At 33.9% G+C, this 72,089-nt stretch overlaps 2 protein-coding genes and 1 pseudogene across 3 annotated transcripts; 2 read left to right on the top strand and 1 right to left on the bottom strand.

The window, feature by feature from the left end:
- The first annotated feature begins 2,401 nt into the window (after positions 1 to 2,401).
- On the top strand, positions 2,402 to 4,277 carry LOC121212141 (uncharacterized). The gene is made up of 3 exons (XM_041084391.1): positions 2,402 to 2,543; positions 2,795 to 3,788; positions 4,079 to 4,277. The coding sequence occupies exons 1-3, from the start codon at positions 2,402 to 2,404 to the stop codon at positions 4,275 to 4,277; spliced, it is 1,335 nt and encodes a 444-aa protein (XP_040940325.1).
- Positions 4,278 to 17,441: 13,164 nt separating this feature from the next.
- On the top strand, positions 17,442 to 24,784 carry LOC107940597 (probable mannitol dehydrogenase; annotated as a pseudogene).
- A 20,298-nt stretch (positions 24,785 to 45,082) lies between these two features.
- On the bottom strand, positions 45,083 to 49,950 carry LOC107940595 (probable rhamnogalacturonate lyase B). Of its 2 annotated transcripts, none has more exons than XM_016874038.2 (15): positions 49,822 to 49,950; positions 49,216 to 49,279; positions 49,004 to 49,125; positions 48,890 to 48,928; positions 48,440 to 48,679; positions 48,218 to 48,359; positions 47,966 to 48,136; positions 47,714 to 47,875; positions 47,310 to 47,416; positions 47,128 to 47,218; positions 46,780 to 46,921; positions 46,542 to 46,698; positions 46,305 to 46,421; positions 45,602 to 45,728; positions 45,083 to 45,502 (listed from the first exon to the last, which is right to left on the bottom strand). In XM_016874038.2, the coding sequence occupies exons 1-15, from the start codon at positions 49,932 to 49,934 to the stop codon at positions 45,260 to 45,262; spliced, it is 2,037 nt and encodes a 678-aa protein (XP_016729527.2). In that variant the 5' UTR covers positions 49,935 to 49,950; the 3' UTR covers positions 45,083 to 45,259. The 2 variants fall into 2 exon arrangements, with proteins under 2 accessions (XP_016729527.2, XP_040935718.1); XM_041079784.1 differs by having other exon boundaries at positions 45,090 to 45,502; positions 46,542 to 46,620.
- Between the last annotated feature and the right edge of the window lie 22,139 nt (positions 49,951 to 72,089).

The following is a 72,089-nucleotide window of genomic DNA, read 5'->3' on the forward strand; positions in this document are numbered from 1 at the left end:
TCAGTAGGCTTATAAGGAATTGTTGGTAAAAATTTAACAGAATGGGCCTGCTGGTCTAGTGGTTAAGTGATAAGGGATTACGCTCAGGGTTAAGGGTTCGATTCCCTGTAGTGGCATTAGGATTATTTTTGCTGCAAGTTTCAGTAAGCGTTGGGCTTCATTAAAATTTTGAGTTGTGGGCTTTAAGGGAAAAACCTAGGGTTATCTTTTTGTTCCTTCTTTTTGGAAAAATAGTTTTTACTTGTCATATTCTCTTTTCCCCAAAAATTCTCTTTGCTGCCGAAATTTCCTACTCTGCTTCTCCTCACCATTCGTTTTTTTTCCTTTTGTTTGGCTCGGTTCTTTGCTAGTAGATTTCATCGATTCGGTAAGTATCGCTTTATGTAAGTTAAGTATTTTCTGTAGGAGATTGTTAAGAGAGGTTTTGGTTACTGTTTAGGGGGGATTCAAGGATCTGTGGATCATTAATCGAGGTTCTAAACAGTAAGGAAACACTGTTCTTCGTCGAAGGTAAGTAGATCTCGTGTTTCAGGTTTTATCCAATCTTAGGTAAATCGATTTAAGTAACTGACTTCGGCTCGATTTTGTCAATCTTCGGCTTTGGAGTGCTTGTGGTTGGATTTGAAGCGGAAACAAACCAGGTGTATGCTCCGATTGCACGGAAAACAAGTTTCGATGAAAGCCGAAAAACCAGTCTATTGACTCCACACGGGCGTGTGGTCTACCCGTGTGGTAGCTTGCCTCGCTAGACACGGATGTGTGACAGAGGAGCCAGGCCGTGCGCGCGCCACACAGTCACGAGACACGAACGTGTGAGGCTGGCAAGGTCGTGTGCGAGGCACGGGCTCAACCATTTAGGCTGTGCAGACCGCACAGGTGTGTGGGTCACACAGGTGAATCACACGGGTGTGTGGGTCTTTGGCCAGGCCGTGTAATCTATACAGGCAATGCTAATTTGAGTCGTGTGGGCCACACAGACGTGTGGGACCACATAGGCAAGGCACACGGGCGTGTGAGCCCAATTTTCCTAAAATGTTCTGTAAGGTTGCACGGGTCACCTAAGTCGATTGTGACCTACCTGCAGGGACGATAAGTGTTGTTTAGACCCCATACTATGAATGATTATTGTGTTGTATGTAAAGCATGTTACAATAAGCATGTATATCTGCTTGATTTCTTATATCTGTTCTACTATGATATGATTTGATTCCTGCATATAAGCATGCCACAATATTTATGATTCATTACATTGGGTTGGGTTGTTGTGAAGAGAAGGAAGTCTGAGAGGCAATTAGCCTATTATTGGGCAGCTACGCTGTATATATCTGTTATGTGCTATTTTACAATATCATTTGGTGTGTAGGGCTAGATGGGTCGATTTTATCCCCATACTTGGTTTGTAAAGTTGAGTGGGTCAATTTTATCCTCACATGGTGTGTTGGGTTGGACGGAGATGGTGTACAGGGTTGGTGGGTATAATTTCTGTTATCTGATATCTAATCTGATCTACATGCGATATCTGTATGTCTAAGGTCAAATATCTGTATTCAGTTATCTGTTTGTATGCATGCTGCTTGTGGGGATATACACACTGAGTTTGCGAAAACTTACCTCTTTATTTATTTTATGTCAGGTATTCCTTAGCAGTAGATGGATCGGTGTGGCGGAGGGCTCGATGGTGACCACTGTTGGACATTTATGGATTTTTGAGTAACATTCTATTTTGTTTGCTTTATTCTAAATATTTATTTTTGGGATTAAAATGTCTTGAACTTGAACTATTTTTAAGTTTATTTCAGGATTTTAACCTATTAAGCTATTGATTAATGAATTAATGGTGTTTTAGCTTCCGCGATAATGAAATGTGTTCACCTACTAATCGGATTAAAGATTTTACGACTTCAGTAACGATAATGAACTGAACGATTTTTAACTTGCTAAGATTTTCTAAAAACACTCTCATGTGGCGCCGCCAGATTCGGCCATGAAGTCTAGGCCGGGTTTGAGGTGTTACATTTAGTGGTATCAGAGCCAGGTTTGCAATACTCGGCTGTGAATTTGGGTTTTAAAAGTTGGGTTCAAAAGTATGTGGTACATCGAGCCTCCAGCACTGATCCTGTAAGTTCTCTGAAACTTTGATATGTATTGTCAGAAAGCATGCTTAAAATAACACATTGTCTGTATTTGTCTGAAATACTATGTATGTATTGTGAAACTGCTACAGGTAGAACTTTACTGAAACACTTAGGTAGTGTAAACTGAAACTGTAGTGAGCTTATTACTCACAATAACTGACTCCGAAACTCTTATACTATTCTGCATAAAATATCTACTAATAATTATCGAAACTGTAAATTGATCTGCATAAAATTCCTTAATAATGATTAATTTGATAAGTACGATGAGCACACGTGGTACTCGTGGACGGAGTACTAGAGGCTGGGGTAGAGACCGTAGAGGGATTCGAGCTGAGTCCTTCGCATCTGCTATGATCCATAATCTGGACACTAGCGAGATGCCGGTGTCACTTGTTACTGAGACGGGTGCTGAGTCTTAGGACTGTGCAGCTGGGGACGACATACTATCTCAGGCTATGCTGTGAATTTTAGAGAGGGTCGTTGGAGCTAATGTTGGATCTGGAGGTCGTGGGTCGGTTACGGAATGACTCCGGTCGAATAGGGCTGAGATATTTAGGGGCATCGCTGGAGTTGCTCCGAGTGTGGCCGAGTATTGGATAGAGGCCACAGAGCACATAATGGATGATTTAGATTTTACTGATGAGTAGAAGCTTAAGGGGGCTTTTCTCTACTTCGCGATGAGGCATACCAGTGGTGGTTGACCGTTAAGGAGGGTACTCAGCCTGATAGGTTGACTTGGGATTTGTTTAAGATCGCCTATCAGAGTAAGTATGTGGGACTTAGCTACACTGACCCTAGGCGACATGAGTTTCTGAATCTCACTTTGGGAGACCGTTCAGTGGCCGAGTATGAGGCCGAATTTCTAAGGTTGAGTCGCTATGCGAGGGGCATAGTGACGAATGAGTATGAGCACTGTGTTCAATTTGAGGATGGTTTTCGTGATTGTCTGCGAGTTTTGATAACTCCTCAGAGGGAGCGGGATTTCTCAGTCTTGGTTGAGAAGGCCAAGATAATCGAGGAGGTGAAGTGCTCAGAGCGCCAAAACCGTGAGAAAGGAAAAGTTAAGAGGGATTCTGAGTCTACTGGTTTTGGGATGAGGCCTAAAAAAAAGGCCAGGACTGACAGGTCCGTCAGAGTTGGGCCTACGGTTGCACCTGCTGAGGTGGCGATCTGTCAGCTATGTAATAGACTCCATCCAGGCGAGTGTTGGAGATCTACTGGCGCTTGTTTGAGGTGTGGATCGATTGAGCATCGAGTTAATGATTGTCCACTAAGAGGTAATCAGGTACAAGCTCCGATTGTTGAGACTACGCAGTCGCCAAGAAAAGTGAAACAGCCATCTAGGGGCAAAGGACAGGCTAGGGGTGGTAACGGTATGGGTCGAGGTCAGAGAGCACCTGACAGGGATGTTGGGCCGACTGAGGCGAGGCAGCCTGCACTTGTCTATGCTGCACATCGCCGTGAGGATGGAGATGCTCCAAATGTCATCATGGGTACGTTTTTAGTTCTTAATGTACCTTATGTTGCACTAATAGACATAGGCTTTACACATTCTTATGTTGCATGTTCTGTGTCTGAGACCTTAGGGATTTTGCATGAGAGCACTTCTAGTGAGATTTTTGTGGTGAGTCCGTTGGACAGTCCATTAAGGTCAGTAAGCTGTTCAAGGACGTTCCGTTGGAAGTCCAAGGGATAGTATTTTTGGTCGATCTGATGGAACTTCCGTTTGGGGAGTTCGACCTGATTCTAAGTATGGACTGGCTGGTAAAGCATCGTGGAAGTCTGGATTGTACCAAATAGAGGGTGGTTCTGAAGACCGAAGAGGATAATGAGATAGTTGTGATTGGGGAATGATGGAATTATCTGAGTGATGTGATATTTGCGATGGTAGCAGAGAAGCTGGTGAGGAAATGATGTGACGCGTTTTTGGCCTACATCAGTGCTTCTGATTCTGTGGGCTTATCGGTCAAGGACGTCCGTGCTGTGAAGGACTTTCCAGATATTTTTCCAGAGGAACTACCAAGATTGCCTTCGGGCCGTGAGGTAGAATTCGGGATTGAGTTGATTCTTGGTACAGCTCCAGTGTCTATCGCCCCTTACCGAATAGCACTGAAGGAGCTAACAAAACTTAAGGCTTAGATTCAGGAGCTGTTGGATCGTGGGTTTATTCGTCCTAGTGTGTCTCTATGGGGAGCATCGGTTCTGTTTGTGAAGAAGAAGGACGGTACAATGAGGATGTGTATCGATTATCGCCAGTTCAATAAGTTCACAATCAATAATAAATACCCACTTCCGAGGATGGATGATTTATTCGATCAGTTTAGAGGAGCTTTACTATTTTCTAAGATTGATCTGTGCTCAGGTTGCCATCAGTTAATAGAAATGAGGCCGATAAGCATAAGAAGACATTTAGGACTCGGCATGGCCGTTACGAGTTCCTAGTTATGCCCTTTGGGTTGACTAATGCACCAGCAGCATTCATGGACTTGATGAACCATGTGTTCCAGCCCTACCTAGACCAGTTCGTAGTGGTGTTAATTGACGACTTTTTGGTGTATTCTAAGTCTGAAAACGAGCACGACGAGCATTTAATAGTGGTTCTGCAGATTCATAGAGAGAAACAACTATATGCGTAGTTTAGTAAGTGTGAATTCTGGCTTAGAGAAGTGACATTTTTGGGACATACAGTTTCTGCAGAGGGGATTAGAGTGGATCCTCAAAAGGTTGAGGCTGTGTTGGGTTGGCAATAGCTGAAGAGTGTGTCAGAGGTTCGCAGTTTTCTGAGTTTGGCAGATTATTACTGACGCTTCGTAGAAGGGTTCTCGTTGATCACAGTGTCGTTGACTAAGTTACTGCGTAAAGGGGTTCCCTTTGTTTGGAAGGATGCTTAGTAAGAGAGCTTTGAGAAGCTTAAGACAGTCTTGACTCAGGCTCCAGTTATGACACAACTTGAGTCTGGCAAGGATTTCGTGGTTTACAGTGATGAGTCACATGCAGGTTTGGGTTGCATCTTGATGCAGGATGGTAAAGTGCTCGCGTATGCATCTCGTCAGCTCAAGACTCACGAGGCTAATTATCTGACGCATGATTTGGAGTTGCCAGCGGTGGTTTTCGCTCTTAAGATTTGGAGGCATTAGTTGTACAGTGAGAAGTGTATCATTTACATTGATCACAAGAGCCTCAAGTATCTTCTCACTCAAAAGGAGTTAAATCTTAGGCATCGTTAATGGGTGGAGCTGCTTAAGGATTATGACTGCAGCATTGAGTATCATCCTAGTAAAATCAATGTGGTGGCAAATGCGTTAAGTCATAGGGTGATGACCGATTTGAGAGTGATGTTCATTCGACCGAATCTTTATGACGATGTGAGTATTTTGGCTAAGTTGCAGGTTAAGCCGACGTGGTTGGATCAAATTAAGGATAAGCAGTTAGGGGATAAGTCTCTTGAGTTGCGATTTCGTCAGGTTGAGGCTGGTTCTACCATTGATTTTAGGATTGACAATGATGCGGTGTTGCGTTTCTGAGATAGGATTTGTGTACCTAATGATGGGGATTTGAGGTTGTCGATTCTGAGGGAGGCGCATAGTAGCCCTTACGTTATGCATCCTGGTGGCAACAAAATGTTAGGGGTTTTCGAGAGTTGTACTGGTGGCCAGGGTTGAAACGTGAGGTGACGAAATTTGTTGCTCGTTGTTTGACTTGCCAGCAGGCTAAGGCTGAGCATCAGTTACCTTCGGGTTTGCTTCAGCTAGTAAGGATACCAATGTGGAAATGGGAGCGAGTAACAATTTAGTGGGTTGCCCTTGACACCCACTATGAAGGACTCTGTTTGGGTCGTTGTGGATCAGTTGACCAAGTCTGCACATTTCATCCCTGTTATGACAGACTTCTCTCCACAGAAATTGGCCAAGTTGTACATTTCTGAGATAGTGAGACTGCATGGGGCACCTACCTCGGTCATTTTTGATAGAGATCCTCGTTTCACGTCTCGATTTTGGGGAAACCTTCATAAGGCTTTGGGTTCTCGTCTTGACTTCAGTATTGCTTTTCATCCTCAGATAGATGGAAAGGACATGTTGACGGGTTGCGTAATAGATTTTCGAGGCAGTTGGAAGGAGTTCTTGCCTTTAGCTGAGTTTGCTTACAACAACAGTTATCAGTCTGGTATACAGATGGCATCGTTTGAGGCACTTTATGGTCGTAAGTGTCGCATTCCTTTATGTTGGACTGAGTTGGGTGAGCGGCGTGTTTTGGGTCCAGAGTTGGTTTCAGAGACTGATGATAAGATCCATTTGATTCGTGACCAACTGAAAGCGGCTTCTGATAGACAGAAGTCCTATGCGAATTTGAAAAGAAAGGACATCTAGTATTCTATGGGGACATGGTTTTTCTTAAGGTCTTGTCATGGAAGAAGTTTCTGAGATTTGGTCGTAAGGGTAAGCTGAGTCCTCGATTTATTGGGCCGTACCAGATTTTGAAGCGAGTAGGGCCCATCGTATATTAGTTGGAGCTACCTTCAGAGTTGGATTGTATTCATGACATATTCCACGTATCGATGTTGAGACAGTATCGCTCTAATCCTACTTACATTATGCCTGTAGAGGAGATTGATGTTAGACCAGATCTGACATTCGAGGAGGAGCCTGTTCAGATTTTGGATTGCGATGTTAAAGTACTGCGTAGGAAGTCTTTTCCCTTAGTGAAGGTGCTGTGGCAGAATCATAGCACTGAGGAGGCTACTTGGGAGCCAGAGGATTCAATGCGTCAGCAATATCCTCACCTTTTCTGATCAGGTAAAATTCGAGGACGAATTTTCTTTAAGGGGGTAGAGTTGTAACGCCCCAAATTTTTTATTTTTGGCTTTTTGCGATTTTCAGGCTTGGAAGTGTCTGAATTTGTGGTTTGTGTTATTTTGGCTTAAATTTATGTTGGGTTAAGTAATTATGAGCTCTAGGGTGTGTTTGGGATGTCCTAAGTTCAGGCTGTAACTTGGGCTAAATTTTGGTTTTTAATTGAATTAAGCCTGAATCGAGGTCAATGGGCTTATAAGGATTTGTTGGTAAAAATTTAACAGAATGGGCCTGCTGGTCTAGTGGTTAAGTGACAAGGGATTACGCTCAGGGTTAGGGGTTAGATTCCCTGCAGTCGCGTTAGGATTATTTTTGCTGCAAGTTTCAGTAAGCGTTGGGCTTCATTAAAGTTCTGAGTTGTGGGCTTTAAGGGATTCCTTCTTTTTGGCAAAATAGTTTTTACTTTTCGTATTCTCTTTTCCCCAAAAATTCCCTTTGCTGCCTAAATTTCCTACTCTCCTTCTCCTCACCATTCGTTTTTTTCCCTTTCGTTTGGCTTGGTGCTTTGCTAGTAGATTTCGTCGATTCTGTGAGTATCGCTTTATGTAAGTTAAGTATTTTCTGTTAGAGATTGTTAAGAGAGGTTTTGGTTGTTGTTTAGGGGGGATTCAAGGATCTGTGGATTATTAATCGGGGTACTAAACAGCAAGGAAACACCGTTCTTCGTCAAGGTAAGTAGATCTCGTGTTTCAGGTTTTATCCAATCTTAGGTAAATCAATTTAAGTGACTGACTTGGGCTCGATTTTGTCAATCTTAGGCTTTGGAGTGCTCGTGGTTGGATTTGCAGTGGAAACAAACCAAGTGTGTACCTTGATTGCACAAAAAACGAGCTTCAACGAAAGCAGAAAAACCAGTCTATCGACGCCACACTGGCGTGTGGTAGCTTGCGTTGCGAGACACGGGCCTGTGACAAAAGAGCCAGGCTGTGCGCGCGCCACACAGTCACGAGACACAGGCGTGTGAGGCTGGTAAGGCTGTGTGGGTCTTGGGCCAGGCCGTGTGATCCACACGGGTGTGTGGGCCCACACGGGCAGGGCACACAGGCATGTGAGCCCAATTTTCCTAAAATGTTCTGTAAGGTTGAACGGGTCGCCTAAGTCGACTGTGACCTGTCTGTAGGGACGGTAAGCATTATCTAGACCCCATACTATGAATGAATACTGTGTTGTATGTAAAGCATGTTACAATAAGCATGTATATCTGCCTGATTTTTTATATCTGTTCTGCTATGATATGATCTGATTCCTGCATATAAGCATGCCACGATATTTATGATGCATTGTATTAGGTTAGGTTGTTGTGAAGAGAAAGAAGTCTGAGAGGCGATTAGCCTATTATCGGGCAGTTACGCTGCATATATTTGTTATGTACTATTTTACAGTATCATTTGGTGTGTAGGGCTGGATGGGTTGATTTTATCCCCATACTTGGTGTGTAGGGCTGGGTGGGTTGATTTTATCCCCACATGGTGTGTTGGGTTGGACGGAGATGGTGTGCAGGGTTGGTTGGCATGATTTCTGTTATCTAATATCTGATCTGATCTGCATGTGATATCTGTATGGTTAAGGCCGAATATCTGTATTCTGTTATCTATTTGTATGCATGCCGTTTGTGGGGATGTACACACTGAGTTTGCGAAAACTCACCCCTTTATTTATTTTATGTCAGGTAATCCTCAGCAGTAGATGAATCGGTGTGGTGGAGGGCTCAATGGTAACCACTATTGGACATTTATGGATTTTTGAGTAACATTCTATTTTGTCTGCTTTATTCTAAATATTTATTTTTGGGACTAAAATGTCTTGAACTTGAACTATTTTTAAGTTTATTTCGGGATTTTAACCTATTAAGCTATTGATTAATGAATTAATGGTGTTTTAGCTTCCGCGATAATGAAATGTGTTTACCTAATAATTGGATTGGAGATTTTATGACTTCAGTAATGATAATGAACTGAACGATTTTTAACTTGCTAAAATTTTCTAAAAACACTCTCATGTGACGCCGCTAGATTCAGCCATAATGTCTAGGCCGAGTTTGGGGTGTTACACTTAATAACCTCAAACTTAACTCTAATCGACCTCATATTCCCACCCAACCTCATCTCACAGGAGTTCATATAGGTAATGAGAATGAAGGTGCTAGTTGGGGCAACCATCAAGAAATCAGCTATGTCGAGGTTAATTATATGGAGAATAGGGAGGTGTAACACCTCATACTCAACCCCGATCGATGGGTCTAAGCTACAGGATACCATATCGGTTGCCAGAGAAACTATGATTCAATTTACCCTTCATATAAGCTATTAGCCATATTAATCAATATCAATATGGTATTCTATCATTTCCAGATCTTTTATGAGCTTACGAAAGCTCTTTCACTAATATGAGGTCAAATCAGGACCAAATTGTAAAGTTGACTGCCTCCAGACGTACTAACATCCAGAGTGTGAATACTGCAATAAAATATAGAAAGACAAGGTGGTTTTTGCAAGTATATGGGTTGAGTTGTAAAATAGATTTACAATGAAGTAGGTGAGTACTCCAAGGATCGTACCTAAGGGAGGCGAGTGCCAGATCAATTCTAACCTAATCACTAAAAGATCTAATTGGTACTTTTAAATTAGTTATAGTATGAAACTATAAAATAAAGGATTTTTAGGGTTTTTATAATAAAGACAAAGTAACATAAAAGAAATAGACTTCAAGAGATAGAAAAGGGAGAATAAATCAAATCTTGATTATGGGTGATTATCTTGCTTCAATAATCTCTATCAATTGTTGTTTCGAGTTCCTCGTCAATAAACTAGTCACTACCTTATCAGGATCTTCTGATCTTCCACTAACATAACGAGTCAGCAAGAACTACTCATCGTTTAACCTCACAGTCCAGATTGGCTTGGGGTGAAGGTGCTCATGAATGGGCCATACTAATTATGGGTTAATTCTCACCTTGATGACTTCCTGGGGTTGTCAAGCCCAGGGTTTGTTTCGTCTTCATCCTTTCCCAAACAGTCGACCCATGAGTAACCCTACAAAACAGCTAACAAATCATAACTTCACTCACTAATCCCCCATAGAGGGATTAGTTCCTCATGGCTTTCATAGACAATATAGAATCGATTTAAATAGAAAGCATGCTAATTAAATCGAAAAGATAGAGTAAATTAAATAGCCTAATTGTATTGAGATTAATCGTGAATTCACACAGTTTGAATGCTTCCACAATTCAGATATCTTGAAATCAACAAGAACAACTGAAATAAATTTAAAACCTAAAAATGAAAGAAAATACTAAACAAAATTTTACACAGAGAATCTAGGCCAAAGGAATGATGCCCATAGCATGTGCCAAAGGAGCTTATTTATAGATTTTAGGTGCCCGTCGTCCTTAACCCTAAGTTAGCTTACTTCCTCGAGCTTTAAGTTTGATTGTGCAGACTAAAATGCCCCTTAGAGCGTATTTTATCTCATCCGGAGTCGATGTCATGACACACTAAGACATGTGTCGTGACATAGAAATCATTGTACTCCTCTTGGGATATCTCCAGGGGTGTGTTGCGACACCCTTAGGCTGTGCCATGACACCAAAAGTAGTCTTGAGCTTTCTCTATTCTGCTCCCTATGTTGCGACATCGAACATTTTGTGTTGCGACATAGCGACCATTATCAATTTAGTACGCCTTCTAAAGGTCTCTTGCACACTCACAAAGTGTGCTAGCTCTCCTTTAGGCCTCATTCGGCACCTAAGGTCAATAAAAAGGACTCAATTTGCATATTTTATTAAATATTAAAAAAACTAAGACAACTTAACTCAAACATAACGAAAATGCTTGTATTTAAGCTCATTAAATGTGAAAGTTAGTTTAATCTGCTACACCAAATTACGGCAGATCTAAAGCCTTCAAAATATTGGGTTGACGTTGCAACTTTGGGGGATCCTCATTGCGATGCAACATATTGACTAGGCTCGTCGTGATGTTAAAGGTCCGACATTGCGATGTGACCATTGTTTCCAACAAGGTCCAATTTGGTACCTAATCAAACCATACCAACACCTAACCAATTTTTCAATTCAACCACCGAATTTGCAACAAATTTTAGATCTCATAATAAGATGTAAAATCCCTGATCAAATGCTCGTAAAACCCTAGTGGCATGCCATATATATCCTAACATTTTACTAGGTTCACACTAACATCATATTCGTATATATGTCATTACCAATCCCTGTACATGATATTTCATTTACGAGTCTTGTAATCAATCAATATTCATATTTGTACCCTGTACTATTTCAATATAGCCAATATTCACAAGACTTTTCAATTCAATCCATTTTAAGTCATATGTGCCAAATTCACTAAATTATACTTAATTCATATGACTTTACCCTTTCAATTCAGTCCATTTTCAAACATAATTCATACATAAATTAAAATAGGGTGGTAAAGTTTCATATGACCTTACCCTTTCAAAATATGTAAAGTGAATACTTTAGGGGCTAATCCACAATTTTAGCTAATCCACAATTTTAACTTTTCCCTAATCAACTCCACTTTGATCTGATCCTTATTTTAAACAATCATTTTGTATCATCAATCAATACCAAAAATCTCTATACTATGCTATGAAATGCATGAAACTTTATAAACTTGATTTTCATTGTCCTTAAAATTTTTCATTTTATTCAATTTAGTCCCTAAACTCGGGTTAGTCATAACTTTAAATTCCTATCTTCATATTAAAATATAATTTCATATATTCTCATTAGGGACTTTAAAATTTATATTTTCAACATAATTTCATGAAAAATTTTACATTTATTCAATTTGGTCCCTAATGTAACAAAGTTAACAAACAATTTAAATTGACTTTACAATCTAGTCCTTTTTCTATTCAAAGCTTAAAATATATCAATTTCAAACTTAATTCTTCAAGAAATCAACAATGGAAACTTTCTAAAACTTTAATATTTTTTCAAATTGGTACATGAGCTATCTAAATCAAGCCTTCATGACCCCAAATTCATAAAAATGACAAGAAAAGGACTTGATTTCAATACCTAATTAATGGCTGAAAGTTTGAAACCCTTGAAGATATCTTATTTTTGTTTCTTATGGTGGATGATCACTAGCTTAAAGAAAAATAGAAAATTTTCTTTTTTCCACCATACTTGTATTTATACTTTAATTAATGTTTAATTTATCTTAACTAATTATATATAATTAATATTAATCATGCTTAATAATTATAGCATCACCGTACACTACAAATTATTTGGAAATGGTTTATTTTACCAATTTATACATTTGTTTAATTGCCATGTAGGTCCTCAAGCTTTTGGTCAATTAAAAACTTATAGTGATTGAACCCTATGATTTAGTCCCTAAACCTTAATTAACTACTAATTTGATGAAATTTCTTGACCAAAATTTGATGTAAAAATATTAGACACGTAAATATTAATATTTAATATTTAATATTTATAAACTTGGTTTACGGAAATGGAGTTTTAAAATCGTAATTTTTGATACCACTGAAAATCAAGTACCAAAAAAATGAGTCGCTACAGGATTATACCCTGTAATTATTCATATTTATATATCCATACCCTGTTATCATTTACATTTACTTGTCGTACGCTGTAATTAGTCATGTTTACATTTTCATATCCTATGCACTGTATTATCACATAACTATCATTTATCACATTTTAATTCTATCCAATTCATATATATAATATCACATTGAATTTCAAAAATTCATTCCAATTCCTCATCAACACAAAATTAACTTATATCAAATAACTTATTCAATTCATTATCATATTATATATCATATTCCCAACAAATCATAATACTTTCCATTTCATTCAATTCAATCCACTATCTCAACAATCAATATCAATCATAGCAAATCAATTCATACGATCATTTATAACTCATTTTTATATTCAATAATACAATATGACATGAATATGTAAAGAAAATGGAATTAAATTAATTGGCATGTGAATTCATTGAATGTAGAAAAATTAAATATATTTTCTCATAAATTCTTTTACGATAAAGTTGTCATGATTTTAACGGAATCAGAATTAAGTTGAAAAAAATATTCAATTGGGAAATTAATTAATTAATTAATTATGTTTATTTTGGAAAATACAAAAAACATGTATTGGGTTGGATCGAATTATAAAGTGTTGGGTTAAAAGTTTAGGAAGCACTTCTAATTGGATACAATACGAGAGTGGCCCAAAAGCCTTTCATGTTGGATACATAGGACGAAAAACCTAGTATATTTAACTAGGGTTGCCACCTCTCTTTTAACAGCCCGTTTTCAATGATATTGGAACAGTGGTTTCAGGACCATAATTCTAACGAGTAAATTATTATTTTATTATTATGTTAATGTTTAAGGGATTATATTTTAGGTCGTATTAGAATTTTGTTAAGAAATGTTGATGTTTAAGTAGTTAATTACGTAAAATGGACTAAATTGTGTAAAAGCTTAGTTCTATTAGTCAAAAGGGTCAAATAGCTATGAAACCTTAGACTAAAGGACTTGAATGGTAAATAGACCAATGGAGGTGATAGTGGATGTTTATGGACATGGTTTTGATGAAATTATTATAGTTTTTAAAGGTTAAAATGGTAATTAGGTAAACTAAGCTTAAACTAAATAAGAAAAATTGTTTCATCTTTCCCAGTCAACACCTTAAATTGATTTTAGCCATTAAAGGAGGAGGAGAATTAGTCCAAGCTTATTTCCTTTGCATGGTATGGTTTTGAGCCCCGTTTTTAATGATTTTTATGTTTTTGAGTTCGTTTTAGCATAATCTAGCTAGCCTAGAGGTTAATTTGTGAAACTGTTAAAGGTTGAAGGTTATGCCATGGATGTTTTTGAATACGTTGTGATGTTAAATGATAGATTATGAACTCTTTGTTGAAAAATAAATAAGTTTTGTAAAGTGATTTTTGCTGAATTTTGAAATAAGGGACTAAGTGGTTAAAGGTATAAATTATAGGGTTTTATTCTGAAATGATAGTAAATATGAGTTGTTTCAAGATCCCTTGCATTTTTGGTTAACATGGAATTAGATTAAAATTGTTAGATTTTAAGTTATAAGCTTAAGGACTAAATTGTGAAAAAGTTAAAATGTCAGGGAAAATTGGTGATTTTGCATAAATATGAAATGTGGATTGAGTTGAATGTTTGAGGTTAATTGAAGCGTTTAATTGAATATAATTATCTATTTAGATCAAGATAAACCATGAATGGACCTAGGTAGAGGAAAAGCAAAAGCTTCAGATTAGTTTGATCAAACTACTATGCGCCTAGTCATCGAGGTAAGTTCTATGAACGTTTATTGTGTTATTGTTACTTAAATTGAATAATTTGCTATGTTACTCTTAATGTAATGGATCGATATATATAAACATATCAATGTTATGATGAATTGACGGTTATTGAGTCCCTGTTGAACCTTAGGAATTCTTAGGATATGGATGACATGTCATTAGGGATTTCATGTTTCGAGTACTGGTCTTGAATGTCCCAACAATGGCTGAAGTCCTACATTTTTTGTGGATACTCCACAGCTCGTGTGAGCAACATTGTGTAGCTTACATTCTGACCCATAACTCATGTGAGCAAGCCCATTTCACAACTTGTATGAGCAATAATGTAAAAGAAAAGTTATGGTTATATGTACAGGCACACTTTGTGTGAATATTTCCATGTATCCGATGTAATTCTAGATGGTTCAACAGACAAGAAAAAAGAAAGGAAAGGTAAGTATGCAATTGGATTGAATCACAACATTATGGAACATTAAGGGTGCAAAATGTTATGTTTATACATGATGAATCACATATCCTATGGATGATTTCATATATATATGAATAAGGGTACTATCTTGTGAACTTGATGTTGTTGTTAGGCTTATGTCAAGCTTATGGTTATGGTTGATTTTATGCTTATGCTTATATTATGCAATTGATATGGTAAGCTAAGTTTGATGTATATGAGCTTATTAAGCATCCTTTGCTTACTTAGTTGTTTTTCCTTTGTTTTATAGATTATCGAAAGCTCGACCGATTTGGAAGCTCATCGGAGATCTATCACACTATCTAGAAATGTTTTCGATAGTTTTTGAACATTTTGGCCAATAGTTTATAATGGCATGTATAGGGTGGTTTGTAATGATATTTTGATGAGGGAGATGTTGGTGTTTTGGCATGTTAAACCTTTGGAAGTTATGTTGATTTGGTACCACTTCATGCCTTGTCATTTTTTGTCATTTTGGTTACCTTATTATGTATGTTTATGCAGCTTTTATGGTATATTTGATATGGTATAATAATGGTCAAGTTTGTGGCATGTTTTGGTAAGTTTTGAACTAAGATGTGATGCTTGAAATGTGGTAGCATTGGCATGTTTAGGTTGGTATTGTCTGTATGAAATTGGGGTGAATTTGAATAGCACATTGGTTAGTTGATTTAGGATCTTGAAATGGTACTTGTCATGCAGGTTTGAATGATGCTTAGGTACCTTGAATGTAGGCTTAAATAGGTTGAATGTTATGCATGAAATGGTAATGCAATGGCTTGATTTTAGGTATATTTTGAGTCCACACGGTTTGAGACACGGGCGTATGACTCACCCGTGTGAGACACATAGCCTAGTGACACGGTCATGTGTTATCTGAGGATTCCTTTGTATGCAAATCAGTGAGTTACACGACCTAACACATGGCCTGACACACGGGCATGTGGGGCAACTTAGAGAGTTACACGGCCTGGCACACGGGCGTGTGACACGGTCGTGTGACCCTACTCAAAGAGTTACATGGATGAAGACATAAAGCTGAGACACGGCCGTGTGTCCCTAGTTCAAAGGTTACACGGCCTGAGACACGGGCGTCTGCCTCATCCGTGTGAGGAACGCGGCCTGGAAACACGGCTGTGTGACTTCTATTTTGCAAATTTTGCATCTTTTTCCTAAACTTTTCAAATTGCTTCCAACTGGTCCCAATTTGTTTCTATGATATTTTTAAGGCCTCGAGGACTCGATTTAGGAATGATATGTACGTTTTTGAATGGTTGATAATATATTTACGTTATTGATTGATATGATGGTTTGCATATGTGAACTCCTTATAACATAAGACAAAAATTTATCATAAAATATGAAAGACAAAGTAAGAAACTTACACTCAGGACTTAGATTGGGTGTTTTAGACCAATCTAAGCTCTCGTTTAACACAATGGTTCACACATACCAATAGCGACCCCCAAAACTCACCAGTTCGAAAAAAAGCTTAAGTAAGGTTTGCCTTGTTGGTTGAAGGTTCAGTTAAATCTGTAGCTTCACAAATACATCACACAACAAATAGAAGTTACCAACAATCAAAACACACAAAAATTCATATGTAAACATAAAAAATCCTAAGTTCACACAGACCAACATCCTTATTGGACTTTAATGAGCTTGCTGCGAACTTACCTCTAAACTTCATGGCACTATGGAGAAATAGAGTCTTACCTTAAATCTTAAGAGACAGGATCTGGACTCTTGATTTCTTAAAAACTTGACAAGAAGATAAATAAGTAATCGATGAAGAAATTTGTGAGGGTTTTGTCGCTCAAAAGAATATGAAATTTCAATGAAAAGAGCTTAATTTATAGGCACTAAGTGTTTTGATGTTCTTAGGATGCCTTAGTCGCAAAAGAAGTAGAAAAGAATCACGTGCATGAGTGGTGTTCTGAAGAGGGAAATAAGTTGACTTCCTAACTTTGGTATAATTGCCCTTTGACTACTCCTAATTTTAACTTTTTTTTCATAGTCGAGACCCTACTTTCACTCTCAACCCAAACCATCAATCGCAGCTCGCCATGCCCACTAGTGATCTAAGTTCGTTAAGCCCAAACTCCTAAACCCTATTGCGGAGTGTTATAATTCTGCTAAAAAAAATTTCATCTTTGAAATTCACCTTAGTCAAACAAATGAGGATACTGAGGCTTCATTGCTTCCTCAGTTTCTCAAGTTGCATCGCTGCTTTTATGGTTTTGCAATTTTCACTAGAGGAATTCTCTTGTTACCTCAATTTCTTCCACTGTCACAATTTGTAAAAATTTTTATTAAACTGTTGTAATTACCATTAAAACATTCTTTGTAACAGCTTATGGTATTGGGAGAGAATCTGCAATTAATTTATTGAGCATTAAATTGAAAAGTATAAATGATAACCTCAAATAGGAATTAGTTTAATAAGCATTAAATTCAAAGGTATAAATGTAGAATAAAAGTATTAACCACAAATAACACTAAACAATTAAGTATTCAGATTATAAATCCTATAAAATTCATAAATGATTAAACTTCATGAAAAGCTAAATATAAAGCCTGTTTTTAAGCTATAAAGTTGAAGCTTTTGAGAAAGAAAGAACAAAAACAGATTCAAATTTTGAAGAATTTAATTCCAAAAATTAGAGATTCAAACAATGACAAGATTGCCAGAAGAAGTGCACTCCAACAAGGCTTTTGAATGGGCAGCCAAAGATAGCTCTGGTGTTCTTTCTCCCTTCAATTTTTTCACAAGGTGTTTGTTATTTACTATATTTTATCATTAAATCTGCGTTTATTCTTCTAAAGGGTGTTTTTTCTAATGGTTAAATTCTATAAAATGATTTAGGTGTGGTGTATTTTTAGTGGATTTAGTCCGTTTATCCTAATTTAATAATTTTTAGAAAAAGGTGTGATGATGTGACATATATATTTATTTGGATATTTTTTACACTCTTAAAATATATATAAAAAATTTTATCATATCCGTCAAATGTCAATATGTTTATGTAATATTAAAGTAGTTTTTATAAAATAAATCATTTCAAATTATTTGATTGAATTAATGGAAATGAATTTCTCTAATCTTGCAAAAAATTCATTTCATTATCATCAGGTTGGCTCCTTTGGTATCACCATCGTGCATGTAGCCAATAACCAGACCGACCTAGCGTACTCTAATACTAGTTCTCACCATTGGTGGCCATCACCAGTTTGACTGGTATGGCATTCTTTGTTTTCTCGATGACATTTGTGGCGGATGTGGGCATTGATGGCCCGCTGGTGCATTGTTTGGTGGTTGGGATTTGGTTGTTCTGGTGTGGCTCTATCCATGATGGTGGGCTTCAATTTTCTGGATTTTTTTTATTTTGTTCCTCATTGTGACCTTTATTTGGTTGTTGGCATGTTATTGGATTTGACCCAGTATGCATATTCATGGTTGCATGTGCCGGTGCTCTTTAATATTGGGTCTTCATCTAAATTTCATATTAACCAGTTGAAATGGAGGATCTTCGTGTAGAAGGGATCGTGCACATTTGCTCGACTTCTTTGAATAAATGATTAAAACCTCATTGTATGATAATGATCCCTCCAACATTTCAATTGTTTAAAAGGGGTAATGACACAGACACTTACTTTTTTCTTTAGGGTGTTCTCTTAGTGTTGATGTTGCTTTTTTGGTTTTAGGATCTTTTTGTATTTCTTTTGATGAAATGAGTCTCGACTTTCAATGTGTCCAAAAAAACATTATCAAATAATAGTAGAAGGACTAAATATACTAAAACTACATAATACAAGGACCTTCGTTACAATTTTACCTTTTTGTATTTGTTTGCTAAAAAAAATGATGTGAGATTTGCAGTGAAACAGGGGAAAAGGATGTGACTTTCAAGCTGCATTATTATGGGATATGCCATTCAGATCTTCATATGGTTAAGAATGAATGGGGGAATTCCATTTATCCTCTTGTCCCCGGGTAACTCCAATTGTCTCCGTTCATATCTTTCGTGTTTATTCTACTGTCTATAAAAATTAGTTTAAAATCGTAGTTGCTATTCTCAACAATATGTCTTTAAAGTTTGGAGCTGTGTTCTCTCTCTGAAAATACAATGTCCCTTACTATTGTACCAGCACTTGTACCAACACTTGGTTTTGTTAACTCTTTTTTATCTTCGTACATTTTGTTGCTAAGTTGCATTAGATTTTATGCAGGCATGAGATTGTGTTAAAGGTTAATGTAGAAATTATTTGTTACTATTTACTGATTGAATAAGTTAGTTGTTGAGTCAGTCAAAGTCTGTTTCAAACAGACTTAGTCTTTGTTTAGTGCCAGTAGTGTTCCTTTTATTTAGGAGATTTAGTTGTTAACTGTTTTAGTATTTATAGTACTCTTCATAGAATAAGGAGGGTACTTCACCATTTCTAATTTTCTGAATTCATTTTGCTTAAATTTAAGTCCTTCGTTCTGTTTTTACTTTTATATTCAGTAGCTTTTTCTTGACATCTGGTATCAGAGCTACTCGAGGCCTGTGTTCAAGCTTATGATGGTAAGCAATTAGAATGGAGTGAACCTTTCACAGCCGTTGGTTCTAATTTTTCAAGGCAGCAACTATGGAGTTTGGAGCACTAAGATGAAGACTTTGTTTTTGTCTCAAGACCTATGAGACTTGGTGGAAAATGGATAAGTTGAAGAGGAGGTTGCAGTTGAGACTCTCAAAGATATCAGAAAGAGAGATGTTAAAGCTTTGTTTTTCATCCAACAAGCTGTGCATGAATCAATTTTTCCTCGCATTGAAGCGGTGACGCGTTCAAAAGAAGCATGGGACATGCTGCGAATAGCATATCAAGGTACTGCAAAGGTGATGACTGTCAAACTTCAAACTCTGCGTAAGAAGTTTGATAATTTTATTATGGAAGATGATGATGTTCTGGATGATTATGTGTCAAAAGTAATTGATGTTGTGAATTAAATTCGAAAATATGGTGAGGATTTAAGTGAGCAAAGGGTAGTTGAGAAAATTCTTAGAAGTTTACCTAGGAAATATGATCATGTAGTTGCAGCTATACAAGAGTCAAAAGATTTGAGTGTGTTAATTGTTGATGAGTTGTAAGGCTCTCTTTATTCTCATGATGATAGGATGAAAATGTATGGTAATGCGTCTATTGAGAACGCCTTTTATAGTAGGGCGCAATACTCTCGTGGTGGAAAGGGCACCAGCGAAACAAACTTCAATGACTAGTGTGGAGGAAATTCATCTCGTGGGAGAAGAAGAGGTAGGGCTGGTGGCCGATTCAATGGACAGAACCAACGTTATAGAGATGGCGATAAAGGAGAAAATAGTGATCCAAAACAATGCTACTATTGCAAAAGGTACGGGCATATTGATAGGTTTTGCAAGCTTAAAGAGAAGCAGGCTAACTTGGCTCATGAAGATAGTGAAGAAGATGAGACAGAGAGCCTGTTCGTTGCATGCTTCAGTGCTAAGGAGTGTTCTCCTGAAGTTTGGTGCATAGATAATGGCTGTAGCAATCATATGACAAGCGAATTAAGTCTTTTTAGCAACTTAGATAAGTCAGTAACTAGCCGAATTACGCTTGGTGATGGAACTGTTCGTATAGCAAAGAGAAAAGGTACTGTGTAGTTGAATTCCCTATGTCTTAATTGCATTTATAATGTTTTGTATGTTCCAAATTTAAATTCTAATTTGCTAAGTGTTGGGAAATTTATGGTGGATGGGTATTCACTTGTCTTTGTAGAATTCAATTGCTGCATTTTTAAGGATAAGTCGAAAAAGAACCTGTTAGCTAGTGTTCCGATGGCAAAAAATAAGATTTTTCCTTATAATTTCGCAATTGATGATAGGCTTGCATTGAAGGCAGAATCATTTGATGAAAATTGGTTGTGGTATCACAGATATGGGCACTTAAATTTTTGTAGTTTAAAACTCATGTCTGAAAAGAATCTAGTTGATGGTTTACCTCTAATAAAAAATGTTGATGATGTGTGTGAGAGCTGTATATTTGGGAAACAACATCGAGATTCGTTTCCAAAGGGCAAGGCAAGGAGAGCTTCCCAAGTTGCTGAACTTATTCATGCTGATCTTTGCGGACCAATGAGAACACTTTCTCTCAATAACAACAAGTACTTTTTAGTCTTTGTTAATGACTACAGTAGAATGACGTGGGTGTATTTTGTCAAAGAAAGTCAGAGGCTCTTTCAGTTTTCAAGAAGTTTAAAGCAAGTATTGAGAAACAAAGTGGCCAGCCTATAAAGACCTTATAGATAGATCGTGGTGGAGAATTTCTCTCTACTAAATTCAATAAATTCTATGAAGAATCTAGCATTCAACGCCAGCTAACAGCAAGCTACACTCCTCAACAAAACGGAGTCGCTGAGAGGAAGAATCGGAGTCTTGTTGAAATGGAAAAATGCTTACTGAAAGCTAAATATCTTCCAAAAAGTTTCTGGGCAAAAGCAATTCACACAGTAGTGTACATTCTCAACCGATCTCCAATAGCAACTCTAGAACAAAAAACACCATTTGAAGCATGGCATGGGTGGAAACCTGAGGTAACTCATATGAGAGTTTTTGGTTGCATTGCATTTGTGCATATTCCATCTCAAAAGAGAGGAAAGTTAGATGATAATAGCACTAAATGTATCTTTGTTGGGTATAGCTCTGAAACTAAAGGATATCTATTTTATAATCCTTTATCTAAGAAGCTATTAATTAGTCATGATGTTGTTTTTGATGAGAAAAACTCTTGGAATTGGAAGGAATTACAAGCAGGTTTAGAAGCATTACTAGAAGATGGTAAATGTCCCGACACTCAACCTAGTCAAGAAAATGGAGATGGAAGTTCTTGCTCATCAGCACCAAGCAGTCCTTCAGTAGTTCCAAATACCACTTCATCAAGCTCTTCTACATCAAAATCACCACCTAGAAAATGGAAATCGTTGTCAGAAATTTATGAAAGCACTGAACAATGTCAATTCGCCCAAATTGAAGATCCAATCGTCTTTGAAGAAGCAATCAAATCCAAGTAATGGTAAGATGCAATGGATGATGAAATAGAAGCCTTAGAAAGGAAAAAGACGTGGGAATTAGTAGACCTTCTAAATGGAAAAGAAGTTTTTGGGTTAAAATGGATTTTCAAAACTAAATTCTAGGCTTGATGGTTCTATTCAAAAGCATAAAACAAGACTGGTTGCACAAGGGCACATGCAGCGTGAAGGGTTAGATTTCCAAGAAACTTTCTCTCTGGTAGCAAGACTTGACACCATACGTGTTATTCTGTCAATTGCAGCTCAATTAAGTTGGGAGGTTTATTAGTTCGATGTCAAGTCGGCTTTTTTAAATGGGATCCTAGAAGAAGAAGTATATGTGCAGCAACCAAAAGGTTACGAGATTGCAAATCAAGAAAAGAAAGTGTATAGGTTGAAAAAGGCTCTATATGGATTAAAGCAAGCACCGAGAGCCTGGTATGGAAGAATTGATGGGCATTTCAGCAATAATAGTTTTCAAAGAAGTCCCAGTGAGCCAAATCTATATGTGAAAAATAGAGGTACTTCTGATATTCTCATTATTTTCCTTTATGTTGATGATTTGATTTATACTAGCAATAGTACTGCTTTGTTGAATGAGTTTAAAAAGCTGATTACAGACGAATTTGAAATGACTGATTTGGGGTTGATGAGTTTCTTTCTGGGACTAGAAATTAAACAATGTGCAGAGGGTATTTTTATGTCTCAAGAAAAATATGTGAATGATCTTCTTGAAAAGTCCGACTTGAAGGATTGCAATCTCGTGAGTACTCCAATGTGCACCAATAAAAAATTTTGTTTAGATGATGAATGAGAGAAAATTGACTGCCAATTGTTTCAAAGTTTGATCGAGTGTCTGTTGTATCTAACAATAGTAGACCTGATATTTTGCAAGCAACAAGTCTCTTGTTTAGATATATGCAGAGTCCAAGCAAGCATCACTTTGGAGCTGCCAAGCGAATTTTGCGCTATTTGAAGGGGACAAACTCATTTGGAATATGGTATAAATTCTCTAACAATCTAAGGCTGTATGGTTTTTCAGATAGTGATTTGGGTGGCTGCATTGAAGATCGTAAGAGTACAACTGGTTACGTTTTTACTATGGGTAGTGGAGCTGTTTCATGGAGCTCAAAGAAGCAACCTTCAACTTTTTTATCATCTTCGGAGGCTGAATATATGGCTGTTACTGCTGCTGCTTGTCAAGCTGTCTGGATACGAAGAATTCTTGATGATTTAAAGCAAACACAAGTGGAGGCAACTACCATCTATTGTGATAATCTGTCAACAATTGCAATGACAAAAAACCCTGTTTATCACAGTAGAACAAGACATATTGAAACACGTCATCATTTCATAAGAGAGCTGGTTGCAAAGGGAGATATCAAGATGGAGTATTGTTGCATTGAAGAACAAGTTGCTGATTTGTTCACAAAACCATTCCACCGAAGAAATTCGTGTATTTGAGAGAATTGTTGGGTGTTGGAGAGTGTCTATATTAAGGGGGAGTGTTAAAGGTTAATGTAGAAATTATTTGTTACTATTTACTGATTGAATAAGTTAGTTGTTGAGTCAGTCAAAGTCTGTTTCAAACAGACCTAGTCTTTGTTTAGTGCCAATAGTGTTCCTTTTATTTAGGAGATTTAGTTGTTAGCTATTTTAGTATTTATAGTACTCTTCATGGAATAAAGGGGGTACTTCACCGTTTCTAATTTTCTGAATTCCCTTTGCTTAAATTTAAGTCATTCGTTCTATTTTTACTTTTATATTCAGCAGCTTTTTCTTGACAGATTGTTGGTGAAGTGACTGAAATTGGATGTAAGGTTCAAAAGTTCAAAGTGAGAGATAGAGTTGGAGTTGGCTGCATGGTTGGTTCATGCCATTCTTGCGACAATTGCATCAACAATCTTGAGAATAAATATCCCAAAATGATATTCACCTACGGGACAAAGTACTATGATGGAGCTATCACACATGGAGGTTACTCCAACACTATGATTGTCGATGAACACTTTGTCATCAGCATTCCCGAGAACCTGCCTCTTGATGCTACTGCCCCTCTTCTTTGTGCCAGAATCACGGTGTATAGTTATTTGAGATTCTATGGACTCGATAAGCCTGGTTTGCGCGTTGTTGTTGTTGGACTAGGAGGACTAAGCACTTAGCTGTGAAATTTGCCAAGGCAATGGGAACCAATGTTACAATGATCAACACATCTCCTAGTAAGCAAAATGAAGCATTGGAAAATCTAGGTGCCGATTTGTTTTTAGTCAGCCGAGACCAAGATCAGCTTCAGGTATGTAAGGATTATAAAAGTCGAGTCACTCTACGAATTTCACTTGAGACAATTTTAGTAAATTCTTCATCAATACAATCGTGGGACGGAGATGGATGAGGACATCTCAACCTCCGTCCTGTTTCTTTGTCATTCGTAGCCTACCTTCTTTTTGCATGTTTAGGCTGCCATTGGCACATTGGATGGAATCATCGATACAGTATCTGCCCAACATCCATTGTTGCCATTGCTTGGCCTGTTGAAATCTCATGAGAAGCTTGTGATTCTTGGTATTCCAGGGAAACCATTTGAGTTACAAGTATTTCCTTTGATTCAAGGTAATTTATATATTTTTAAATTTGAGTCGTGAAATGGTTAATTTTGATGTTAACGGTATAATTTCTGCATCACTAAATGGACAAGGAGGAAATTAATAGGAGGAAGCATGATTGGAGGAATGAAAGAAACTCAAGAAATGATTAATTTTATAGCTGAACACAACATAAAAATATACATCGAAGTTATAGCTATGGACTATTTGAATACCTCCATGGATCGCCTTCTTAAAGATGATGTTAAATACAGATTTGTCATTAACACTGGTAACACATTGAGGCCTTCCTCTTAGAGGTGTTTTGTAACGACCCGAATTTTAAGGTTATCAGAAAAATGTATTTTCGGATCTCCGTTTCTGAAAAAAATGGATTAGTAAATAATTATTAAAAATATTTATGAAGTTAGTCGAGTGGTTAATTAGAGTTTAATGAAGTAAATTTAGCTTAATTAAGGATAAATGGATAAAATGATTAAATTGAATGAAGTGTGAAAGTTTAATTATAGAATAAAGAAAATTGAGGGGATTAAATAAGCAAATAAGCCAAAGTGAGTGCCAAGTGTGTGATAAAAATAAAATATATGTGTGATAAATAATGTACATACATTTGTAATACATGTACGTATTTACTTATTATTTAAGTAAGTATTAATGTATTTATTATTATTAAATTGATATTATATGATAAATAAATAAAAGAAAGACAAGTGTATGAAAATGATTTGATATAAGTGTATAAATAAAAATATACACATTTGTAATACAAGTATTTGATAATAAATAGATATTTATTTAAATATTAAATTATTGCTATAATTATTAATTAATATTAATATTATATTATATTATGAAATAAATTAAAATAGTGACAAATGTGTGGTAATTATAAAATACATGTGTAATAAATTGAATACATACATTTGTAATATGTATATTTAATTATTAGTATATATTTATTATTTATAAAAGATATTTATTAATTAAATATTTATATTATAAGATTTTTATGTAATAAATATATTAAATTATGACAAGTGTGTGGATAATAAATAGATAAAAATGTAAAATAAATATTTGATATTAATTAGATATTTATTAAGTTAACATATTATATATATATAAAGTAAAACAAAAGAAAAAAAATGAAAAAAAAAAGATAGAAAAGAAACAGAATGAAACGAAACAGAGAGCAATGAAGGAAAGAAAAGAAAGAAAGGGAGAAAAGGGAAATTTTGAGATTTCAAGGTTTGAAAGTTTAATTGGTAAGTCAATTTAGCCCTTTTTACTTAATTTTGATGTTTTAGAACCTTTGGAACAAGATTTTGATGAAATTAAGTTGATATTTTGAAAGTTATTAGATTTCTAGATAATGTTCATGTTGAGTAAAATGATGAATTAAGGGCTAAATTGATAGAAATTCAAGTTAGAAATGAAATAAGGATTGAATTGTAAAGTGATTCATAAGTTTTATGCTTTAAGGACTAAATTGAAAGAATTTCGAAATTATGGTTTTATGATGAAAAATAGATAATTATGTCTAAGTTTGGTTAAAAATTGAGTAGAAATAAAGTATGAATTAAGATAGAAAAGTAAGTGAATTTAGTTAGGATTAAATTGAAATTAAAAATAGAAAATCAACATTTTGCACTAAGACTATTTTGGACAGCATCAGTAGTCTAAGTTTTAAAAATCACCAAAAATTGTATAAATTGAATTAGAAGATGAATAAAATATGTAATTAAAGTTTATTAAGTCTAGTTTCTTATAGAGGAAACAGTATAAGCAATTGAATTGTAAATTATGAGATATAATGAATTTTGTGAGACAAGGTCAGAATAAATTCAAGTTCCTCTGTTCTGACTTTGGAAAATCACTAAAAAGTGGATAAAAATAATTAGAGGCTTAAAGTTATATGTTTAGAATCCCTAATGAATCTATTTTCAGGAGAAATCAACGATAATATTATCCGAGTTCTGTACTGTGAGATAATTAATTTTTAGTGAAGAAGGGTCGAAACTGTCAGACAGCAGAATAGGGATGAATTTAAAGAATAAACTGTACTTAATGACTAAACCAAAAATTTTGAAAATTTTATGGTAAGAAGATTTGTGAGTCTAGTTTCAGGAAAAAATAGCGGATCTTAATTTAAAATTCTGTAAATCAAGATATAAATTAGTAATGTATTAATGATTATGAATTGTATTAATTTCGTAGTCAATGTGGTATCGAAAATCTCGGCTAAGAAAGGACAAGACAAAGTCAACGGGAGTTAGCTCAAAAATTACGATTTGTATTTCTATAACCCAAACTTAATATTTAATTATTGAATTTATTATTTATTATGTATGGTAGGTGCATTGATTAAATTATTTGAAATAAAATGAATATTGATTGAAATTGAAGGGTGAATTTAATTAATAATTGTTGTATTTTAATTGAATGTTATGGTAAATAATTAAAGTATGAATTATTGGTATTGTGTTTTTATTGAAATGATTTGATTTGAGAATGTGGTGAAATAATTATGAACATGTGTTTATTGTGAAATTGAATATTTATTAGTGAAAAGTGAAAGGAATTATATTGAATTGAAAAAAAATATAATTAATTAATTAAAATATAAATTAATTGAAAACTGAAAAGTGAATTAAATACCCTATTGACTAGTCGGGCTAGTCAGATATAGTTGGCATGCCATAGGATATGAAAGAGTACGGGTTTTTGCCGACTTACTGATCAGACACTTATGTGCCGACTACTGTTACTGTTACCGTTACTGTTACCGATTCGGCACTTTGTGTGTCGAATATTGTTACTGTTACCGTTACTGTTACTGTTTCGAATTTGTTTCGATGAGGTACTCTGTGTACCGTACTGTTACTGTTCTGGATTTGTTCCGATGAGGTACTCTGTGTACCGTATTGCTATTGTTACTGTTACTGTTTCGGCTTCGGCCGATGAGCCACTATGTGCCGTACTGGTGTGCTGGTTGGATCTGTGTATCCGTCTGAGTCCGAGTCATGTTAATAGGGGTAAATAAAGGAACTGGAAAGATCGACTGTTACTGAATAACTTAATTGTTACTGAATAACTGATTATTATTGAATAATTGATTGTTACCGAATAACTTACTGCTACTGAATAAATAATCGTTCTGATTGACTGGTTGTTAATGAATATTACTGATTGATTAATTGCTATTGAAAAATAATAAATGATTTTGAATTTAAAGTAGACCAAAACATTGGTTGGAAAGTGAATGTTTGAATACTCATTGAGTTTGAATAGCTCAATATATAAAAATTAATATGTTTTATAATTGTTTAAGTGTTCGGATTATAGAAATACCACTGAGTGTATACTCAACGTACGGTTTGTTTCCGTGCGCAGGTTAAGGTTAGACCATTGAATCAGCATCCCAGGCCGATCCCGAATTCAATGAGGTAAAGTATGTTGAGTATTGGTAATGGCATGTACCTAGGATGTCTTATGAGAGTCATTTAGGTTGTGAAAGTATTGATAAAATAAGTAAATTATGGTTGGCAATGGTATATAGTATGAATTTGAAATTTGAAAGAAAAATTCGTAGTAATTCAAAATTAGTTCCGAATTGATTTTACTGTTCATATTAGACCACGAGGGCCCATTAAAGGGACGACATCTTAAGATTATGATGAGTCTGAACGTTTATATTTAATTAATGTCTGTATTGTACTGTACTGACTGGTAATGTCTCGTAACCCTGTTCTAGCGACGGTATGAGGTTAGAGGACGTTACAGTAATGGTATCAGAGCTATCAGGTTTAGCCGATTCTCGGACTAAATCAAGCTTGAAATTGAGTCTAGAGGTACATGCCATAATTGAGTTAAAATTGAATCAGGATCGGATGCTGATATATTTGCTTGTCTCTGTTTTGTAGTGAAAATGTTAGACGAAAATATTGATAGTATTGATCTTGAAATGTATACTGAAAATGAAAAACCTCGTGAATTAGATAAAAACTGAATTGACAACTCTGAGTAATAACTTAATGAGTAATTAACCACTGAGTGTCCATTGAGTGTTGAATAATATAATAATAGAGAAAGAGTAATATGTAACTGTCTAGAATTATAACCGATGCTCTTCAATGAATAGAAGAAACTGTATCTTTTATGATATTTGCCCCTCCTGTTTCTCAATCGGTTCCTGAAGTGCTTCAAGGTACAGACTTTGTCTGAACGGGTAAGATATCTGCTATTAATAATCTGTACATATAGTGTGGAAGAATTGAAAATTATAGCTGAAAATGATTTTGAAAGAAATGAAATCTGGTTAGAGAATATTATCAGGGCTATAAATGAATTGTTTTGTTCGCCGAATAAATGTTAGGAAGGTACGATATTTCTACTAAAAGATTTAATTTATTAGTGGTGGAAAATATTGATATATGCTGTGACTATGAAAGGGTTATTTGAAACTTTCTGAAATGAGTCCTAAAAGAAATATACATATATCAGTCAGAGATTTCTTGATCAGGGATGCAAAGGGATTCTTGAAGCTTAAACAGGGTCATATGATTGTAACTGAGTATGAAGGGAATTTGTTTAATTAAATAAGTATATCAGAGGGTATATTCCGATAGAAACTATAATGTACAAGTGGTTTGAAGATGGTTTAAATGAAGACATAAAGCTGAAGAATGTAGAATAAAGAGTGGAATATGTGATTAGATATGATTCTTCTGAATATTATTTTAGTGATTGCTCAAAGAAAGTTGAAAAGATATTATTCAGAATTCAAGACCAGTAACACAGCTATCAGAGGCAGGTTACTCTGTAACTCCGGAAATACGGGTGATAGTCGAAGTGTGATAAAGGACTTCACTGAAAAATCTAGAGCATGAACATCAGCCACGGCATATGTTAATCGTATAAAAGAAGATATTTCTCTGTCGGATGTCATTACAGCATCCATTAAAGATTTGCCTATTGAGTTCGCTGAATTTTTGGTTGAAGTATCAAATTTTCAGGTCAATATTTATTGATTAATAGAATCTGCATGAACTATCTGATAATGATACTAAGGTACTGTTTTTTGATCGATTTGATGTTATTATTGTTCGATGTGATTCTGAGAATGGAATGGTTAATTTTGCACGATGTTTGTGATAAATTATAGGCAGAAGTATAATATGTTGCAAGATCAGGATGATGAAATGTTTTGTTTTGAACAAGAGAAGATTGACTGATTTGTTTATTGTGATATTAATTATGTCAACACAGAAGTGTGCCAGAAAAAGGTTCATGTTATTTACCTTGTTTATGTATTGAATATTAAAGTATAAGTTAAGGTTTAAATCAGTGGCAATAGTGTGAGAGAATTCTGATCTGTTTCCAGAAGAGTTGCTCGAACTATTGTTGATTGAAGAAAATTGAAGGTAAGTTCATGGTAGTTTGCTTCTATCTTGATGTTCATGAGTTCTTCTTGATTCTACCTTAACTCTTGAAGCATATTTTGGTTTTTGGTTGTATTGTGAGCATTTGGTCATGAATTAAAATGAAGGAAATGGTTGTTGTTTCATGTTCTTTTGATGAAAAATGGAAGATAGGTGAAGTTGAGCCAAACAAATGAACATGCATGTGCCTTAGATGCTAAAGGGAAAAATCGGCTAACATGTTGTGATTTAAAATGATGAAATGGAGATTATACTTAAGTAAAATCATAGATATGTGATGATTTATTGGTGATATACATGTTTAAATAACATGCATGCAAGTTATGTGTGAAAGACTGAATTTGGTAATAAATCTGTTTGGGTTAGCAGCAGTAACGTGACTTTGGAAAATCACCATAAATTGTGGGAGATGAATTAGAAGCTGAATAAATTATGTAATTAAAGCTTAATGAGTCTAGTTTCAAATGGAATAAACTAGAACATATTTTGAATTCTATACAATGAGAAATTTGATTTGTAATGAAGAGTGGTCAGATTAGTCAAAAAGTGAAACATGAGAAACTTTGAGAAAAATCTGGTATTTATTGGCTAAACTAAAAATTATGAAAATTTTATGGATAGAAGATATATGAGTCTATTTTCAGTTAAAATTAACGGAACTTGATTTGGAGTTTCGTAGCTCTAGTTATAAATGATTTAGTGACTGTTGCTCAGGAAGACAGCTTGCAGTGAAATTTTGATTATGTGGTAAACATTGACAAAAAAATTGTTAATGAGTTGCTTATTGATTTCTTATAAGCTTACTATGATCTGTAGGTGTGGTTGGCCGAATATTGTAAGCGGTTATACGTAGTTCGTATTTGAATAGTTAGATTAATGTGTTAGTAATCCAATTGTAGGCAGTTCGTGTATGGATCTCGTCAGCATATCGTCGCAAACAGGTGTGTAACTAACACCCTCTTTCTTAGTCTAGATCGGCAAAAGTCGAAAAGCCGAAATGCCGAAAACCGGTATTTTGTAGATTTGCGAGTGTGCGAATGCTCGTGAGGTAAATCGATTAATGTTTTTGGTAAGCTGCAATGTTTGGACTGCAAAGTGCATGATTTTTGTGCCCTCGATATTTTTGGGCTTAATGGGCCAAAATTGGAATGATGGGCCAACGGGCCCAATTCGGTAAGAACCCTCGGTGGTGATTCTGTTAGTACGTGAAAGGTAGGAATATGCATGAAAAACCCTAAAATAGATAAATTACTGAAATACCTTTAAAAGTGAAAAATTTACAGTTTTACCCCTAGGAGATAAATTACCGAAATACCCATAGGGTTAAATTGACCTAAATGCATGTTTGATTGTTGTTATTTACTGCATGCCATGTTGTTATTATCTGATGCATGGGACTGGGATATTGACGGAGGAAGTACTGAAAGTGGCTTGTCCAGTACTGGAGGCTTTGCCTCAATTTACTGTTAACTGAGCAGCAAGGCTGCAACTGTGGAGTGTTGGGCTGGGTGGGTTGAGCTATTCCCCACATGGAGTGTATGGCTGGTACGGGTGGAGTGTAGTGGTTGGTGGGTTGAGTAGTCTCCCCAAATGGGCTTGCATATGTTTATTGATGTTGCATGTATTTTGAAATGGGCCTATGGGCCATACTGTTATCTGAATAAGGGGCTAAGGCCCAGTTTATTGTAATCTGAAAAGGGCTCTGGCCCAGTACCACTGTTACCTGAATGGGCTTAGGCACAATAGGCTTGAGCTGACTTGGGCTTTGGATGGGTTTTTCTTACACACTGAGTTTCCCCAAACTCACCCCTTTTATTTTCATCCACGCAGGAAATCCCCAACCATAGTGGGCTTGGAGCTGTGAGGGAATTCGGAATGGCCACCCGTTCTGAAAGTTTGATTTTCTTCTGGTGAACTGGACATCCTTTTATTTACGTTTGAAGTTTTTGGGCTTTTAAATGTAATTAGGCCGCTTAATTATTTTTGATGGTTTTAATATGTATTACTAAGATAGGTATTACTTATTTTAACTGTTGAAATTGGATAGCTTTAGGGCGCGTTTTCAAAAACAACAGTTGATTTCAAAATAACACGACAACAAGCAAAGCTTCCGCAATGAAAGTATTTTCCAAAATTAATCACTTTTCCTAAAAATGACTTAATCAAATCGGTTTCCTAGAAATATCCATAACGTTAAGGTGTGGCAATGGCGGTATGCATGTCTAGGATTGGATCCGAAGGGAGCTTGGTACTTAAGCAGTCCAATAGACTCACCGCTTTTTTTCTGGTTTCCTACCTAGTGCACAGCTTCCTTTCAGTTTAACCTATAATGGAATTATCTTTTAAAACACTAAGTTTTTTCTGGATCAAAATATAAAATGTTTTAAACGCTTCAATATGGCATGTCGGATCCGGTCATAACGTCTGGGTCGGGTTCAGGGTGTTACGTTTAGTGGTATCAGAGCCTAGGTTGCAACAACTCGGCTGTGGAATGAGTTTACAAAAATAAAGATTTTCGAAAGCAAAAATTTTATAAAGAATGCGAAAAACTCGATTTTTAAAATTTAGATCTTTAGAAGGTGGCATTCCGAATCTCCGGCTCAAGTCTGTAAGTATTACTCTGAACTTTTCTGAATATTTTTCTGAATTATCTGTCTGTACTGAAACCCTATTAGGATACTCTAGATAGGATGATACTGAAACCATAGGAAAATCTGATAAGAGACTAAAACTGTAGCTAGACTTCGATTCTGCGAAAACAAACTCTGAACTACTCTCTGATTCATAAAACCTCTGTAATAAACACTGGAATATTAATTGATGCATAAAAATTCGTAATCAAGATAATACGATATGAGTACAAGAGGCCGTGGACGAAGCCGAGGAAGTGCTCGAGCGACATCTTCGTCTTCGAGACATATGCCGGCGGTGGATGCACCGGCACCACTGACAATAGAGGTAGAGTCTCATGACCGCGGTGCCGGGGATGATGCCCTATCACAGGCATTGCTTCGTGTTCTGGAAAGGGTTGCCGGGATAAGTTCGAGCAACGGAATTCGAGGATAAATTTCTGAACGACTCCGGGCCAACAGAGCGGAGATCTTTAGGGGCGTGTCTGGTATAGCCCCGAATGTGGCAGAATATTGGTTGGAGGCCACAGAACGGATTATGGACAACTTAGACTGCTCTGAGGAGATTGTGAGTGGGGTACCTGTACTAAGTCCTTTGGGTCACTCGGTTAGGGTAAACAAACTGTATAGGGATGTACCATTAGAAACTCAAGGTAGGATTTTCCCTGGAGATCTGATGGAGTTATCGTTCAGAGAGTTTGATCTCATTTTGGGAATGGACTGGCTTGTTAAGCATAAGACGACCCTGGATTGTGCTGCTAAACGAATGGTGTTAAGGACCGCAAAGGATGAGGAGATTATAGTGATAGGTGAGCGAAGGGATTATTTGTCCAATGTGGTGTCGACTTTAAGAGCCAAAAAGTGGATTCGGAAAGGTTGTGAGGCCTAATTGGCATTTGTAAGTCAGTCAGAAGAGGAGGGACTGACAGTTGATAAGGTTAGGACCGTAAAGGAGTTCCAAGATGTTTTTCTAGAGGAGCTTCCAAGATTGCCTCCGAATCGAGAAGTTGAGTTTGGAAAAGATTTGTTGCCTGGAACGGCACCCGTGTCCATCGCACCGTATAGGATGGCATCGAAGGAGTTAGTGGAATTAAAGACTTAAATTCAAGAGTTGTTGGATAGGGGCTTCATTAGGCCTAGTGTGTCTCCATGGGGAGCACCGGTGCTATTCATGAAAAAGAAAGATGGTACGATGCGGATGTGCATTGATTATCGCCAGTTGAACAAACTGACGATTAAGAATAAGTATCCACTGCCAAGGATTGACGATCTGTTTGACCAACTTAGAGGAGCTTTTGTATTTTCCAAGATCGACCTTCGATCTGGATATCATCAGTTAAGGGTCAATGAGGCAGATATCCATAAGACAGCATTCAGGACTCGGTATGGTCATTACGAGTTTCTGGTTATGCCATTTGGACTGACGAACGCTCCTGCAGCATTTATGGATCTGATGAATCGTGTGTTCCAACCATTTTTTTTATCAATTCGTAGTCGTCTTTATTAACAATATCCTGGTATATTCTGAAACTAAAGCGAAACATGATGAGCATCTCCGTATAGTGCTGTAAGTGTTAAGGGAGAAGGAACTCTTTGTGAAGTTCAGCAAGTCTGAACTTTGGTTGAGGGAGGTAACCTTCTTAGGACATGCGGTCTCTGCTGAGGGGATTAAGGTAGACCCTCGGAAAATTGAAGCGATTTTGGAGTGGAAGCCGCCTAGGTCAGTGTCAGAAATACGGAGTTTTCTAGGACTGGCAGGATACTACAGAAGGTTTGTGGAAGGTTTTTCTGTGATGGCAGCACCTTTGACAAAACTCATAAGGAAAGGAGTACCGTTTGTATGGACTAAGAAGCAGCAGGAAGCTTTTGAGAAGTTGAAGAAAGTTCTGACTGAAGCACCTGTGTTAATTTAGCTGGAGTTTGGGAAGGATTTTACTATGTACAGTGACGCATCACACGTGGGTTTGGGCTGCGTGTTAATGCAGGAGGGTAAGGTGGTTGCATATGCATCACGACAGTTTAAACCTCACGAAGGGAACTATCCTACTCATGATTTGGAGTTGGCGGCAGTGATATTTGCACCTAAGATTTGGAGACATTACTTGTACAGGGAGAGGTGTATTATATACACAGACCGCAAGAGTCTTAAGTATTTGTTGACTCAGAAGGAGCTGAACCTTAGGCAAATGAGATGGATTGAGTTGCTTAAGGATTATGACTGTTTGATCGAGTATCACCCAGGCAAGGCTAATGTGGTAGCCGATGCTCTAAGTCGTAGAACTATATCTGATCTGAGAGCAATGTTTGCTCGTCTGAGTCTGTATGATGATGGAGGTCTGTTGGCTGAGTTGCAAGTGAGGCCAACCTGGGTGGATCAGATTAAGGAAAAGTAGTTGAACGATGAGTCTTTGGTCACTCGTTTCCAACAAGTTAAGGAAGGGGAAACTTCTGAGTTTGGGTTAAATGGCGAAGGAGTTCTGTGTTTCCGAGGAAGAATTTGTGTTCCGAAGGACTCTGATTTGAGGCAGACAATATTGAAGGAAGCTCATAGAGGACTTTGTGCTATGCATCCTGGAGGGAACAAGTTGTATCACGACTTGCGAGAATTGTACTGGTGGCCTGGACTTAAACGAGAAGTAACGGAGTTTGTAGGGAAATGTCTGACATGCCAGCAAGTGAAAGCTGAGCATCAATTACCCTCTGGACTGTTACAGTCAGTGAAGATACCACTTTGGAAGTGGGAGAGGGTAACCATGGACTTTTTGAGTGGACTGCCTTTGACACCATCAAAGAAAGACTCGGTGTGGGTGATTGTGGATAGGTTGACCAAATCAGGCCATTTCATACCTGTACGTACTGACTTTTCGCTTCAAAAGTTAGCCAAGCTGTATGTGGCGAAGATTGTACGACTTCATGGAGTCCCAGTTTCGATTGTCTCTGACCGGGATCCCAGATTCACATCTCGATTTTGGCAAAAGTTGCATGAGGTGTTGGGGACGCGATTGAATTGTAGTACGGCTTTCCATCCCCAAACTGATGGTCAATCGGAAAGGGTTATTCAGATTCTAGAGGACATGTTGAGGGGATACGTGATTGACTTTCGAGGTAGTTGGGAGGATTACTTGCCGTTGGCAGAATTTGTGTACAATAATAGTTACCAGGTGAGTATTCGAATGGCACTGTATGGACGAAGGTGTCGTACACCTAGTTGTTAGACTGAACTAGGAAAGCGACAAATTCTTAGACCAGAGTTGGTAGCTGATACTGAGGATAAGGTCAGAATAATTAAGGACCGGTTAAAAGAAGCATCTGATAGGCAAAAGTCGTATGCAGATTTGAAGCGTAAGGAGATTGAGTACTCAGTAGGTGATATGGTCTTCTTAAAGGTTTCTCCTTGGAAGAAGATATTAAGGTTCGATAAGAATGGCAAGTTGAGTCCGCAGTTCATTGGGCCTTATCGGGTTTTGAAGCGACTAGGCCCAGTGGCTTATCAATTGGAATTGCCTCCAGAGTTAGACAGGATTCACGATGTTTTTCACGTCTCCATGTTAAAGCGTTATTGTTCTGACCCTGCTCATGTCCTGCCAGTTGCAGAAATTGAAGTTCAGACTGATTTGACCTTTGAGGAGGAGCCTGTGCAAATATTGGCTCGAGATGTTAAGGTTCTCAGAAGGAAATCTGTCCCGTTAGTGAAAGTACTTTGGCATAATCATGGAAGGGAAGAAGCTACTTGGGAATCAGAAGAGACTATGCGTCAACAATACCCTCAACTAGTTGGATCAGGTAAATTTTGAGGACGAAATTTCTTTAAGGAGGGTAGAGTTGTAACGCCCCAATTTTCGGGAATTCTGTGAATGTTGGCAAAATTTCATGCTTTAATTTTTGTCATTTGTGAGTGAAACTACGAAATAGGACCTATGTGAAAATGTTTGAAAATGCTATAGGCTAAATTGAAGTGACCAAATAAATAGGAGTGCAAAATAGGAGGATTTGCATGACAAACCTCCCATTTTACATGAAGTGGCCAGCCATCATGTTGTTGTAGACAAAATGTACACTTGATATCCATAATTTATGGTACAAATTGATACAAATTGATAATAGGTTAGGTAAATGTTCCATGATAATGGGTTAGGTAAATGTTTCATGATAATGGGTTAGGTAAATGTTTCATGATAAGAATTTCATGTCTTTTGTATTAAAGAATTAAATGGATGAAATATGAAGTTTTATTAAAAGAAAAAGGGGTGAAAAGAACAAAGTTTTGTCCTTCTTTGTTCATCATAGCTGAAAGTTAGAGAAGAGAAAGGAGAGGAGAAAGCTCTTGAGTGTTTGGTCACTTGGGGAAGAAAATTGAAGGTAAGTTCATGGTAGTTTGCTTCTATCTTGATGTTCATGAGTTCTTCTTGATTCTACCTTAACTCTTGAAGCATATTTTGGTTTTTGGTTGTGTTGTAAGCATTTGGTCATGAATTAAAATGAAGGAAATGGTTGTTGTTTCATGTTCTTTTGATGAAAAATGGAAGATAGGTGAAGTTGAGCCAAACAAATGAACATGCATGTGCCTTAGATGCTAAAGGGAAAAATCGGCTAACATGTTGTGCTTTAAAATGATGAAATGGAGATTATACTTAAGTAAAATCATAGATATGTGATGATTTATTGGTGATATACATGTTTAAATAACATGCATGCAAGTTATGTGTGAAAGACTGAATTTGGTAATAAATCTGCTTGGGCCAGCAGCAGTAACGTGACTTTGGAAAATCACCATAAATTGTGGGAGATGAATTAGAAGCTGAATAAATTATGTAATTAAATATTAATGATTCTAGTTTCAAATGGAATAAACGAGAACATATTTTGAATTCTATACAATGAGAAATTTGATTTGTAATGAAGAGTGGTCAGATTAGTCAAACAGTGAAACATGAGAAACTTTGAGAAAAATCTGGTATTGATTGGCTAAACTAAAAATTATTAAAATTTTATGGATAGAATTTATATGAGTCTATTTTCAGGGAAAATTAACGGAACTTGATTTGGAGTTTCGTAGCTCCAGTTATAAATGATTTAGTGACTGTTGCTCAGGAAGACAGCTTGCAGTGAAATTTTGATTATGTGGTAAACATTGACAAAAAAATTGTTAATGAGTTGCTTATTGATTTCTTATAAGCTTACTATGATCTGTAGGTGTGGTTGGCCGAATATTGTAAGGGGTTATACGTAGTTCGTATTTGAATAGTTAGATTAATGTGTTAGTAATCCAATTGTAGGCAGTTCGTGTGTGGATCTCGTCAGCATATCGTCGCAAACAGGTGTGTAACTAACACCCTCTTTCTTAGTCTAGATCGACAAAAGTCGAAAAGCCGAAATGCCGAAAACCGGAATTTTATAGATTTGCGAGTGTGCGAATGCTCGTGAGGTAAATCGATTAATGTTTTTGGTAAGCTGCAATGTTTGGACTGCAAAGTGCATGATTTTTGTGCCCTCGATATTTTTGGGCTTAATGGGCCAAAATTGGAATGATGGGCCAACGGGCCCAATTCGGTAAGAACCCTCGGTGGTGATTCTATTAGTACGTGAAAGGTAGGAATATGCATGAAAAACCCTAAAATAGATAAATTACTGAAATACCTTTAAAAGTGAAAATTTTATAGTTTTACCCCTAGGAGATAAATTACCGAAATACCCATAGGGTTAAATTGACCTAAATGCATGTTTGATTGTTGTTATTTACTGCATGCCATGTTGTTATTATCTGATGCATGGGACTGGGATATTGACGGAGGAAGTACTAAAAGTGGCTTGTCCACGTAGTGGAGGCTTTGCCTCAATTTACTGTTAACTGAGCAGCAAGGCTGCAACTGTGGAGTGTTGGGCTGGGTGGGTTGAGCTATTCCCCACATGGAGTGTATGGCTGGTACGGGTGGAGTGTAGTGGTTGGTGGGTTGAGTAGTCTCCCCAAATGGGCTTGCATATGTTTATTGATGTTGCATATATTTTGAAATGGGCCTATGGGCCATACTGTTATCTGAATAAGGGGCTAAGGCCCAGTTTATTGTAATTTGAAAAGGGCTCTGGTCCAGTACCACTGTTACCTGAATGGGCTTAGGCCCAATAGGCTTGAGCTGACTTGGGCTTTGAATGGGTTTTCCTTACACACTGAGTTTCCCCAAACTCACCCCTTTTATTTTCATCCACGCAGGAAATCCCCAACCATAGTGGGCTTGAAGCTGTGAGGGAATTCGGAGTGGCCACCCGTTCTGAAAGTTTGATTTTCTTCTGGTGAACTGGACATCCTTTTATTTACGTTTGAAGTTTTTGGGCTTTTAAATGTAATAAGGCCGCTTAATTATTTTTGATGGTTTTAATATGTATTACTAAGATAGGTAATACTTATTTTTAACTGTTGAAATTGGATAGCTTTAGGACGCGTTTTCAAAAACAACAGTTGATTTCAAAATAACACGACAACAAGCAAAGCTTCCGCAATGAAAGTATTTTCCAAAATTAATCACTTTTCCTAAAAATGACTTAATCAAATCGGTTTCCTAGAAATATCCATGACGTTAAGGTGTGGCAATGGCGGTATGCATGTCTAGGATTGGATCCGAAGGGAGCTTGGTACTTAAGCAGTCCGATGGACTCACCACCTCTTTTCCGGTTTCCTACCTGGTGCACAGCTTCCTTTCAGTTTAACCTATAATGGAATTATCTTTTAAAACACTAAGTAAGTTTTTTCTGGATCAACAATATAAAATGTTTTGAACGCTTCAATGTGGCATGTCGGATCCGGTCATAACGTCTGGGCCGGGTTCGGGGTGTTACAGAGATGATAGTGAAAAATATATTTGAAATCAGAGGTATTCTAAAACTAGTCGGTTATTACAGAAAGATGTGGAATTAGAATGATCTGATAGACGTTAGCAAGGTTCTGATTAGTTGAAAGCTTAGTTAATTGAAGCACTAGTTCTGGTTCAGTCTGAAATCTGGTAAAGAAACTTGTGATTTACAGGGATAGCAGTGTTTTGATGCAAAAAAAAAAGTGAACTAATGGTTTATGTAACGAAATGTTAGAATCACATGGGAAGAATTATTTGATACCTGATTCGGAAGTGGTAGTTATTGTTCTTGAATTAAAAGATCAAGATATGATAATTAATTATCATCCGAGAAAGACAAATGAATGTATGTATATTCAGAATTGAAAGCTTTGTTTTGTGTTATGAGCTATGAACATCTGACTGTTATCATCTGAAGATGGATCAATTTTGGTAGAGATAAAGGTTAAACCGATTTCTTTATAGCAGATCTGCGAAGCTCAGAAATGTGGTAATAAGTTATCGATTAAATGGGTATAGTGTACAGATGATTTCTGACTAAACATTTCGGATTGGATATGATGGTTGTTTGCAATTTAGAAATAAAAGCTGAACAGAGGGATTCAGAACTTATACAGGAGAATTTGCGTGAAATTATAGTAGTACTATGTCTATGCATTCTGGAAGAATAAGATGTACAGTGATTTGAGACAGATGTGTTGAAGACTGGGAAAAGAAAAGCAATACTTTGAAATTGTATGTAAATATTTATATCAGATACAGATACCTTTAGAACTGTTACAACTAGAAAGGATATCAAAATGGAAATGGGATATAATTTCTATGGGTTTGAATTGGAATTATCTCGATCTTCAAAAAAAGAAAGACGGTATTTGAATAATCGTCGAAGGTATGGCAAACTCTGCATATTCTATTCAGGTATGAATACATTTCTTACTTAATAATTGTCTAAAATATAGGTTTCTGAGATTATCAGATTACATGATATGGTGGTTTCTATTATTTCTGATTGAGATACGTAGTTTATACTCTGATTATAGAACAAGAACAAGAAGTTCTGGGTACGTGATAACAGTTTTCAGCACTGTATGAAGTTCTGAATGATTATGAATATAAAACTGCATGGGATCTGATTGAATACCATGAGAAAAGAATATACGAAGCTGGTTGATTCGTGAAACTAAAGAAAAATGAACATAATTCGAGATACTTTAAAAACAGTAATTGATTGTTGGAAATTCTATATAGAAATTGAACGAAAGTGATTCGAGATAGACTGAAAGCAGTTTTGTCAGTCAGAAATTATATATAGACTTGAAACGTTGGGATATTAAGTATTTTGTTAGTGATATGGTATTTCTTAGAGATTCACCTTGAAAGAAAATTTTAAAGATCGGGTTGAAAGAGAAATTAAGTTCTTATTCTGTTGGGCTATGTGAAGTTGTAGAAAAGTCAGACCGGTAAAATATTATTTGGTTTTGCTTCTGAAGTTACAGAAAGTTTATGATAATTTTTCATGATTTGAAGCTCAGAAGATGATATAGATCAGATCTCTTGCATGTTATATCGACAAAGGATATTGAGATTTGATGTAATCTATAGTATGAAAAAGAGCCGGTTGAAATACTAGCCTGAGCGGTAATGTCATAATATTGAGGAAGCAATACGGGAACCGAGAGAAACAGCGAGATCTTTGTATTTATACCCCCACCTCTCTCAGGTAAATTTTGAGGACAAAATTTATAAAAGGGGGGGAGAAATATAACGACCTGAATTTTAAGGTTATCAGAAAAATGTATTTTCGGATCTTCGTTTCTGAAAAAAATGGATTAGTAAATAATTATTAAAAATATTTATGAAGTTAGTCGAGTGGTTAATTAGAGTTTAATGAAGTAAATTTAGCTTAATTAAGGATAAATGGATAAAATGATTAAATTGAATGAAGTGTGAAAGTTTAATTATAGAATAAAGAAAATTGAGGGGATTAAATAAGCAAATATGCCAAAGTGAGTGCCAAGTGTGTGATAAAAATAAAATACATCTGTGATAAATAATTTACATACATTTGTAATACATGTATGTATTTACTTATTATTTAAGTAAGTATTAATGTATTTATTATTATTAAATTGTATTATATGATAAATAAATAAAAGAAAGACAAGTGTATGAAAATGATTTGATATAAGTGTATAAATAAAAATATACACATTTGTAATACAAGTATTTGATAATAAATAGATATTTATTTCAATATTAAATTATTGCTATAATTATTAATTAATATTAATATTATATTATATTATGAAATAAATTAAAATTGTGACAAATGTGTGGTAATTATAAAATACATGTGTAATAAATTGAAAACATACATTTGTAATATGTATATTTAATTATTAGTAGATATTTATTATTTATAAAAGATATTTATTAATTAAATATTTATATTATAAGATTTTTATGTAGTAAATATATTAAATTATGACAAGTGTGTGGATAATAAATGGATAAAAATGTAAAATAAATATTTGATATTAATTAAATATTTATTAAGTTAACATATTATATATATATAAAGTAAAACAAAAGAAAAAGAAATGAAAAAACAAAGATAGAAAAGAAACAGAATGAAACGAAATAGAGAGCAAGGAAGGAAAGAAAAGAAAGAAAGGGAGAAAAGGGAAATTTTGAGATTTCAAGGTTTGAAAGTTTAATTGGTAAGTCAATTTAGCCCTTTTTACTTAATTTTGATGTTTTAGAAGCTTTAGAACAAGATTTTGATGAAATTAAGTTGATATTTTGAAAGTTATTAGATTTCTAGATAATGTTCATGTTGAGTAAAATGATGAATTAAGGGCTAAATTGATAGAAATTCAAGTTAGAAATGAAATAAGGGTTGAATTGTAAAGTGATTCATAAGTTTTATGCTTTAAGGACTAAATTGAAAGAATTTTGAAATTATGGTTTTATGATGAAAAATAGATAATTATGTCTAAGTTTGGTTAAAAATTGAGTAGAAATAAAGTATGAATTAAGATAGAAAAGTAAGTGAATTTAGTTAGGATTAAATTGAAATTAAAAGTAGAAAATCAACATTTTGCACTAAGACTATTTTGGACAGCAGCAGTAGTCTAAGTTTGAAAAATCACCAAAAATTGTATAAATTAAATTAGAGGATGAATAAAATATGGAATTAAAGCATATTGAGTCTAGTTTCTTATAGAAGAAACGATATAAGCAATTGAATTGTAAATTATGAGATATAATAAATTTTGTGAGATAAGATCAGAATGAATTCGGGTTCCTCTGTTCTGACTTTGGAAAATCACCAAAAATTGGAGAAAAATAATTAGAGGCTTAAAGTTATATGTTTAGAATCCCTAATGAATCTATTTTCAGGAGAAATCAACGAGAATATTATCCGAGTTCTGTACTGTAAGATAATTAATTTTTAGTGAAGAAGGGTCGAAACTGTCAGACAGCAGAATAGGGGTGAATTTAAAGAATAAACTGTACTTAATGACTAAACCAAAAATTTTGAAAATTTTATGGTAAGAAGATTTGTGAGTCTAGTTTCAGGAAAAATTAGCAGATCTTAATTTAGAATTCTGTAAGTCAAGATATAAATTAGTAATGTATTAATGATTATGAATTGTATTAATTTCGTAGTCAATGTGGTATCGAAAATCTCGGCTAAGAAAGGACAAGACAAAGTCAACGGGAGTTAGCTCGAAAATTACGATTTGTATTTCTATAACCCGAACTTAATATTTAATTATTGAATTTATTATTTATTATGTATGGTAGGTGCATTGATTAAATTATTTGAAATAAAATGAATATTGATTGAAATTGAAGGGTGAATTTAATTAATAATTGTTGTATTTTAATTGAATGTTATGGTAAATAATCAAAGTATGAATTATTGGTATTGTGTTTTTATTGAAATGATTTGATTTGAAAATGTGGTGAAATAATTATGAACATGTGTTTATTGTGAAATTGAATATTTATTAGTGAAAAGTGAATGGAATTATATTGAATTGAAAAAAAAATATAATTAATTAATTAAAATATGAATTAATTGAAAACTGAAAAGTGAATTAAATACCCTATTGACTAGTCGGGCTAGTCGGATATAGTTGGCATGCCATAGGATATGAAAGAGTACGGGTTTTAGCCGACTTACTGATCAGACACTTATGTGCCTACTACTGTTACTGTTACCGTTACTGTTACCGATTCGGCACTTTGTGTGTCGGATATTGTTACTGTTACCGTTACTATTATTGTTTCGGATTTGTTCCGATGAGGTACTCTGTGTACCGTACTGTTACTGTTCCGGATTTGTTCAGATGAGGTACTCTGTGTACCGTATTGCTACTGTTACTGTTACTGTTTCGGCTTCGGCCGATGAGCCACTATGTGCCGTACTGGTATGCTGGTTGGATCCGTGTATCCGTCTGAGTCCGAGTCATGTTAATAGGGGTAAATAAAGGAACTGGAAAGATCGACTGTTATTGAATAATTTAATTGTTACTGAATAACTGATTATTATTGAATAATTGATTGTTACCGAATAATTGATTGTTACCGAATAACTTACTGTTACTGAAAAAATAATCGGTCTGATTAATTGGTTGTTAATGAATATTACTGATTGATTAATTGTTATTGAAAAATAATAAATCATTTTGAATTTATAGTAGAACAAAACATTGGTTGGAAAGTGAATGTTTGAATACTCATTGAGTTTGAATAGTTCAATATATAAAAATTAATATGTTTTATAATTGTTTAAGTGTTCGGATTATAGAAATACCACTGAGTGTATACTCAGCATACGGTTTGTTTCCGTGCGCAGGTTAAGGTTAGACCGTTGAATCAGCATCCCAGGCCGATCCCGAATTCAATGAGGTAAAGTATGTTGAGTATTGGTAATGGCATGTACCTAGGATGTCTTATGAGAGTCATTTAGGTTGTGAAAGTATTGATAAAATAAGTAAATTATGGTTGGCAATGGTATATAGTATGAATTTGAAATTTGAAAGAAAAATTCGTAGTAATTTAAAATTAGTTCCGAATTGATTTTACTATTCATATTAGACCGCGAGGGCCCATTAAAGGGACGGCATCTTAAAATTATGATGAGTCTGAATGTTTATATTTAATTAATGTCTGTATTGTACTGTACTGACTGGTAATGTCTCTTAACCCTGTTCCGGCAACGGTATGAGGTTAGGGGACGTTACATGTTTTCCTTCCATTTAGATATAAAAACCATCGAGACCAGTCCCCGTAGTCTTAAATTAATTTCAGTAGTTTTCATCTCCTTTACTATGTAATAAAATTTGTTGGAGTACTTGAATTGTTTTAAAATTTTCATGTTCAATTATGCATTGTGATAGCCTCTCTTTTTCAAGACATTTATGTGCATGAAAAAAATTCTTATGATATAATTATTTCGTAAGGTTAACTGTGATTAGAGATGAACAAAAGTTGGTTCAAACTGATTTAATCAATGGCCTGCTTCAACCATCTCAATTATGATGGATAAGGTGGTTTTTGCAATGGTTAAAATAGGTTACATCGGCATATTATCTCAATTGGAGAGTTTAATTACTCAATCTTCTATTTTTGTTCAAATAAATTAAAAAAGTTCAAAACTCTGTTTACCAAACACCTTATAATTTAATTCATAAAATTTATTATATTCAATATACAATTAAATAAAATTAAATAAAATCATAGAAATCAAGGCTGGAATTACAATCATACTAAAATTAAATAAAATAAAAATAAAAAGAACAAAAGAACCATCCTAATGCACATTTGATAACATTAACTAATCGTTTAAACTAAACTATTAGGCCCTTCTAATCGAATGTAATCATACATTACAGCTTCAAAAGGGTTGTCACTTCTTGTCTGAGTTAGATATATTGTGTTGTTCCCTTTACGAAATCTATATTCAGGTACTTCAATGCTGTACAACCTGTACAATCCGTGAATCCCGTGCCTTGGTACGGCGTTGTCGTAACCGATTCTTCTGGTTGTAAAATGAGGTCGATCGGAATTTGGATCGTTGAATCGAACCTGTAGACGCCAATTCGTGAATAAGTGGTTGAAATAGTGAAATTAAGTGAAAAAGATATCTCCGATAAATGACGGAAATGTGAGATGAGATTTATGTACCTCTACTTCTGCAAAAGAAGCTGCTGCTATTGCCATTTGGAGAGTGTAGGTTCCTCTATTGTTTACATCTTGGAGATTGTATTTGATTTGCCACGTTGTTGGTCGGTACCTATCGTCCCCGGTTTTCCTGTAATTGACAAGGATCAAAAATGGATTAGACAGTGGCGTAATATAGCATTAAGTTTTGGGGTTAAGAAAAAAGTTTAAAATAATTTAAGGAGTTTAATTAATTTTCTTTTAAAATTTTGAGAAAACTAATTGGAATTTTCAAGAATTTTAAAAGCTTCAATTAAAATTTTTAAAAAGACATTAAAATTTTCAAAATTTGAGGGGCTCTTAAGTTACATCCCTAGGATTAGACTTGTAAATTTTAATATGAACTTAAAAAGTTTAGTCAAGTAATTTGGATCTAAACTTAATCTAACTCGATTTTATTATAAAAGTCCGCACTCTTGATTAGTTTAAACTTAAAAATAATCCAAATTAAAAATGATTAGAACTAATAACTTAAAATGACCCAAATTCTAAATGATTCAGCTTAAATACTAGATTGAAATTCAAACTTAAATTAATTCGTAAATTCTAAAACTTAAATTAATTTGATACAAACTGATCCAATCCAAAATTAAACCCAATATATCTAAATCAACTATGAAAAACATTCGAAGATGTTGATGAATTAGTGAGTTAAAAAAAAGGGCACCTTGGAACATGAGCAAAGAACCAATCCTTTGAATAGTTGCTTGCACCCACGGTGTAGACAAGGTCACTATCACGATAAATATTCGAGTATCGGTCCCACAATCCATATTGCCTGAATCTGTTCGTTGTAATGATAACATTAAATAGTAAGTTAATGAAAAATTAAAAATTCATGTTGAAATCTTAGGCAAAAAGGGATTCGAATCTCGACCATGGTGTTAAGACATAAAGAGCTTACTTGTCTGCACCATCATTGGTAATTGAATTGACATATTGTGGGTATGGTTCAGGTATGAAGAACTCGGCCGCTGTCCTGTCTGGAATTCCAATTTCCCACAATGTTGGTCCATTTCTTGGTGGATCATATATAAGTGTACCCAATTCGATCTTATTTTCTGGTATTCAAACATTTATTTAAGGAACCAATCTCTAATGAAAGTTATAATTAAAAGAGACCAATAATATATGAAATTAACCTGGTTGGATAGTGATATTGAGATCTAATTTATAGCTTCCAATGAAACCATGGATCCAAGCATACAAATTATACACCCCTGGTCGGACATTTTTTATGTTGAAACGACCAATCTTGTCGGTTTGAGTCCAAAATTGGTAGCCCTGTAGACAAAACAATAACATGATAAAATCAGTTGAATCTTCATATTAAAGTAACGTTTCAATCAAGTCTCTTTGTGAGTCTAGCTATCAGTTTATATTCGACATAAGCTGGTAGGCTAACTGAAGGACCTGATTAAGTTTGAGGGTGTACTTGGAAACTTTTTAAATTTAGGGATTAATATGCAGAATTTGTTCATAATATTAACCTTTCCTTCTTTTTGCCATGAATCAACCTCTCCAGGGGCGGCCAACCCCACAAAGGCAGATTTTGCCTGCATTAATTGCTTATCCATGTACCTAAACACAAAGAAAATTAAAGTAAAGATAAGATTTATGCAATACTAAATTGAACTAGATGAAGAAATAGAAGGGCTAACTAAACAAATACCGGTCTTGCACTAGCAGTTGTCCATTAACTTGTCCTCGTTGTTGAGAGTGAGGAAAATCTTCTGATCGAGTAAAATTGTAAGGCCAACTTTCAATTTCTTCACTCAACTAAATAAAAATAAAAATAAAAATAAAAATTAGAGTTTAAATTGTTATTATAATTAAATATGAGAAAATTTTGGTATTGGTCCCTCTACTATGCTCATATTTAGGGATTCCTTGTGATTTAATTTGGCATAATTTGGTCTCTATAATAAAACTTTTAACGTATTAACTATTTTGACTAAGAATTGTATAATAATAGAAAAACAAAAAACAGAAGAACCAAAACTAAAATTTAACTATTTAATATATTAATAAATAAAAGGAAACCAGGGACTGAAATTAAAATAGCAATAAAAAAACCTGTCTTTTAGCATCATCCCACAGGATCTTGCGGTGATCATCGTCCTTTGAAGAAGCAGAATTAAGATAGATCAAAACCGGACCAAAAACTTTTTTCCAACCCTCTCCTTCCTTATAGAATGTGTCAATTTCGGTTCCGGTATAATGCGTACTAACAAACATCTAAATCATGAAAATTAAATCAAATCAAATCGATTTTATGACAAACATTATAAAAAAAAAGGTTTGTATTAGGCTTATAAATAGAATTACCGAAAGAGCAGTCGGACCGACATGAGAAGTAAGGTCCTGTTTATGCGGACCACCGGTTCGAAACTCATTACTAGGGGTCATTATCCAAAAACCGACAGCATCATAGTCTGATATCCAACCGTTAAGCTTGTTATCTTTATTCTCAGTAGAATATTGATACTTATCATCAACCTGTCCTTTTTAAGGCACTTAGTTAAAACATTATTTTACATGTGATTTAATTGTTTTAAAAGACTATAAGAAAATTATTACCTCCCCTTTAAGATCTGGATTTGACGGATTTGTCAATAAAACAGCTTCTTTGAAGTCAAGAGGCTTACTATAACCTTTGATCCGATCTTCACTTTGAGGCATGACCCGTTGTATTGTGTCCGATATCGCCATGAACCGGAACCTAATTCGAAAAATAAATAGTGTGACATACACATGGACCATATATATATATAGTTGTTATCAAGGGTTCATGTATTTTACTTGTCTTCCTTGAGCTTGAAAGCAATCCTTATTTGGTACATATGAGCTTCCGGAAAATCTTCCTGGCGCTCGAAAATACCGTACATGTAGACCCCCGAGATGCCGCGCCGGACTATGTACCTTTTTTGTATGTTCAGGGGAAGTGTCTTTCCATGGTTTTTAGAATTCCATGTTTTGGTAAAGGAAAGCTCTACAATGTCATTAGTTTGTGTAATGACCTCGACGTGTTTAGTTTCCAGTCTGTTATGGAACATTAAACAGTTAAAATGTGAGTTAATTCCACTTCACAACCTCAAATTATAGTTAAAATTCTAAATTAGTTCCTAAAACAGGACATCCTCAAATTATCATTAAAATTTTAAATTAGTTCCTAAAACAAATGTTTTAATTTCTAAATGAAGATAGGGTATGTCAAAAAAAATTATTATTATTTGGGGTTTAAAAACTTACTTGTCATAGGCATCATCATCCCACACAATGTCCCAGTACCTAAAACATAAAATGAAAGTAATGGAAACAAAAAAAAAAACGATAATTATTTAAAACTCAAGAAAATTTAAATACCCTCTATTGGAATTATGGTTTCTCCTTTCAAGTACATTTTCCATCTCTTTATATTTAATTCCTATCAAGTAACCAGATGGATTCTCAATAGTGACTTCAACAAGTCCATTATCAATAATCACCTGAAATATAAATAAAAAAAAAGTTAATCATAATAATGAAAAAAAAACAAGAAACAAATTATAAGAACATTGTAAGAATATGAATCTTACTTGGCGATCACTTATGTGTAACCGGACATCATTAGTGTTAATGTCGTTGTCCTTTAGGAGTTTTCTGCAATTAATCCAACATAATAATAATTTTGAAGTATATGAACAATTCTAAAAAGGGCAAAAAAGGATGGAAAAGTTTTAACTTTAATTTTTTGTTGGAAAAGTATGACTAACGTATGCTATAATTCTCCAGCTCTTTTATTTTACTTAAACTGTTTTGACGTTTCAAATGTCTTTATTCATATCTACACTTGAACTTGATTTCATCGGTTAGAGACATCATAAATAATACTAGAAAAATAATTTGTATTAAAACAAGTTGTCAAAGGGAGGATGTGGAACTGTTGAGATACCAACTCTATTACCAAGTTATGGTGGTAACCGGTAAGAATTTAATCTTGCCTTTGTGGTTTAGATTAAGTGTGAAAAAGGCTATGATGCCCCTAAACCTAAAGCCCGAAAACTCAATACTTTGTGAAACAGATGAGGAAACAACGATTTGGATTAAACCCAAAGTCAAGCAGGAGGCAAAACTCAAACTCGAACCCGAAGCAGAGAGTAAAAATGTGTGGGTGGGGGGGGGAGAAGAGATTAAGGAAGAACCTGGCATGGATTTCAGTAGAGGAAACAGAGAGAAACAGTGATAATTGAACCACCATTATCATCCACAAAACAAGCTTTCTTCTCCAATGGCTCATGTTTACCACCTTCTCCATAATGGACTAATCCAACTGTACAACCACAAAATAAAAACATGCTAAACATGAAAACGAAGATTTAATTATATATCATTTATAAAGGAGAAACTGTTAAGGAAATAACGCCTTACCAGAGTCAGCATAAAACGAAAAACAAATCAATGAATTCTAATATCTGTGTATGTATATTTATAGTTTTTTAATGGCGAAAGAACGACCCCTTGTTGGTGTAGTATTAGAATTATGACAGGTTTGTAATTTCTTTTTTGTTAGGTTGTTTGACCCTGGACTCATAACTACGTTCTTAACCAGAATATTGGTCTATTTTATATTACTTTTCTTATAAATAAAATATATACGAAATTAAATAATAATAAATATGAATGTAAAAACATATTTATTCTCCTTTATGGTTTTAATTAAAAAGGGATTTATGAGTCATCAATGAAGAATAAGTCATAAGAGGAACCTTATGTTAAAGGAAATTTAAGCATCGCATGGGACTATATATAATATTCAATGTTATTTGTTCTTCGGCTTTGACTATAAGTGTTTTTCGTTCACCAAAATTTAGGTCTAGAAACAACATTTTGATCCAAGGGCGAAATTTAATGGAATGTGAAAATAGGAAAAAGAAAAAGAAGTCAATTATCAAACTATAAATGTGAAAATAGGGTTTTTATTTTTTTATTTTTTGCCTATTGGGAGTTAAATGAAAGCTGATCACTAATATTAGACCACAAATTATGGAAATAAAGTTATTGGTCCATAGATTTGATATTGAATTGAACTATACTTTCAAAATTTGATGTTAATTCTTCTAATCAAGTTATTTTTTTCTTCACCACTGCCTAAATTTAAGGAATTAATTTGTAGATTAATAATTACTTAAAACAACTTGTTTGTTTTTCCTCTTCCTTGCCTTTTTAGTTATTTTGATTTCGATTAGCCATAATTGGATATGGAATTACTTGCTAATGGACTTCGAATTGCAGTCAAGACCGTGAAGAGATTGTTTTCCCAAAATTAATGCTCTTCTAAGGAATGATGTATTTGGAAAATTTTCAGGTTTTGGATTTAGCTTAATTCTTTTTTTTTTAAATAAGTTTTTACTATTATAATTAGAGTATATTACAAGGGCGAAATCAAAACTTTTTATTTGAAGGCTCGAATTTGAATTTTATAATTTTAAAAGAGAGCATACCATAATTTTAGCACTTTTAAGCTCGCAGCCTTCTTTAACACTTTATTTATATTTTATTTAATAATTATTGATTCTATCATTAAAAAATTATAATGATATTAAATTTAATTTTCATATTTACCTTTTATGTTAATTTGGTCTTTTTTTTTACCTAAATTTCTCTATTAATCTTTCATAATCAGTCAAATTATTTTTTTAACGAAAATATTGACTAAAACATTATTCTTTTGATGATGTTGGCATGGGAATTCGAATGACAGTCCACGTATACTTTATATTAACATAACACTACTTATATTATTTGTCACGCCAACAAATAATTTAAATTTTATAAAAAAATATAAAAATTTAAAAAAATTAATATGAAGTACAAGTGGATTGTCATAAGGGTTATCATATTTAAAATTTTATCATTTTAGTTAATTTTTTATTTAAAAAACATAAATTTAACTTTTTTTAAAAATTAATAATTAAATTCGACTACTTTTAAAATTTTTAAGTCAAATTTAATTTAAAATGTAATAAGAATTAAATTAATAAAAAATATAAATATTAAAAATTAAATTTGTTGTTATTCTTGGAAAAAAAAAAGAGAATGAAATTTCAAATGTAGTAAATTTGGCAACCAACCCCGCGGCGCGTGGGTGTGTGCTGCCGTGACAATTACGATGCCATGGCGCGGTCGTGCCGCACACGCCCAAAAGAAGTACAAAGATATTATCCTGGGCACTGAGCAGCCTCCATCTCCAGGGTCTTTTTCCCATGACAATTTTATGCCTTTTCCCCCACTACCAGAACCACGACTTTGGCTATTTTATACTTCCATTTTTAAAACAATTCTCTAATATTTTACAATTTTATTCACACAAACATACGGTGGAAACGAATTAAAAATTTTGAATTAGTTGGGTTAAAAAAATATAATTTAACATTTTATATTTTTTAAGATTTTGTATTAACTTTTAATAAATTTAAATTTTTTGTATATATATTTATAAAATGTTGGAAAACATATTTTAGAAATATTTTGAATTTTATGAAGATTATTTTGAAATTTTTGTAATTTTTTAGAGAGTGACCAATTTATACATATTGAAACTATCAGGAATCGAAAGGGTATTTACATCAATTTGTTAATTCAAGTTAATTGATTTATTCAAATTGTAAAATTCAACTTGACTTGAAGATTACTTATTTTGAGTTTATTCAAAAAAACTAAATAACTCATTTCAATTAACTCAAAATTTAAATTTTTTTTATTTTTTCGAGTTTTGCTCAGCCCTATGTCATCAATATATATAATATATATTATTAATATATTGAAATTTATATAAATATATAAAATCTTTAAAACAATTATAATATCTATCTATACTATATTTAAATCTCCAATTATAGGTGCCATGAGTTAATTGAATATCAATTAAATTAAAAAAATGATTGAATTTTTTTTAAAGTAATAAATATTATTATAATGATGTTTTTATATTTTATATTTTCTATAAAATTTATAAAAAAACAATTTAAATCATTAATTATATATATTTATAAAAATAGTGTTTACATGATTTTTTACAACTCACATAAAATATGTGCCATCATATAATTCTAAATTATGTGACACCCTTTGAAGAAAAATTATATAAAAAATATAAAAATGAACACCAATGTAAAAGATCAAAATCGGAACCAAAAGATTTTAAATATATTAACTTTACCCCTAATTTATTTTAAAATTATAGTTTAAGTTATATATATATATAACTATTAAAACACATGAATAGACTTAATAATAAATTTTGTTTTTTTAATCTTTTCTTAATTAAATTAATGTATTTTTTTTTGAATTACGATAAAAGGGCAAAACCCGAACAATTAATTCGATTAGTGCAACTCAAACCTAGATCATACCTAGAGTGGTGAACACTCTTAACCATCAAACTATCACATGTATAATTAACTTTATAAATAATATAGTATGAAACTGTAATTCCTAATCTAACATCTCCACAAAATCAACACTAATAAGGGAAATGAACATTAGACATTTCTTTTTAATTATTATGAAATTGATTGATTAATGTAAAAAATAAAAAGATAATAAAAAGAGTTGGATTCCATCTTGACGATGACGTTGAATCAATGTCAAAGTCTGTTAGTAATTCAAAATTGCGAGTTAGTTTATATATACAGTTTATAAGGTTTTTTTTAATTATAATTAAATTTTTATTATTTATCTTATTAAATTATATCATAAGGTTATTAGACAATCCTTCTTAAAGTGGTATTCTTGATTATTTTAATTATTAATGTCAAATACGATTAGTTAAAGTGGTTGAAATTTTTTGGGGGCCATATACGTCAAAAAGTCGTAAATCTATAGTAGTTGAAACTAAAATTTATTTTCTTTAAAAAATTATTAAAATTTTGATTTGTTTCAATGGTTGAACTAAATCTTAAAATTTGAAAAGCCTCTCTTTGTTGTAGCATTGGTGAAAAACTTTAAATAGGATTGGATCAATTGATCGAATTAGAAATTAGTCGAGTGTAGGAGTGTAGGAGAGAGGAATTAAACTAGTTGACTCGTTTCGGTTTGGTTTATTTCTTAATATATTTTTATTTTTAATAGAAAATTGATTATTTAATCCCCTATAAAATAATAAAACTATAAATTAATATATGATAAAATTATGTTTTGACCTCTCGAAACTTTATAATTAAATTTTAACCCCTTTAAAAAAAATTTTAAATTTGTTCTTAAGTTGAATCAATCGAACTAAAAATTAATGATTTGATAAGTACAACTATGATTTTGAAATCTTTGGTGAAAAACAGGACATTATATTTGATTTAAACCCATTTTTCTTTTAATATGTAAACAAATTGGGGTATCTTCACTTTCTCTATTCAAAACTATTGACAATTTAGGGCAAGTGTGCCAATCTTTCTAATTAGTTTATGAACAATGTTTTAGAAGTCAGTCATCCTTCATTTGAAAATTTGATTGAAGATATTGTTGTCATTGAAATATCGCTTTATAATTAATTCTTTTATATTAAAGTAAATTGATTTTCATTATTCATATCTTCTAGGAGCTTATTCTTTTTGACAAGTTTGTAGTTTAAAATTTGCTCTACGAGAAAACTATGAAACCTTAATTATGGCATATAAATACAACCATATGCTCATTTTCAATTAATTGTACTACATATATTTTCATTATGGGTTCAATTAGTCTAAAGTGGTTTATTCATTAGACCAATCAATCTTATAATCTTAATCACTAATTTTATGAAATTTCATTGAAAACGACATTTTATATATATTGATAAAATTGAGAGACAAAATATTCTTTTAATAGATAATTTCAAGCGTACTAAAAAATTTGTTAATTATCCTTGTCAATAATATTATTCTTAAAATTTGAACTAAATTTTTCTTTTTAAAAATACAAAATACTTTATTATTAGAACCAATATTTATTTATATACACATACTACTTTACTGTGCCTACTTCCATAATTACCAAATAGAACTGCAAAAAACTCCAACTCATCCTAATACTTTTCTTAATAAATCTATGGATTGGACAGACTATAATTGAATAATCTGTTTCTCTAATTTAACAAATAATAGACAATATTTTACTTTTGATTTTTAAATTGATATTAGAATATTTATTTATCTAGTTTAATAAATAAAATTGTAAAATGATAATGACATTTTTTAAATTACTGAGTTATCTAAGTCAATTATTCTTATAAAACGACATAAAGCATTTCATTTCCGGTAAAAGTACCATAGAGGCCCCTATAGTAGGAGTTAAATTGCATTTTCCTTCCTCTACTTAAAAAATGAGAAAACTAGTCCTTATACATTAGATCAAAGAGAAAATTGGCCATTCTGTTAAAAAATTTATCTATTTCTATTGTTAAAAATTGGCCTTTGTGCGTTAGCATGAAATACGTGTGGCATGACGCATGTCACTGTCTGATTATTTTATCAGACACACTAGTTTTTAACCGTACAAATAGATAAAATTTTTAACAAAAAGGATTAATTTACTTTTTGATCTAATGTATAAAGACTAATTTATCCATTTTTAAGTAGAGGGAACAAAATCTAATCTAAGTCCTAATATATATACTTTTATGGTACTTTTACATGTAATTTCCCCGAAGTAATCTTTGATTTTTCCTCATTTTTTTTGAGGAACCTAATGTTATATTACACCATTATATATGTATCCTACCTTTTTTTTAGAATCAAAATATTCTTTTTGTCAATTTTACAATTTACAAAAATTTAATTTTTCGCGATTTATAATTATCCCAATCAATAATATTATTTTTAAAATTTAAATTCAGATTCTTCCCTTAAAAATGTGGTATACTTACTATTACATCAACAATTTTGAATACATAGATGATACCTTACCATGCCTACATTGCTACTTCCATAATTAACTAATAGAAAAGCAAAAAGTTCCAACCCATCCTAATACTTTTCTTAATAAATCTATTGGTTGGGGTGGAGGACTGACCATAATTGAGATTTAAATAAGATATCACGAGTACAAATTTATATTATTGAATTTTTTTACATGCAATTTGATAATTTTGATTGCCAACTTTTTGGCCTAAATTTCTTTATATCTCATGGAATTGTACGGTCACCAAGTCCGTAAAAGCGGCTGCTAATTGTATTATATTTCTTCCCAAAATGAAAATGAAAATAAAAACACACACACACACACAAAGTTGGTGAAGATCCAATTAAAATAGCCAACGTGTAAATAAACCTAAATTACCTTTTGGACCAACCTACCGTATATCAATTTTGATTGAAATTGTTTCACAAGGTTTCAATTTCCAAAATAAATTATTCAATAGAGAACCTAATTTAGTTAATATATTAGGCAAAAAAGAAAAATACCTATACATATATATTAGGCACAAAAGCGTATTTACACGTGAAAGATACTTGTTTCCATTATAATGTTTTTAACCTAAGATTTGTACATGCCAATATCATAGTTTCATATGTTGTTGGTAGAATATCAAATTCTTAATTTTAAGAATTTAAAAACATTTGGTAAAAGATTATAAATTGAAACAAAAAATTAACACTTGTTGGTATTAATTGTTGTACTTGTTTGAATCTTGTATTATGGTTGTAATTATAATTATATTTGTTAGATCTTTCTGTTAAGAGGACACATGTCAACTCAAGAAATATCGTCGCCTATGCATTGATTTCTTAAGCATAATCATCTGTCCCACTTCAAATGGAATCTATCATCCGAGCTTAAAGGAGAATAGTATTTTAATGTGAACACACTTCCAAGTCAATCAGGAGTCTATTTAGGCTTGACTACCTCATACTAATAGAATCCTATAATATGTGCCTATGATTATCCACTATGCATTTAACAGGATTAAATGTTTATTTAGCCAATATTATACCAATGGATAAGGATACCTTTCCTATAAATACCCTGAAAAACTAAGAACATGAGATAGACTTTTCAGTACCCTAAAGTTACTCTCAGCAATCATCCTCTCAATCAGTCTGTCCTCTTGTCCTTGTCCTGACTTTAGGGCTTTATAGGTGAATCAGCTTTCATTACACCACATTGATCTCCTCATTCCTTATGATCTTCCTTCTTTGTTGTATCTTGTACCCACAATCGGTGTGGTGAGTGTGAAACCAAAAAAATGTCTCAGATTCAAAACAATGCTACCCACAACCCCATTAATAAAAACAACGACACCAACTCTACCCATTCTTCCACTCCGATGAATGACAATGATGCCACCAATATTGAACTTCCCTCAACCTAAACCAAAATGTCAACTCGCCAAACCCTAACCCAACTCTTAAATGCTCTCAACACTCCTTCGATTAACCCTGCCGCAATGGCCTCACCTTTGATTCCCAACACAACATCTTCCCCTATCACCCTACAAGACTCCAAATATGATCTTTTGATACAAATCTTCTCTTGCCTAGCCCCACAAACTCATCCCACTACCGCAGCTATTCCCCCAAACTAAGTTTTCCAACAACAAAAAATCCTAGACCCTTAACAAATCCTTAAAATATTACAAGAGATAATCACACATAATTGAGAACAAGAATCAAGTATTTATCGTCAAATAATAAGATTCATCACAGGTTTCATCTTCCCTAGGTATATAGAGAATTAGTTTATAATTCTGAATAAAAACATCACAAAGTCAAAATAACCACAAGAAAGAAAGAAACTCATAAAATTTTCAAAGGAAATTAAAAGGAGGTAATCAATCTTAATGGAAATCTGCTTCAGAGTTGGCTGCAATGGTGTTCTTCGAGTTGTTTTGTAGCAACGTAAAAATTTCCTTTTGGTCGCTAATTGAGGTGACTTATTGGAAATTTGAAAAAAATCGACTTTTGGTTTTATTAAAAAAAGAGGTCGCCATCGATCTTTTTTCTTAGGTGTGATCGAACACCTAATGAATCCTCTTTTTCAAAGAAAAATTTATTTTTGGATAACAAAAAGGCCGAGTTTAGGTCTACGTCAAAATTCAGAGAAAAATTAGGGTTCGGGAGTCGGTTATGCATGAGGAAGGTATTAGCACCCTCGTAACGCCCAAAATTGGTATATTATTAAACATGTGTTATCTCAAATTTCAAAAATACGAGTTCAATGTAACATTTAATCGTGATCCGGTCAAAACACGAGAATTTTTTTAAATTTCGATTTCTTTTGAGAAGGACGTTCCGTTTTCAATACGAGCCGATGTGATTCATCCAACATAGCGATGAAATCGACGACTTAGTGTTAAATCGGTACTTTACCTTATGCATCGAAATTAATTAAAAATAATAATAAGATTTTCGAAGTAATGAAAAGCAACTTGATACGAAATTCAAACAAATAAAAGAATGAGTTAGAAATGTATCATGGCAAATAATAAATAAGACGATAATATTAAAAACAGTACTAATGCATGCAATATTTAAACGTAATAACAGAATTAAACATGAAATAAAAACAATGAATGTATATATACATATAATAATAGTTAGTAAAATGATGGAAACAAGATATTAAGAACATTAATAATGTTATCTATATACATACATACATATATTAAATATAAACAAAATAATAGTATTGCAACGTATATATATAACATATATAAAAATATACAATATATACATATATTAGAAATGATAATAATATAAAAAAACTGTTTATACACATTACATAAATACACAATATATATAAATAATAATGGTGTTAGATATACAATATAGAATACATACAATAGTATAAAAGGTATATAACTAATAATATTAAAATATATACATTGTACAGCCCAATTTTGGGCCCACTAAATACCCACTACACCCTAAACCAAAATCAGACCCAATAGAAGCCCAATTTACCCAAAACACTAAACCTACCCAAACCCCAATCTAGCCCAAAAATTTAGGGTTTCAGAATTTGAAACCTTAAATCACTTATCCCACTGCCCCAGTCACATCTCCTGCAAGTGGCCTCTGCTCCACCACCGTTTGCCTGCAGCAATAAAAGAAGAAGAGACAGATTAGTCAAAAAGAGCAAGTTGTAAAGAATTAGCTATAAAAGGCCAAGTTCAAAACCATTGTAACTCTCTCGGTAACTTGATATATACCAACAAAGCATTCAATTTTTTTAAACAAAGAAACCCTAGCAATATCAAACAACAAAATCAGTCCAAACAGAGAATAGACATCTAATAACCGAAGGTGATTCATCCTAATCTTCTTGCTTTTTCTTTCTTTTTCACTTATTTTGCTCACATATATATATATACGCTTTAAAAACAAAAAAATATAAAAATTCCTTACCTTTTTCGATCTCCAGCCACCGTGCACAGTGGCCGGCACGGCGGACAACACGGCGGTGACCGGCCTGCACTTCACCAGCTTCTAGGCTGGCAGACCGAGAGAGAGAGAGAAGAGTTTAGGAGTTTTTTTTAGGGGAGAGGAGAAATGAAAAAAAATAATAAAAATAAATGGGTTATATAGGCCGGCAAAACGCACCATTTTGCCCGGCCATTTTAAACACAAAAACGGCGTCGTTTTAAGCGCCAACCCGAAACCCAGCCCGCTCCACAGAAGGATCCGCGTGTTTTTGACATTTGGGACAATTGCGCATGCAGTCCTTCCGCAATCTTTTTGGTTTTAATCAGGTCTTTTCATGTTTTTAATTTGGTCCCGTAATTTTAATTCTGTTTCAACTTAATCCCTTGACTGCTTGAAGGAGAGACATCTGAACGGCGTCGTTTGATAAAATTAGACTATTTACTCCTTCGGTCCCTCCTGTTTGCTCGCGCATTCGAATCAGTCCCCTTTCCCTTTGATGATTTTTAAATTCGCCTCAAAATTCCATTTTTAATTCGATTTCGTCCCTTTCTTTTACTTTTCCATATTATTCTAATTTAATTTTAATATTATTTACAATATTATATTTTATTATTGTTGTATTTTTATTAATAGCTCATCATTATCTTTTTATTTAGTACTTATATGTATATATGTTATAAAATATTATTAATAGTTTTATTATTAATATTCTTATTAATACACATGTATGTTAGTATTATGACTATATTTTTTCATATGTATACGTATATATTATGTATATTTCTCCTTTTTTTAATACTATATATATTCTTTTTATACATTACATATAATATCTAAATATATATTATGCACATACTCGTAATATCACCATATATTTATTTTTAATATATATGTATATATATATTTTTATGTAATACCTTTAATAATTATTTTCTAACATTATCTTTTACTACATATGTGAATCGTATATACATCCTCTTAATATTGTATTTTTCTATATGTTACGTGTATATTTTTAACTATATTATGTATTACTATATCTACATAGCATTATTATTATTATTCCTAATATAAATATTATATATACATCTTTTAACATCATATAAATATATATATATTTTTTAATATATCATATTATTGTTATGTCTATTTTATACATGTATATATACTCTTTATATAGTATTTTTTTTATATACCATATATTATTGTACTTAATATTTTCACTTGCTTATTACTTTATTTTAATGTTATTATTATTTATATCATTATTATTCCTACATTTTCACCTATTACCTTTTAAATACACTTATTTTATTCTTCCCTCACCCACATCATATATTATTTATTTATACACGTACGTATATACACTTTCATACATCATTTCTAAAGCATTACCTGTATTATTACTATTAATATTATTATTACCGTTACTATATTATCGTTCTTAGTTTTACATAATAATTGTTTATTACGAGTTCCTTTTAATTTCGAACATCTCCTGCTTTATTCATTATTTTATTATTTTCTTTTTTATTCATTTTATTCGTTTATCTTTACTCATATCGTTATTATTGTTTTCATTATCATTTCATTCTACCATTATTTATTTATTTATTCATTTATTTATTTGCTTGCGTGTTCGATTATTTCATTTTCCTCACGCATGTGTTTACGTTTGCTTAGCCTCGTTACTGTATCATCTTTTATAACTGTTCATATTATCGTTTTTGACACTACCACACCTATCATTGTGTCATCATACATAGCAACACTATAATTTGCTTTTATGCTAAATTATGTTATATTTTCCACTCAATCTATTAATGCAATTCTTTCACAAAGTAGCAATATTCCGCATTAGGTGATTCGAGATAATCGTGCCCTAACTTACTGGGCCTCGACTTTTCTCATTCAATTTAAATGCGAAATATTCTTTTAAATCACAACACGAGTCTAAAAAATGCTTATTTTCGGAGCTTCGAGGTGTGGTGCCTTAATTTACCAGGTATGACATTTTGATACCTCGAAATAAGATCTTTTGCAAATAAAGGCAATGTTCGGTGTTCGGAAATTCGAGGAAACGTGTCCTAACTTACTGGGTTTCGATTTTCCTCGGCCAACCTAACTAACCGAATATCCTTTTAAAAGAAGTTAAAATACATCGATTTTAAATAAAAGGCAAGCTCATTCTCAAAAGTTCGAGACGTCGTATCCTAACTCACTGGATATGACGTATCGTTGCCTCGAGACGAGAATGTCTTTAACATTTTAATGTTTATTTTACAAAAGAGGGATAGTATTTCAAAGTCTTTCAAGTTCTCAATTTTCGACAATTAAGACACTAATTGATCAACTAGGTACCAATTTTGGGCGTATCAGGGGTGCTAATCCTTCCTCGTGCGTAACCGACTCCCGAACTCATTTTTTGATTTTCGTAGACCAAAGATTATCATTTTAGTAAACCTTAACTTTTATTAAATGATTAATTTGAGGTGACCCGATCACACCTCATCAAAAAGGATTGGTGGCGGCTCCTCTATTCGTTTTCATTTTCAAAACTTAAGTCGATTCCCATTTTTTCAAAAAAATGGTTACGACATACATAATAGTATATAAAAATATAATATATATAAAAAACATATACACACAACATATATGAAAAATATATATATATCTATATATATAAATACAATATAGTATTAAAATGTACATAATATATACATATTAGAAATAAAACAACTAATAATAATACTACCTAAATATATACATACATAATAAAACATATAATAATAATATTTTAAAAAAAATTAACAATACTTCATAAATATATACATATATATATTAAAAATGATTACATAATAATATTTAAAGTATATACATATAATATAGTTATTGAAAATACAAACAATATATATAGTATTAAAAATGTACATAATAGTTATTAAAAATATACGTATGAGATAATATCAAAAATATATACATAAGATGATATATAAATAATCTAAATAATATAATATTGAAAAATATATATATATACATAATAAAAACATATACTTAACGTAGTATTAAAATATGAATACATAATATATATATTAGGAATAAAAGTAACATAAAAAAATAACTATAAATATATATATGAAAGTATATATATATATAAGTATTAATTGAAACTAAAATAATGCTAATAATAGTAGAAATATACTAATAATGATAATAATAATAATAATAGTAATAATATAAATATAATATACATACAAGTGTCATAATAATAAATAACAATAATAATAATAAATATATAAAAAACAGAATGACAAAATTAATTATTAAAGCATCAAATGATAAAAAGGGATTAAATTGAAAACAAAATAGAAAACTCGGGATAGATTTTAAAATAAAAACAAAGAGAAGGACTTATTTGAACACGCACAAACAAAAGAGGATCAAAAGCGCAATATTTCAAACTATTAAAATGCTGCGCAGTAAGAGGGACTAATTTATAAATATGATTAAATTTCAGGGCCAATTTATAAACAAAAGATAACTTGATTGCGAAATATGAAAATGCGGAAGGACCGATTGCGCAAATATACCATTGAATTAAAAACAAGCAGATCCTAGGTGGATTCGGGTCGGATCTCGGGTCGGCCTTGATCAAAACAGCGTCGTTTTATGTTAAAATGGGAAGGGACCAAAACGCACCGTTTTGGTCCCTATAAAAGTTAAAATTTTTAAAAAAAAATCATTTGAAACTGGGGAAAGAAAAAAAAAAGGGGGGGAGAGAAAAGAGATTTCCGGCCATGGGCCGGTCACTGGTCCGACTGTCGGACCGCTGTCCGTCGCCGGCGCCGGCCACCGTGCACGGTGGCTGGAAAAGGTAAATTTCCCTTTTTTATTATATTTTTTATCTGTTTTAATATATATATGTGAGAAAATAGGCCCAAAAACGAAACTAAAATGGGATTAAAAATCACCTTAGGTTTTTATGCTTTCGGTTCTTCGATCTCTGATATTGGGTTTGATTTGATGCTATTCTTGTATTTAAGTATTGATAGAATTGCTACTTTTGCTCAAAATTCGAATGTTTTTCTTATTTTTTTGCTTGAATTGCCGAAGAAGAAGAGAAAAATTTAGATTTGGCTTTTTTATAGCCTTTTACAATGCCCTAAATCTTATTGTTTCGTGTTTACTTGATTTTGCAAGTGCGGTGGGTGGAGTGTAATACCCTGAAAATTTTTACAGTAAGATATTATCCTTGATATAGTAAAATAAGGAAATAAGTGACAAAAAGGGAAATTTTGAGTTATGTCAATATGAGAAGTATATTATGATATATTAATTCAAGAAAGGACTAAATTGTAAAAGTGAGAGAAGTTTTGTTGCACAAGAGTAAATATTCATAATTTGAGGGGTTAAAGTGTAAATATGAAAAAGTTGAAGGACCAATAGTGTAAATAATTTAAGAGTGGAATGATCTAGAAACTAAGGAAATGGATGAATTAGGACCAAATTGAATAGATGAAGAACTATGAGGGACTAAATTGCAATTTTACCAAATTAAATGATGACTCAAGGATGGAATTTTAAAAGATAATGAAGGGCAAAATGGTCAATTGGAAGAGAGAGAAATCTAGAAAGTAATAATGATGCTAGAGATATTTTGATATTTTATAATTATTTAATTAGATAAATATTATTTTATAATACTTTAATAAGATATTTTATTAGTATATAAAGAAAGAAAGATGAGAAATTCTCATCCATATTTTCCCATGCACTAACGTGAGAGAAAGAGAGGAAGAAAGAAAGTTTTGCTTTCTTTACAATTGGTCCTTTTACCAAAAATTCACCATTTTCACCCAAAAATCAAATGAATTTCCATATCTACCAAGAGACAAAAATGTTAAGGAGAGCATGGGGAGTTAGAATATAAAGTTGGATTCAAGAAATAGAAGCTGGAGGAGAGAGAAATCAAGTTAAAGATTAGTATCAATAGAACAAGGTAAGTATATCAAGATTTCAATATGTTTTTAAGTTTGTTATTATTGACAAAACATGGAAATAATGTTATAGTAGAGTTTTATTACATAAGGTCCTATGTTTTTGATATGTTAGTGAAGAGAAAATAGGAGAAAGTGATGAGAAATGGTGTAGAAAAAGAAAATAAGGGTGTTATAACATGGTAATTAATAGCTTGCACAAAAACAGTTTGGACAACAGCAGTAGACTAACTTTGAAAAATCACCATAAATTTTAAAATCGAATTAGAAGATGAAAAAAATATGGAATTAAATATTATTGAGTATAGTTTCTCATAGAATAAATAGTGTAGCAATGAATTTTTAAATTTTGAGATATAATGAATTTTGTGAGACAAGGTCAGAATGAATTCGAGTTCCCCTGTTCTGACTTTGAAAAATCATAAAAAATTGAATAAAAATAATTAGGGGCTTAAATTTATATTTATAAAATACTCAATGAGTCTATTTTTAATATAAACAAACAATAACATCATTTGAATCCTGTATGAGGAGATAATTAATTTTTGGTGAAGAGGGGTCAGAACTGTCAGACAGCAGAACAAGGGTAACTTTAAAGAATAAACTGTACTTATTGGCTAAACCAGAAATTCTAAAATTTTTATGGTAAGAATATATATGAGTCTATATTCATATAACATTATCGGATATTAATTTGGAGTTCTATAGATCTAGATATAAATAATTTAGTGACTATGATGCAGATAGACAGCTTGAATATTCATAAAAGTAAATAATAAAAATTATGGATAATGTTACTTACAAGTGTGTTATCTACATTAAGGATGTGGAATGGAGAGGAGGAGGAGGAAAAATATGTATGAATATTCATCTAGCATGGCTAATTTGCATATTTTAGGCTCAGGGACTAAATTGAATAAAGTAAAACTTTATGGGAAATTTTGTAAACATGTCAAAAATGACCAAATTGCATGAAATGGATTATTTTATTATTTAAATTACAAAATTTAATGAAATTATTAATTTAGTTCAAGATCGGGGGAAACATGTTTTAGGGATTAAATTGAAAAGTGTTGAAATTATGAAAATTCTGATATTTTATAGACTTCATGGATTGTTATCAATATATATGAGAATAATAGCTGGAAATAAGGATTAAATTGCAAGAATTTTATTTTCTTGACCCTAAGGATGAAATCGTCATTAATTAAAAGTTTAGGGGCAAATGATAATTTTGCCTATAGCATTAATTAAATGCATTAGAATATGAAATGAATGAAAATGATGATCAAATTTATTTATAAAGATCCGGACGACTCAAATATGAGACTTGATCGTGGAAAGAAAAGATATCAGATTAATGAAATTATAAACACAACAAGCAATGAGGTAGTCGTGTAACTTGAATTATATTCTTAAATGCTTGAGATTGTATGTTATTTATGTGAATATGATTTGAATGTTCATTGTTTGAAAATTTATGAAACATGATAAATTTGATAAAAGGAGAAGAATCTCGGTTTAATGAAAGGAAAATTCGATGGATCTCTGAAAAGGAATTGACGGTAAAAAGGATCTAGCCCGGACGGGTGATCCTATCTTGATATAGCCTCCCGAAGAATATGTGTAAACGGATTTAGCCCGGACGGGTAATCCGAATTAGGGTCTGAATTTAGCCTGGACTGGTAATTCAGATCCAGCTCATTAGAGTAATTGTCGTTGCAGGGGATTTAGCCTAGACTGGTAATCCCGACAATACTCTATGAGTTTATATTACAGGGGATTTAGCCTGGACTAGTAATCCCACTGTAAGGATGAGGTTCGTGGGAGTGTGCTCTCTGATATGAAATGTGTAAGACCATGGTTGAAAGATACCATGGCAACCTGATATGAAATGTGTAAGACCATGGTTGAAAGATACCATGGCAACCTGTGTGTAAGACCATGGTTGAAAGATACCATGGCAACCTGATATGAGATGTGTAAGACCATGGTTGAAAGATACCGTGGCAACGTGACATGAAAAGAATAAGACCATGGTTGAAAGATACCATGGCAACATGACAGAAAATGAGTAAGACCATAGTTGAAAGACACTATGGCATCACGTCAAAGATAAATAAGACCGTGGATAGGAGACGCTATAACATCTGTTGAACAATGATATATAGGTAAAATGTATCAGATGACGAATGGTTATATGAAATGGTTGTGTGAAATGTTACAAGAACTGGTCATATGGAAATATATGTACAAAAGCGTTGTATGAATAATTATGAAATGGATAAACGAAATAAGTATAAGTACATGGAATATAATTTATGTTAAGTTTGATATAAGCTATTACCAGAATAAATATACATAAATATATGGAAATGATGAAGCATAAAATATTGATATAATGAAATGAATGATATATGCTTGAGAAGAACGGTAAGAGCATGATATGTTCATGACATGTACATATTGATTATCTTTGATATGTTGATACAAGGAAATATGTAATTGAGACTATTATTAAATCAAGTGCGACAAGTCGAGAAAATAGATATATTAATGTGAATTATATGAGATATGTGCAAGTATACTAACATGTTGTTGTTTGATGCTTATACAAGTGCCAAACTGTTGATTGAATGGTATATATTTATTTTATACGATGCTTGTATCGGTAAGTATTTTAATTTTTTTAAGTGATCTGCAATGGTAGTAATGCTCCGAAACCCTGTTTTGGCAGCGGATACGGGTTAGGGTGTTACATGGAGGACATGACCGGTGGGGCGGTGCTGCAGGGTTGTTAGAGGCAAGTGCGTAGGTGGTTCGGCGCCTAAATTGGGTTTTTAGGTTTAGTGGGCTTCTGATTGGGTCCAATATTGGGTTTGTAATGGGTTTTGGGTAGTTTTAGGTTTTAGTGTGTTATTGGGCTGATGGGTTGGGGTTTAAGTGTGGGTTTGTAAAATCTAAATGGGCCATTCGGGTTTAATGTACATTGGGCTAAATTGGCTACAACAGCTGCCCCTCTTTGCTCATTGTCGTGTAACGGGAATAGAGTAAAGACACAAGAAAGGCCAATTTTGCCCGGTCTTGCCAAGTATTGACTTCTTTGGTGCTTTCTTGTTCAGGTAGTCTCCTTTCAGTCCACCGCATCTTGTAGCTTTGGTTCAATCCACTGCATCTTCTGATATACACCTTGTAGCTTTATCTACTCCAATGTAACTTCAAGGCTATGAGATTTATGGCTTCGGTCTGCTTTACTGTAACTTCAGAAGGATAAGATCTACAGCTTCAATCTGCTCTTCTATCGCTTCAGTGAGATAAGGTTTGTGGTCTTTCTTCTACGACTTCAGAAAGGCAAGATCTGATATCCTCGATCAGCTCCACTGCAACGTCAGGAGACAAATATGTGTCTTCAATCAGCTCCAATCTTTATTCTTTACTCGGTATGTGATCTTGAGCTCAACTCATTTCTCGCAATTGAATTGAATCTTTAAAAACAGACATTAAAATAGAAATTGAAATAGCTCAGCACGTGAGCCAGGCTCAACTCACCTCTCGCAATATGAGTTGATTTTTGAAACAGATTTTGAAAAGAAGATTTGAAATACCTCACATTGCCGAGGCTCAACTCACCTCTCGCAATATGAGTTGATTTTTGAAATATCAACAGAAATTGAAAATACCTCAGCGTATCCTGAGCTCAACTCACCTCTCACAATATGAGTTTATTTTTTTTGAAAAGCAGAATTGAAAGCAGAAATTTAAAATACCTCAGCATGCCTGAGGCTCACTCCTCTTGCAATATGAGTTGATTTTTTTGAAGACAGAAATCGAAATACCTCAACGTGTCTGAGGCTCAACTCACCTCTCGCACATGAGTTGATTTTTTTAAACAAAAATAAAACATTAGATACCAAACATGTCATCTGGTGGAACTCAGGTGTCTTTTCCTTGATTCAGTACAGCTATCATCACATCCTCTTGCTTTACTGGAGTACCTGTATATGTCATGCATGATGTTATCATGATAAGCATATGTTTTCTTAAATGCTTTTATGCTTACATGATTATGCTATGCGCCTTAGGCATGTTTGTCGTATGTCTTTTTTCGTGCGATTTTTTTTTGTGATGATCTGCATTCATTACTTTGGCTCTTGACTTTCTCTTTAGGCCCTATGCCATCTTCAAGCTTCACGAACCATCTGTATTTCTCAGATATCACTCTTTGCCCATGGTTGAACTTTTTCCTTGCTTTGAGGTTCTTGTACTTATCAATTCTTATCCGGGTAATGCTTAACATTTCTTTGTTTAGAGTATGTCATTTCACTATTTATTATGTAAATAACCACATAATTAGATGCTGAAATGGTCAGGTAAGAACAAAGGGATTTTTCAATCTATTTATTTCAATGTAGCAACAAAGAAGTTAACCAAAGATAGTAAAAGTGTCATAAAGGAAAAGGGATCACATTCAACGAATACAAATGCTCTAAGTATTCAACGCATGAACTCTTCCACGTTCCTCATTAAGAATCTTTTCAAGCATGGCTTCTTGCATAGAAGATTTCGAGCTTTCAGAAATGCTTCAAATACTGTAGTCTCGCTGTTTGACCCACCGTTCGAAATGCCTTGCTCTTTAGCCCGGGTTTGCTTCACTAGAATGCCCTTTCGGGTTTTCATCCTAATATTTTGTATTGATCAAGACTCTCTTTTCGGGTTTTCACCTTGATCCCCTTTTTTTTTTAGGATACCCTTTTCGGGTTTTCATCTTGATTTTCTTTTTTCAAGCATAATATTTCTTCACAGTATCTGAGTTCACCGGATTGGTAACTCCTTCCCATCCATCTCAGTGAGAATCAAAGCTCCACCTCAGAATGCCTTCTTCACGACATATGGTCCTTCCCATTTTGGTGACCATTTTCCTCGCAGATCTTTTTGTATTGGGAGAATCTTTCTCAGCACAGTTCTCCTTCGTGGAATTTTCTTGGCCGTACTTTCTTGTCATGGGCTGCGATCATTCTCTTCTGGTACATCTGTCCATGACAGATTGCCTTCAAACATTTTTCTTCGATAAGGTTTAACAGGTCATACCGAGCTTGAACACTCTGCTTCCTCTAGCTTTGACTCCATTAAGACTCGTAGAGAGGGGATCTCAATTCAATAGGTAGCACAGTTCCATTCCATAGACCAGAGAAAAAGGAGTTGCTCCCGTAGATGTCCGCACAGATGTCGATATGCATACAAAGCAAATGGTAGCTTCTCGTGCCAGTCTTTATATGTCTCGGTCATTTTCCCAATAATCTTCTTAATATTCTTGTTGGTCGCTTCAACAGCTCCATTTTTTTGGACGATAGGGTGATGAGTTATGATGCTTTATTTGAAATTACTCACACATTTCCTTTATCATCTTCTTGTTCAGATTCAATGCGTTATCTGAAATGATTCTTTCAGGCAAACCATATCGACAAATGATTTCCTTTTTTCAAAAACTTACAAACTGCAGTCTTCGTCACATTGGCAAACGAAGCGGCTTCTATCCATTTTGTGAAGTAATCAATACCAAAAAAATGATCGATGTCCATTAAAAGCTTTTGAGGAAATTGGCCCTATAACATCCATGCTCCACATAGAAAAAGGCCACGGGAAGTCATGACATGAAGGGGCGAAGGGGCTACATGATTTTATCACCATAAATTTGACATTTGTGGCATTTACGTGCAAACCAATGCAGTCACTTTCCATTGTCAACCAGTAATAACCGAGTCTCATAATCTTCCTGGCCATAGTGAAACCATTGGCATGTGTCCTACAATTCCCTCATGGACCTCTTCAAGTATTTTCCTAGCTTCAACAACATCTACGCATCTCAAGAGCACTTGATCTTTCCTTTTTTATACAGAATGTCCCCATCAAGAACAAATCCTATTGCCATTCTTCTGATTGTTCTTTTATCGTTCTCATTTGCTTTTCGGGATACTTTTGGTTTTTGACATATTCTAAGATATCATGGAACCATGATTATCTGGCTCTTTCTCAATGTTGAACATGTGCAGGACTTTCATATGCTCATTTGAGAGGCATTATTTCTGTTTCTCTGTTTGCTTTGAACTTGAGGCCAAGTGGCCAAGGCATCAGCTAATTGGTTTTCTTATCGTGGGAAGTAATGAAAAGTTACTTCTTTGAATTCTTTAATCAGTCCTGCCACTAGATCGCTGTATTGACTAATTCGAATCTCTCACTTCCCAATCTCCACGGATTTGGTAAATTACAACGCTGAGTCTCCATATACCTCTAAGATTTCAACGTTTCGTTCAATAGCTGCACCGAGTCCCATTGTAACACCCCGAACCCGAACCGAACCGGAGTCGAACACGAGGTGTTAACTGGCTTTAACCCCTTACAAATTTATTTCCGACACTGCCCATCTGTGCACTAGTCATTTTAAAATCATATCTTGAGTTTCGTACTCAAAATCAGTTTCGTAATTTTCCCAGAAACTAGACTCATGTGCCCATCTATGTATTTTTTTCTAGAATTTTTGGTTGGGCCAATTAGTACAGTTTTTAGTCAAAGTCCCCCAAGTTACGGGGGTCGACTACACTGACCTTTGCCCATTACGACTTGAATATCTCCCTGCACGGGCTTCAATACTGATGCCGTTTGTTTCTATGAAACTAGACTCAGAGAGGAATCTGTACATATATGGTACGACCCCTAATTATCTCTGGTTAATTTATAATTTATTCCAAAGTCGAGCAGGGAATCCAGAAACCGTTCTGGCCCTGTCCCACAAAAATCTGATTATCTCTTAATATACTGCCATATGATCTTTTCGTTACTTCCTCATGAAAGCAGACTCATCGAGCTTCGATTACATAATTTATTCATTATTAATTCCACTCCTACTATTTTAGTGATTTTTCAATCTCATGACACTGCTGCTGCCAGCATCTGTTACGAAAGTAACTAGGTCCATTTCATGCCTACCCTTGATCCAACTCAATCGAAATTCGTGCCATTTTCGCATGGCTTAAAGTTTACATGCCATAATTCAAACACAACGTACTAGCTTATACATGCCAAAATGATCTTCTAAGCACACTAAGAAGAAGTACCAAAACTTGCTATCCGGTGTGATGACTTCGATGACGGCCCGACCCCGTAAAATAGATGAGTCCAAGCAACCTATAATGGTGACAAGGAAACACCGAGTGAGTTTATAACTCAGTAAGTCATAAGCTATGCACTACCATCCAAATAACATTATCACAAAAAAACAAAATGAACGAGGCAATTACTCCATCCATTCCGAACCATACCATAGTTCCTCCACCTATCAATTCAATTTATATCAATTCATGCATTCACATTCCATATATCATCATAGGACATTGAAGCATTTTCATAATCAATTATTTTCGTTACATCAAACGACTAACGGCCTTTCACCCATCCTACGATAAATTATGTACGTGACTTCAGTATATTTGTCACATAGGTTCAAACTTACCGAGCTCAACCCAAGTTAGCATATCCCTATAGCCATGTACTCAAACACTTACCCGATCCGCTGTCCGCGATCGACTCAATAGTGTCGCACACATAGTGTCCTAATGATTCACGAATGTATATCGAGTCCGCACACTCAGTGCTTATAATCAACTCGCACACTTAGTGCTACATAATCAATCGCACACTTAGTGCTTCATAGTCACTGCACACTTTGCCGCATGGTAATTCGCCACTTAGTGCCATATTCATTTCGCACACTGTGCAACATAGTAAACGCACACTTAGTGCTGTACATTTAATCCCGCGCACTTAGCGCCAATCTTGTCATATGGTTATCCCGCCGTTTGTCGAGATCAACAACTCAGTACATCTTCCTCTTTTCTTTATCAACAATTTCATCATCACATACGTAATGCTTTATTATATGTATATTTATTCTTCATTCAGCATCAATAATACACTTTTGACCATTTGAAAAATACCAACTACATGCTTAATGACTTACCTCGTGTTGGGTAGACGGTCCAACTGGTACTCGATTTTTTTGTTGCTCGATTCACCTCCTTT

The sequence above is a fragment of the Gossypium hirsutum genome, chromosome A02 (assembly GCF_007990345.1).
Source record: "Gossypium hirsutum isolate 1008001.06 chromosome A02, Gossypium_hirsutum_v2.1, whole genome shotgun sequence".
In the NCBI taxonomy this organism is placed as follows: Eukaryota; Viridiplantae; Streptophyta; class Magnoliopsida; order Malvales; family Malvaceae; genus Gossypium; species Gossypium hirsutum.

Bases quoted from the DNA above. Each gene is read 5' to 3' on its own strand.
- LOC107940595 (XM_016874038.2), bottom strand. From the start codon at position 49,934: ATGGAGAAGGTGGTAAACATGAGCCATTGGAGAAGAAAGCTTGTTTTG. The intron at 47,876-47,965 runs GTAATTCTATTT...TTCATGATTTAG, and splicing joins TCGGTCCGACTGCTCTTTCG to ATGTTTGTTAGTACGCATTA. The intron at 46,699-46,779 runs GTTAATTTCATA...TTTGAATACCAG, and splicing joins CAATATCACTATCCAACCAG to AAAATAAGATCGAATTGGGT.
- LOC121212141 (XM_041084391.1), top strand. From the start codon at position 2,402: ATGAGCACACGTGGTACTCGTGGACGGAGTACTAGAGGCTGGGGTAGA. The intron at 2,544-2,794 runs GTGCTGAGTCTT...TAGAAGCTTAAG, and splicing joins GTCACTTGTTACTGAGACGG to GGGGCTTTTCTCTACTTCGC. The intron at 3,789-4,078 runs GTCAGTAAGCTG...GGCCTACATCAG, and splicing joins CCGTTGGACAGTCCATTAAG to TGCTTCTGATTCTGTGGGCT.